This window comes from Petromyzon marinus, chromosome 60 (genome assembly GCF_048934315.1).
Source record: "Petromyzon marinus isolate PM22_M1 ecotype Great Lakes invasive population chromosome 60, UKy_Petmar_22M1.pri1.0, whole genome shotgun sequence".
NCBI classification, from domain to species: domain Eukaryota; kingdom Metazoa; phylum Chordata; class Hyperoartia; order Petromyzontiformes; family Petromyzontidae; genus Petromyzon; species Petromyzon marinus.
The window spans coordinates 8210628-8282716 of record NC_133726.1 but is presented as its reverse complement, the minus strand read 5'-3'; the positions used below and the strand labels follow the sequence as shown (position 1 = coordinate 8282716).

Genomic DNA, 72089 nt, shown 5'->3' with positions numbered 1-72089 from the left:
TTCTTGGTGACTATGGTCCCAGCTGCCTTGAGATCATTGACAAGATCCTCCCGTGTAGTTCTGGGCTGATTCCTCACCGTTCTCAAGATCATTGCAACTCCACGAGGTGAGATCTTGCATGGAGACCCAGGTCGAGGGAGATTGACAGTTCTTTTGTGTTTCTTCCATTTGCGAATTATTGCACCAACTGTTGTCACCTTCTCACCAAGCTGCTTGGCAATGGTCTTGTAGCCCATTCCAGCTTTATGTAGGTCTACAATCTTGTCCCTGACATCCTTGGAGAGCTCTTTGGTCTTGGCCATGGTGGAGAGTTTGGAATCTGATTTATTGATTGCTTCTTTGGACAGGTGTCTTTTATACAGGTAACAAGCTGAGATTAGGACCACTCCGTTTAAGAGTGTGCTCCTAATCTCAGCTCGTTACCTGTATAAAAGACACCTGGGAGCTAGAAATCTTTCTGATTGAGAGAGGGTCAAGTACTTATTTCCCTCATTAAAATGCAAATCAATTTATAACATTTTTGACATGCGTTTTTCTGGATTTTTTTGTTGTTTTTCTGTCTCTCACTGTACAAATAAACCTACCATTAAAATTATAGACTGATCATTTCTTTGTCAGTGGGCAAACGTACAAAATCAGCAGGGAATCAAAATACTTTTTTCCCTCACTGTATGTGTGTTTTCAATGTTAATTTCTTCTTTGTAGATGAGGACATTGTTTTGAGTAGTATGGGATATACAACTTGGCTGACCCTGAACATATTTGGATATCCTCTATTTCCTGCCACAACACACTTTCCTGATTCGTTGCTGTAAGCAGGCGATAAACTATAAGTGTCTGTCCAACGCTCACAGAGCTGACAACTCCTGCTGTAGTCTACAAGGCTGGTGTCCTAAACTAATAACCGATTCTGTTCTCACAGTAAATCTTCGCAAAGTTGTTTTGGGGCTTTTGTTACCTGCAGCGGTTTGTATTTATTGTATTTACAGGCTTCTGATCGCTGTAGAGTTAGAGAGAGTTGCGTCGTTTCCCTGCTTATCCATGGGGCTCTTCAAATTGCTGCTGTTTCTGAGCATTTCCACGGCACTTTTATGTGAGTTCCTTTTTTTATAAAAGTTTACTAAACTTAAATAATCGATACAATGTGCAAGTACATCATTTGCATATTTGTACATTTAGTTTTATCCGGTTACACAGTAACGTGCACATGCATGTTACACTTCTTTTGCACAGTTCGTACGCAACCGTGATAATCAGGTGTGGGGGAAGGACAATAAATTTGAATAAAGTTCAATTTGTTCAACCCCTAAGGATAATCAGATATGAAACAACAATTAAGTCTGACAGTTCAACCACCGAGTTGGGATCGCCAACAGAATCATGCTGTGCTTTGCTTGTGAGATTTGAATCCAGGTGATGCTGATGCCGTGTGCTTCCAGGTGCCGGTGTTGTGAGGACAGCAGTGTGCTTCTCAGCAGAGGATTGCAGTGGGATTCCACCAAAAAAATGGTCCGAGGAGCTGCCACACTCATGCCTTGAAATCAAAGAGAAGACAAAAACAGAGAGAGGTGAGGCTAGATGCTTCACACAACGCTGTCTTCTGCTTCAATTGAGATCTACTCCCTAGCAAAGCTGACACACCGATATCGGGGATCCGACTCCGACATTTTAGCCCAGGGCTCGGCAACCTGGAGACTCTTTGGCTGCCCCCACCCCCACGTGACTCTTTGGCTTCCTCCCCCCACGTGACTCTTTGGGTCCCCCCCTCGTGACTCTTTGGCTTCCTCCCCCTCCTCGTGACTCGTTGGCTCCCCCCTCGTGACTCTTTGCCCCCCCCTCGTGAATCTTTGCCCCCCCCCTCGTGACTCTTTCGCTCCCCCCCTCGTGACTCTTTGCCCCCCCCCCGTGACTCTTTGGCTCCCCCCCTCGTGACTCTTTGCCCCCCCCCGTGACTCTTTGGCTCCTCCCCTCGTGACTCTTTGCCCCCCCCCTCGTGACTCTTTAGCTTCTCCCCCCCTCGTGACTCTTTGCCCCCCCCCTGTGACTCTTTGCCCCCCCCCCTCGTGACTCTTTAGCTTCTCCCCCCCTCGTGACTCTTTGCCCCCCCCGTGACTCTTTGGCTCCCCCCTCGTGACTCTTTGGCTTCTCCCCCCCCCTCGTGACTCTTTCGCTTCCTCCCTTGAGGCTCTTTGGCTTGCGGCTCTTTGGCTGCCCGCATCTTGCCGAGGATCGCTCATCTGAACAAAATAGTCCCCTGGTTCAGTTTGCAATTGCGAGTTTGCGTTTTAAGTCAATGTTTTTAAATATTTAATGGAAGCTGGTTAGTAAGTACGGGTCGAGGGCTGCTTGTATAGCTCAGTGGGCCTTACCTGGTAAAATAAGCAAAATGTTTTAGTATTCATAGTTTATTTATATTAATCATTTGTCATTTGCAGTGGTTGTGTAAAAGTCGCTCTGCGTGTGATGCGGCTCTCGAACTATTCTGGTCAAAGTAAAAAAAACAAAATAATTGCTCCTCTTATACCTTGAACGGTTGCCGACTCCTGGTCAAGCCTCACCACCCACGCCCATTGTCCAACCACCAACTGGCACGTCCCCCCACTTCCTGCCGCTCGCCCCCTACCTCCTCAGCCCTCCCTTGGCTCCCCGACCCCTCATCTGGGAGGTTGGTGGATTGCAGGGCACGCTAGGGGATGTCGGTGGGGTCTGTTCATGGCTGTGGTACCACCCAAACATGCCCATGATCCATACCACGTGATGCACCCCCTTTCACTCAATAACAAAACACACGCAAGCCACGTGACCCAGCCATATCTCTGAGTACCTAATTGACAAATACCACCTCCAGTTGGCCCCTCTTTCAACCTTACAGCACTGCACACTGTACCAACATACATATTTAGCTACATAATTGGTTTGGGTATCACACGTGTTCTTTTAATGGAAAGATAGCACACGTAGAAACCCACGTTTGTTCCACATCCACACATAACCCATTTGTTGAATCTGTTCCCTTTGCTCACGAAAGATGGGCTATACTTGCTGCAGACGAAGAGCGGGCAGTCCTACCAGGCGTTCTGCGACATGAACACCAACGGAGGAGGCTGGACCCTGGTTGCCAGCATTCACGAGAACAACATCGCAGCCAAGTGTACCACGGGTGACCGCTGGACCAGTCAGCAGGGCAGCAATTCTGCAGTTCCATTCGTAGACGGGGATAAAAACTGGGCCAACCTCAACACATTTGGTGTGCCCGAGTCGGCGACTGATGACGACTACAAGGTTTGTCTTTAACAAAATGGCACTTCCACAATTTGGACCCGTACAAATGCAGTAGCTTCAGCATGCGGGCTACATGACCCAGCCAATGGAGCCTTGCCCACCGGAGGAGCTCAGATGGGGACTGGGTCCAGATATTTCAATGATTTGTGAGCTCCTCACATAATCCAGCCTGGTTAAACCCAGGATGGATCATAAGCAGGCCCAGTTTGAAATGTTTCTAACCAACACAGATGTTCCATTTGGGGGGTTCACATTTGACAAGCATTGAGAAGGGACGGCATGACTGGCCAAGAAGACCTGAAACTGTGTGTTGAGCGATAAACTAGGTAGCTTCCATAAAGCGTTATGCAACCCCACCTTGCCCCATCATCTTATGAGTTGAAGGGGTTTCCCTCCCCTAAAACCTGACAGAAATGCTCATCAAACCTGTGAACGTATTCTTGGGAGTCGGAGGTCAGATCACCATTCCCTTAAGGATGGTGATAGGTGTGGCGTTGCAAGTTATTTTGTGGACGTCAAGATTTCAACCCAACCTCTTTTTTGAAGGAACCAGAGACAAATGCAGCTGCAGCTAGTCTATGTCGTGACTCAGTCGGAGACAGGGTTCTTAAGGCACCTCTTATTCTACACATTGGGGAACCACAAGTGCCCGGCGTGCTTACCCACTAGTCACACATCCGTCTCTTGATGGTGCTACCTAGCACCGTCAAGAGACGAATGTGTGCTTACACACATTTGGCAGGCTGTTTTGCTAGTGGCGTCTGAGGTGGTCGTGATGGCAGTGACGAAGGTGATGAACAGTGACATAGCGAGGGGATCCACTTCCAGCAACAGCCCCAAACTCCCGGGCCCCCTCTTATCCCCCTGGCGTGGCCTCGCTTCGCCCTTGCCACGCCCCCTTTTTCGAACAAACTACCAGGTTCTCGGGCTTCCAGATCGACCCCTTCCTGGGCATCCCCTTAGATCTCCCTCTGCTGACGTGTGTACCGCCCCCTGCTGCCAGTACCACTTCCCCATCAGCAGCCCGCATTATTACACCACATCACCCCCCCCCCCCCCCGTAAAAAAACCGCAGCCATCACAGCTGTACTCACAACCCGACCACAAGGGGAATCAAGGCAGAGACTCTCCGCAAACACAACAATGGCAGTGTATGGCAGAACATTCGCAATGAACGCGTCACAATTGAACCGCGGGGTAGGGATGAAAGCAAGAACCGCCCAATTAACGGACTGAAGTAGCTTTTGGCGCACGTTCTTGATGCCAGACCCGCCTGCTGAGCAGGATAAAGCGTGACAGGGGCCACGGAGGCGTCCCCCGAATGGCCTAAGGGGTGCAGCTCCACCCCGGGAATGGTGGCCGGCGATCTGGCTTGTGCACGTGTGCGAGGCTCCTCGGGCGTCAGATGTCGGGATCCTGTGGACAGCACAAAGCAATCTTTCAAATTCTCCTGTTTGATATGTAAACTCCTTTGTCAAGGCGCTTTACTTCTCCCACCTAGCTTAAAAGACGCTGCGAATCTTAGCAGCGTTCATTGAAGCGCTGTCGTCCCGACAGTTCTGTTCCTTCACCTGAAGAAGGCTACTTGTGTTGTGGCCGAAACGTCGTGAGAATTTTATTGTCTTATTTTGTTTTATTGTTTTAGTCTCATTCTACGTGACTTTACCGAAAGAACCAAGAAGGCAAATAAAATGTTCATTCGTAAATACTCATGTCCACTCCGTTAAGTGCTTCATTGCAGTTGTGCTGCGTGTGTGTTTCATTTATTCAGAATCCGGGATATTACGATCTGGAGGCAAATGATATAGCAGTGTGGCATGTTCCTAACGGGACTCCTCTACCTGCGTGGAAGGTGTCGTCGCTCTTCCGCTACCACACGGAGTCGAAGTTTCTGGGTGCCTTTGGAGGGAACCTTTACTCCTTTTTCAAGGTAAATTATTTTGCTTGACTTGTCATTGGGATCACGGGCAGCCCTAGACTAGCTACCAGCAAACGGCGCCCCTAGGGTGAACCATGCAATTGGGGCCCTCCACCACCAAACCCTGAGGGGAGATCCAGGCTGGGGTTTTTAGGTAAACTGGTTAACATTTTGCCCCGATTTTCCGTTTATTTTTCAAAGTGTATTTTTTTTAAACAGAGGCATAATTATTCAGTTTGTCCATCCATTCGTCGAGCCAATACATTCCCTCCGTTCGCCCACGGGAATTGAAATAATTACATCTTTGTTATTTTATTTGTATTTTTTCCCCTCGAATTTGGCGCCCCCATTTAACTTGGCGGTCACCTAGTTCGCATGTATGGACAGGCCGCCCATGGTTGTGCTCCGTGAAGTTGAAAGAGTGTTCGAAAAATTGTAGCGGGGATGGAATGTTAAAGGCATATGACTAAAAAAACCAACAAGGCATCCGATCTTGTCAGATATTGATTAGCACAGTTGGCTACGTACGGTGTGAAAGAAGTTCAACAAACATACACATTGCATGCTAATGAATCAACATGCGAATCAACAGTATTTGGCTACGATAAGCCACTTCGTTGAGCTATCATTTGTGGCCAGGTCGCTTCTGAAAAAGATCAGTATAGCTCAGTGGGCCTTACCTGGTAAAATAAAGCAGTTTAGTTTAATAATCAGGGTTGAGCTTGCATAGTGCTTGAATGGGTGATGAGAAATGCTTAATTTCATAGAAACATGTTCTGGAGCTTGGCCCCAGACAACTCTGGATGAAATTTATCCCCTGTAACCAGTATGAACAGGTTGTCTTAGCGCCTCAGGACTATACATTGGATAGCAAACGACAGTGGAGCAATCTGTTGTTACGTACTTCTACGCTTCCACGTGCATGCTCCCTGCCTCTTCCACCAATCTGCACAGTCCAAAGTGTTGATATATGGTCTACAAACTACCGCGACCCACAAGCTGTGGGGAGGTCTTAATTTACCTGTGATTTGACAAAAGTAATAAGCATCCACCTTATGTATGTTGAACTTATTTCGCACTGTACGTAGCCAAACGTGCTAATATCGAAGGTGACGGGGAAGGACAACTAAACACAAAAAGCAGTTCTACAGAAATTCATTGGGTGAACTTGGTAGTGACAGCACACATTAAACACACGATAAAACACTTAAACAAATTAATTGGTGCAGCGTTGTGTTATTGTTTTAAAGTAACTACTGTATTGCTTTTAAACTTTAATGGCATTCTCCTTTGTTTTGTCAGAATTTCTTCCCATTAACCTACAATTCCGGAAGCTGTCCCACCAATAACGGGCCTGCCTACCCCATTGTTTATGACTATGGAAGTGATGGAGTCATCAATTCTCTCATCTGCCCTAACTGTATAAGTAAGTACCGCTTGTCATACTGGTAGGAACCTCCTGGTTACACCAGCCCACAGGGGATTATTGTGTCCGTCCGTCCGTCGTGCATACAAAAATGGGAGGGGTGGGGCTGGGTGGAGAGGGGAGGGTGGGGAGGGGCTGGGTGGGGAGGGTGGGGGATGGTGGGGCTGAGTCGGAGGGGTGGGGCTGGGTGGAGAGGGGCTGATCACCCCGTGGTGCCCTTATAAAACTCAACGTTTAACCTACTCACGCCGGCTTGTGCCCGCCCTCACAGTCGGGCATATTTGCGGAATACACCACGTGGTGCCGCCGTTGACCCTGGCCATTGACCGAGCAACCCAACGTTCCTACCAGCTCCCTCTGGAGGAATGTGTTTGGTATTTTATCTGCTACGAGGAGGGATTTACACGATCATCGTCCACTGACACTCCTCTTGTCTGGCAGCCACGCCCCCACATGGTGTTGGCCCGCCCACTATTTGGTTGCGCCAAACCTTTTTGCAACTAAATGCCGACAAGAGCGAAGTCGTATTCATCGGCTCCCCTCTGCATCTTTCTAAAGTTGGTTCGCCTCGTTTGTTGATTGATGGTCACGATGGCAGTCCCTCACGGGAGGTCAGCAACCTTGGTGTTCAGTTTGACCAGTCGTTATCCCTTGAGGCACATATATCTAAAAGCTGGTTAAAATGTCCTTTTTATACCTAAGAAATAGTCAGAATGCATCAATCCTGTCACCTGCCAACTTGGAGAGACTGGTCCATGCTTCTGTGTCATCCCGACTAGACTACTGCAACGCCTTACTGGTTGGGATACAGAGCAGAGTACTGGGCAGACTGCAGCTTGTTCAGAATGCGGCTTCTAGAGTGCTTACACGTACACCATTCCATGAGCACATTACAGCAGTCCTCTTATCCCTTCCTTGACTACCAGTCAAATTCCGAGTAGATTTTAAGATACTGATATTAACTTATACGTCTTTAAAAGTGCTCACCCCGCATTACTTGCAGGAACTAATACATTCATATATCCCATCAAGGTCCTTGAGATCTTCTGATCTCCAACTGCTCAGCACTCCCAGGTCTAGGTTGCGCTCTTTGAGCGATGTGTGATTTTGTTAGCGTGACACCCAAGCTATGGAACGGCTTGCCACTTGAAATCAGGAAATCAGAGTCAGTAGATATATTTAAGCCTACTTTGAAACCCCATCTCTTTAAAGTGGCCTTCCCCCTTTAGTTTGGTCGGTTGCCCTGGTTCTGCTTTTGTTTCCTGCTTATCATGCATTGCACATGGGGATCCTAGGATGGAATGCGCATTGTACATTTTTATTATTATTACTTGGGTGTCCCCACCAGTGACGATTATGTGAACCGGTCCTGGGCCTCCCCTGGGTCGACTCAGGCTCAAATGAGTACCTGGTGCGGTGTGTAAACATCGCCACTGGGGAAACAAAGGCGGCCGGGCGTGGTGTAGGCCATCCACCCCCTCGTGTGCCGTGTCTGGCCTTCATAGGTGCTCACCAACAGCACTTGCCCCAACAGTGTGCTAAGGCTACGCGGGTGATCTTTGTCTTTGTGAGTATTTAAAAAAGTGGTCATGGCTGATGGAGGTCATGCCAGATGACCAATTTTTTTTTGTTAATCACAGTAGACTTTATAATATTTCAGCAAATAGTTTGACATTAACTTCGTTGAGACGTATGTTTCCACAGGTGGAACAGCTCCAGGGTTTGTACAGCTGAGAGTGTTCAACAACGAGAAAGCCCCATTTGCCATCTGCTCAGGGATTAAGATCGTGAGCAACTGCAATCCTGAGACCGTAAGTAGCGTTCTGCAGTGCCATACATCTACCACGGAGCTATACTGGGCAGCATAGGGCAGTGCAGTGCAATACAGCATCCCCCCGCGAGGGCTACATTCTAGAGATGCTTGTGAATAGGAGATTTCGCGGATAATGATAGAAGCCTTCGCGGATAATGATAGAGGCCTCTTTTAAATGAATACATGAATAAGCTTTCTATCGCATTTTTTTTTATCGCATAACTGTCTCGCATCACATTCTCTCATCGCTATATCTCATCTTTTTAATTTTTTCTCGATTATTGGCACGGCTGGCATTGTACGGTGCTGAAAGACAAGAACATTGTAAAAATGTGACTTGATAAATACAAAACACTAGCATGAAGCACACGAAGCATCCATGCCTAGACCTTTGAAAAATACTCATATTCGATATAATTACCATCGTAAAAAAAATATCCATTGAAACGAAAGCTCATTGAAGATCATTCAGTCTTTTAAGATAATTAACATATTACAAGGAAATGGGAAAGTTTGATGAAGCGGCACTCGATTTCCAAGCTCACTACCTCATTTTAAACACGTCGGTGGCTTTTGCGACCAATATTACCCATAATAGTTGTTTTGGGTTAGTTCACATACGTATAAATGTGTCGTTAAATCCGTCACCACCCGAAACAGCTAATTAGTGAGGTTTTGTCACGTAAATTCCTGCCTCGTGTGTTGGCCACGAAAACCTACGTCTCAAAATATGTGTGTGTGTGTGTGCAGTTCTGTATAGGCGGCGCGGGCTACGTGCCTGAGGGAAACCCGAGACAGTGCGGTGACTTTGGTGCCTTCGACTGGAACGGCTATGGGACAGGTGTGGAATGGAGCGCATCAAAGAAGCTGCTGGAATCCGCCGTCCTCATATACTACCGTTAATCCGCCACCTGGAAAGCTCTCCGTGAACACCTAAAGTGAAGAAAACATTTTAAACGAACAAAAATTGAAAAAAGGGGATTGGGCTAGGCCTCAGAGGTGGGGATAGCAAGAGGGTCAGGTATAGGATTAGGCCATGGGTAGAGGCAGGGAACCTACGGTCAGTGGGAGAAATGCGGCTCACAACTTCATTCCAAATGACATTCAAGGCAGATCACTTTCAAACAAAATGTGACCATTAGACATGAAGAAAATATTTTTTAACCGAAAATGCTACCTTTCCTATATTTAGAGCACTGAGTTATGTCTGTCGATGCAAGTGCTTAATTATAGTCGGTGGACACGTGCATTATTATTTGTATTCATTATTGGATTATGCTAAAGTGAGTGTTTATGTGGCCTTCCACATATTGGTAATCCAGTTATGGCCAGGATTAGTAGATTGTGCTTTCTATCTTCTAACAATTTGTACCTACCCAACCCAAGACCCCACACTCCTCACTGCCTCGTCTGGCCTTGTTACTTTTCGTTCACTTTTCACTTTTGGTGTTTTACAGAATTGTCTTCAGTTCACAAGTTAAACTGACCTGGCACTATTTTAAGAACACTACTTTCAGGAGCTGCAGATCTGCCACGCAAATAAAAACTAATTCCCAATTTGGCCCAGAAAAGGGGGGGGGGATCAGACAATGGTGAAGCCATGAGATGGAGAACGTGCTACCACTGGCCCAGCGGTAACACGTTCGCCATCTTATGCAGATGTCTACGGTTCGAACGCAAGGGCCACCCCTGATTAATATTGAGGGTGAGAAAATAAGAATCATCATATCCACCATCTGCTTCGCAGTGGACGATACAAATCCCCTTACATAATCATCATCGTTCACAAGACTTGGTCATTGGGTGCCAGTGTCAAGATCCACATTGTTTAATTAAGAAATCAATCTGCAACTTACTCCATTGGGATTAAACGTAAGCAATCGGTCCCAAACTGGCAGCCTAATGCCCGTTTGCAGGCCAGGTACCGGGTCACCTTGTGCCAACAGGGCCAGCTGCTACTGGGGCTGCCCTGTCGAATGTGTTGAGATGAGATGTGACGTGATGTGACGTGATGTGACGCTATGAATACAAATCTATCCCACAGTTACCGCATATTCAGATGTTGTACCCTATATTTCACATGTTGCACTCAAGAGCTGAGATCCTTTCATATTCCTACAATACCCTAATATCTACAATAACCATAATACAGGTATTTTTGGGGTTCGATCACGTAAATATAAATGTGTTGTCAAACCCACCACTACCCGACACAGCCAATTAGTAAGGTTTGTCACGTAAGCAGAACGTGACAATTCGTTATTAAAACAACACACAGGTGTGTTGGAGAGCAAATTCACAACACTTACAGTCTGAGTTTGACGTTTCGCCAGTAACTACAACCGGCGTCAGGGCACAGCCAGATACATCCTCCCGTTTCGAGGGATAGATGTGATGACGTCACGTGTGAGTCCTTCTTGTGCTGCTAAGCGGGAGGGGGGGATTAATGAGTGCATATAAATTACAATGGGTATCCATTACCGGTTGGGTTGTTTATGTTGTAGCCAACGTGCATCATGCACGCGCATCATGCGAGTCCATTGTTCTTTTACCGCCTGTCGTTTGTGTGCACTAAAATATCAGTACCTGTTCATGTCTGCTCACAGGTTATCCCCATTGACCTGTAGAGGCATGCATTTAAACAATGTATTATTTGACGATTCGCTTGAAAGCAGCACCTAGTCTGTAGCTATGCGAACGGTAAAATTATTTTTTTTATATCTCTCAATTTCGATAGATTCTCTAATTAGTCCTGGCTACATCTTATTTGGTTCTTTCGGTAAAGTCATGTAGAATGAGAATAAAATAATAAAATAACACAATAAAATTCTCACGACGTTTCGGCCACAACACAAGCGGCCGTCTTCTGTGGCCGAAACGTCGTGAGAATTTTATTGTGTTATTTTATTATTTTATTCTCATTCTACGTGACTTTACCGAAAGAACCAAAGAAGATGAATCCTTGCAGTCACGAAAGCTTCAAATCGAAATGTAGTCTTGGCTAATAGCAACTAGTTTTATATTTATGTGATCTAACCGAAAAAAATCTGCATTATGGATGATATTGGTCGAGAAAGCCCGTGCTAAAAACTACAACAACATTTTACCTCACATTAGTCCAACTGATATTCGTTCCATTATACATGCTGCACTATTTCTTCAATTAATTTGCCATGTCTAAATATTTGAATGCCTCAATAGTATGCCCCGCACAGCATTGGTCAACTTATTCCTGGCCTTAGCCCAGTATCTGTGAATCCCTTAAGGTCACTGCTCTTCACGAATTTTCAGGAGCGGGGGGGGGGGGTATCACTTTCGCTGATAAGACATCGTCAGTGTAAGGGTGCTGCCACACATTTGAAACCATTGGGGGGGGGGGGGGGGGTTGACAGCAGCACGATCATGATGATGGGGAGGGGGGGGTTCACATTCTTGTACTGTGGTGGGGGCCGCACGTCAGGGGCCGCACTAAAGGCCACCAGGGGCCACCGGTTGGCCCCGCGTAGGCCTTGCAATGAAGAGCCACTTGCCGAAAGAGAGAGGCAGCAGACGTCCTCCTGTGGTTAGATTGAGGAGGTGCTACTCTGCCTCAAAAAAGTCGAACTAATCCTCTCCAGGTAAATAGGCCTGACAAGCCTTGGAAAATGACCTCGTGGTTAGTTAGCCAATCGAAATCCGGCACCGTTTCTGTAAACAGCCACGTGCTTCCTCACTTCAAAGGGCATCGAAAATCCATGTTTCTTTTTGCTTTGAAGACAGACAAAACTTGATGAAAAAATGTAGTTCAAGGGTAGAGAAATTATCATGTCAATAAGCGAGCTGTGTGGAAATGTGAAACCTTATCTTTTTTTAATGAATGTTCACCCTTTGCCTAATGCAAGTCAACAATCTACCCAGGAGTATAACTGTGGACATTCAACGTTGGGCCAACATCAACCGTCGTTGGACCCCAACGTTGAATGTCTGAATCTCTCAATTCGAGGGATATATAAAAAACGCGCTTTTATTTGTTCCAGACGATATTAATAGGCGGCTTCATAAGCGAACAACGAATTAACCATGCTCCATTTTTAGGTGATTCATCTCTTTATGATTGCGTGGAGTTTGTGGCTTTAGCTATTTGCTGATAATTTCTACTCTCATACAAAATACAACCCGTACTAATAAACACATGCCAATTACTGTACGTGTACTGACATTTATTGCCATCGAAACGACATTTTCAACACTTTCTAATCTCCGGTTGAAAGCATTAATTGCTCTATAGAGAGCTCCCTCTGGTGGAGGCCCGTCCGCTCAGCAGTGGCATGAGAAAGAAATGGCAGTGCTGCGCCTTTATCTAATAACCGTGTAAATAACCCAACCCAATAACAGATGCCCATTGTAAGGTATATGAACACATTAACCCCCCCCATGCCTCTGGTCCTCGCACCTGATTGGCTCACAGGTGACGACATCACATTTTACCGCTCTACTGAAGACCAAAACAGGAGGAGTATTTATCTGCGACTCTGTGGCCATCACCTGATGATGCTGGTTGTTGTTGTTGTAATTACCGGCGAGACGTCACGGTACTCGATATGTAAATGTTGTGGTGGGTTTACTCTCCCAACACACAACCGGTGACTGGCCTCCATACAGCCCAATGTGGAGTGTATAGTAGTGGAGTGTATAGTAGTGTAGTATAGTCTTTGGTTATTTCGGTAAAGTCACGTAGGTATAAAATAAAATAAAAAATAAATTAAATCACGACGTTTCGGAAGCAACACAAGTGTCCGTCATCAGATGGGAAAGCCACAGCAAGAAACAAATTGCTGTAATGGGCAAAAGAGCTGCTTGTGACAAGAGATTATATAAGGTAAGAGGGGCGGAGGAGAAAGGGAGGAGAGATGGAGAGGCTGGGGGGGAGTGGCGATCTGCCGACTGAGCAATTGATGCTGCTAGAGCGACAGAATGCCGGAGCTGGGCAATGAGCGGACCTGGGGGGTAGAAGGCTGAAGAAAATGGAGATGTGGATATGAAAATAAAATATAACGCCATTAAGATTTAACCTGGTTAATAACATCCTTCCAATGATTACTCAATTTGAATCCATCTTCTTGGTTGAAAGACGTTTAACATACATGACACTATACACTACAATATACACTACACTACATAGTACACTATAGACTACAATACACACCACACTACTATACACTACACTATAATTACAAAATATACTATACTACAATACACTACTATACACTACACCACGATACTAAATTGAAAACTAATTTCTTTAGAACTGCTCTTTGTGTTTACCTTCTTGTCTTTCCCCTGCACCTCTGATTAGAGCGGTTGGCTACGTACAGTGCGAAAGAAGTTCAACATACATAATTATTTGTAGTGTGCTGTGCGTTATAAGCAATATAGATTATAAGGTTGTGATGATTGGAGCAGCGAAGAGCAAAAACAATAAACTAAACATCTGAATACAATGACAAAGTTACGGCAAATTGATATCGCGATAACTGTCACGTAACATTTGTTCTTGTATTGTATGATAAAAAAAGATATCATGGCACACACTAGTGATGGCACTTGGGCTTGATTGACATCGTCACCATGTAAGGGCGCCCCTAGGGAAATGAAACCGTATCAAGTGAGTGAGGCATTGCGGTCGGATCCACTTGGTCTTTTGAAACCTCGCAAAAGCCAGGAGGCATATCATGAGTGAAGTTTCAAGTTTTATTTCTTAGGTATAGCCCTGTGAGCCATGCGGCTCTTGAGTCGGGTGCAACCGCAACAAACAAAATATGAACAAGAAACATCTTAAAGCGACGACGCGCAACAGAAACATCCTGGATAAACCAGCAAATCTTCCAGAAAAAAAACACCGTATTACAACGCTGTGTGCAAAAATCCCAGTGTGATGAAAGACAAACAATAACAACCATTAGACAATTTAGATTCAAGTTATCAGGCCAACTCCGCACTTCCGCAAGAAACATGGCCTAACCATATCTTTTAGAAATCACCAAAATAAAGCTATAAAATACAATGTAACAACAGTAATCACAGGAACTTTGATTCAAATTTAACAATAAACGATATACATAACAGCCATATCTGTCAGCATGACACTCCCCGTGTATGATGTGTGAGTGAGTCAATGGTAGTAAGTGTATGATGTGTGAGTCAGCGTATGATAAGTGAGTCAGTGTATGATGTGTGAGTCAGTGGTAGTGTGAGTGAGTGTATAATGTGTGAGTGAGTCAGCGTATTATGAGTGAGTTTATGATGAGTGAATCATTGTAGGATAAGTGAATGGGTCAGTGGTTGTGTGAGTGTATGATGTGTGAGTGAGTCAGTGTAAGATGAGTGAGTCAGTGTATGATGTGTGAGTGAGTCAGTGTAAGATGAGTGAGTGTATCACGGCATCCTCCATGCCATCACGGCCTCCTCCCCACCATCGCGGCCTCCTCCCTGCCATCGCGGCTTCTTCCACGCCATCGCGGCCTCCTCCATGCCATTGTGGCCTCCTCCCCGCCATCACGACCTCCTCCCTGCCATCACGACCTCCTCTCCGCCATCACGGCCTCCTCCCCGCCATCACGGCTTCCTCCACGCCATCGCGGCCTCCTCCACGCCATCGCGGCCTCTTCCATGCCATCGCGGCCTCCTCCATGCCATTGTGGCCTCCTCCCCGCCATCACGACCTCCTCTCCGCCATCACGGCCTCCTCCCCGCCATCACGGCTTCCTCCACGCCATCGCGGCCTCCTCCCCGCCATCACGACCTCCTCCCTGCCATCGTGGCCTCCTCCACGCCATCGTGGCCTCCTCCCCGCTATCGTGAGGGGAGATGGAGGAGAGCGGTCGTGGTGGGTTTTTTTTTTGGGGGGGGGGGGGTGGGGGTGGTCTATCACACGGCTCCTGCACTCAGCACCACACCGTCGTCCTTCTCTCAGTGATTTTATGATATTTCACCACTCGGGTCAAAATTCCATTCAATAATTGATTACTTTTTGTTTCGTTTGCATTTCTTCTTTGTTCAACCTTGTTTGTACTTTTGTAATGACAGGAGAGTCAACCTAGGGTGTGAATGGACTAGTGGCCAAGGGAAGTAATGACAGGGGAGTCAGCCTGCAGAGCGAATGGACTAGGACTAGTGGCCACGAGAGGTAATGACAGGGGAGTCAGCCTGCAGTACGATTGGACTGTTGGCTATGGGAATGATCGAGAATAGGAGCGTGGCTAGGGGATGGAAGAGGACAGTGGAGTCTGCTGGTAAAGCGAGCGGTCTAAAAGCAGCGAGAAGGTGCGGGAAAGGGTGTGCCTGGATTAGGTGATGACCCGCTCTTGGCTCCCCATGTTGAGGAAAAACTCCCGGTTGAAGTCGGGGTGAGCCAAGATCGGTGCTTTAGTCATTGAGCTTTTGAACCCATCTGGAGGCAGACCGGCATTCTGGTGTTCGTTGAAAACTCAGGTTTTTTTTAAGCGAGTAAGGGCCAGTGGACAAAGGGGGGGCGACCTTACTAAACTTTTCCTACAAAAGCGTCCATAGTAGGTGGCCAGTCCCAGGAAGGAAATGTACTTCTCCAGCGTTTCCGAGTTGGCTGCCATATGTTTGGGATGCCCGGCTCACTTATTTTGTGCTCCACATACTGCCACCTCCCATTGCGGGAGGTGGCGCTTTTGGGGTATTAACAGCAGGTTGGTCGGGCGTTGCTGCTAAAGCACCATCCATAGGTGCTCCAGGTTCAATGTCGTCCAGATGTACGTGGCACCATTCCCACTGCAGTCCACATATGACGAGCTCCATGCGAGACGCTGGAACGTGGCCCGGAGGCATTGCTCAGCACAAGAAGGCATTACGTGGAATTCAAAGAGGCCTCACGGAGTGCCTAAAGCAGTCTTTGGCCCAGTCCTCCTCAGCCATCTACACTAGCCATGAGCGCGAGGCTAGGGTAAAGTGTGAAGAAGGACTTCGACCCCATCACCAGGCTGTTTAAAAGCATCTTGGTCGATGTGTGGGATGGGAAAACTATCGATGACGGTTACGCTGCTCAGCTTTCAGTAGTCCACACAGAATTCTGTGGAGGTGCCTTTTTTGACACACTTTTATTTAACTTGCCGTGTTGTCCGTTTATATTCTTTGGAATTGTTGAGGCTTAATATCTTCAGATCTATGAAGCCTAATGAGCTGCAATTTTCAACACTCCCCTTGCATGACAATTCACGGTTTCATAAAAAAAAGTTCCAGCTCCCCGGCCATCGTTGTCCAATATGTATGTTTAACTGAAATGTAATATCCTTTGGGTCTTTTGGTAAAGTCATGTAGATAGGTTCAAAGAAAATAACAAAAAAATCACAAAAAAATACGTTTCGATCACAACACAATGTTGTATATATAGGTGTTATGAAAATTGGTGAAAATAATATCAATAATATCAATTTTGGAAAAGGCTCATATACAACAACAAGCATTCGTCATCAGGAATTAAAACGAGGCGGAAAGCTGCGAAGGCAGACTGTTTTAAAGGTTTAAAATTGGTGTAGCCCAAGGGTCATAAACGAAGTGGGCGAATCTAGTGATATTAAAGTGAGAAATTAGCATGTTAATGTAAGATCAGAGGGCGATGTCCACCATGAGGGTGCGGAGGTGGCTATGTTAATATGAGAGATTAGCATGTTAATGGGAGATCGCAGAGCAGCAGCTTCAAGCTCAGATGGCGAGGTGGCTGTGTTAGTGTGATAAATTTAACCTGTTAATGTAAAATCAGAGAGCCGAACATCACAGCCATTTATGACTTAAACTGGTTGATAACGTCCTTCCAATGATTACTCAGTTTATACTCATCTTCTCGATTGAAGTTGTGTCTGTATATGTGGATGGCTTCATGAACTAATCTTTGTTGATAGCCAGTGGGTTTGCAAAGTACCTTTGTCGTAGATAAATCTATTTCGTGTGAGGCCACTGCATTAAAACAATGATCAACAACGGCCGAGGTAATGCTCCTACCGCGTTTCAGATCTGCCTTGTGTTCACGAACACGGTCCGAGACATGTCGCTTAGTTTACCCAATGTAACTGCTGCCGCAGACACAGCTTATTTTGTAGACGCCGAGGTATTGCGTGTCAGGGATCACATCCTTCACAGATGGGATCCGATCACGAATTGTATGTACTCTGTTAAATCGCACCTGGATGTTGTGTTTGCTTATGATTTTTTAGATATTTTTGGTGACGTCTGCTATGTATGGCCAGGTGATGGCTTTGATTGGGTCCTCAGATGGTTCTTTCCCATCAGTTGGGGTGATAGCTCTACGGATTATGTAGTCTGAATATCCATTCATCTTGAGGGCTTGGTGTACGTGTTCCAATTCACTGGCAAGGTGATGATGGTCGGAAATACATCAAGCTCTATGGTGTAGAGTTTTGATGAGGGAATTCTTCTGGGCAGTATGGTGGTGGGAGTCAGGTTTTATGGGTGGCTTTCCTGTGGACAGTGTCCCCTTGAGCCATCTGGTCTCCTTTCGATTAAAACATCAAATAATGGTAGCTTGCCATCCTTTTCCACCTCCATTGTGAATTTGATGGCTGGGTGTATGGAATTTATGTGGTTGAGAAATTGGTTCAGAGCTGGTCGGCCATGTGGCCAGATGACGAACGTGTCATTTACGTATCTCTTCCACAAGGACGGACGTAGAGAGGATGCCTTGATAGCATCTGTCTCAAAATCTCCCATTAAAACATTGGCTACAACTGGAGATAAGGGAGACTCCATTGGGGTACCTTCAACATGTTTGTAGAAAGTTCGATTCCAGGTGAAGTAAGTATTGGTGAGGCAGCGTCTCACCAGGGCGGGTACATCAGCATTCAGACCTTGTTGGACCAAAACTTTAATGATTGCATGCCTACGAAGGGTAGGGTACTTCAATAGGGATTACCGTTGGTAGGGCTATTTTAATAAGCTCATTAGACAGGACGGACAAGTTCAACGGGCCCGCAAAATGCACATGTATAATGTACGTTGCCTCAGTAATGCCCCCCCCCCCCAATGTCCAAGAGCGTAGAAACGTGGTCAACACATCTACGCCTCTACATAAGGAACGAAAGAGTAAGACTTCTCCACAAATCTGGCTGTCGCGAAACGTCGTACTCAAGATTGAAAATGTTGTGGCTTGGCTCTCCAACACACGCGTGTGCTGTACTAGTGGCAAATTGGCACGTTCTGTTTACGTGACAACCCTTACTAGTTGGCTTTGTCGGGTGGTGGTGGGTTTTACGACACATTTATATATTTACGCGATCTAACCCAACAAACCTCTATGATGGATATTGGTCGCGAGAGCCTCCTACTATGTGTTAAACTGGTTGTGATTGGTTGTCAAGATGTGGTTATCCACCTCAGTTGGTTCATGTCCTTGTGCAGAGTGTGTCAATAGTGCATCACGAATTTAAGGCCTCGTTAATACATTCCAAATCTTGTGAAGATTTATTGTATTCTGGATCGAGTTCTTGTCCTCCTTTCTGTCGCCGTTAAAGCACGTTCAAACAAAAATCCGCATTTGTCTCCAAAAAAAATATTAAGGGAATTGCATGGGAGAGAAATTTAATCTGAACTCACTCTTCCACATTAAAATAAAAACGAGCAACCCTAACAGTGACGGGAAGGGCATCACTGCACCGAGGCCGGCAATCAGTTTAATTCCCCTTCACAGCTAACATGTGCCACGAGTGTAATATGAACCAGTTGTAGGGAATGGGAACAACGTTTAGTGCGGGGTAGGAGGTGTGATCCCCCATCATGCACAAACTCCACCACACGCAACTTATAGGTTTTATATTCTCTATGACAGATCGTTTCATGTGCGGTATTACCAGTTTACTTAGTTCGATCGGTGAACCCGAGCCCACACCAAGACTCTGATCACATTTCCAAACATGCACAGGCATGCTCCAACTCCCTCTCTCACAGAACATAACACACAATCGCATTAACTCTATGGCGCGGGGGGGAGGGGAATCTCGTCAACACCAGTCGTGGCTCCTCACTAATACAGTGCTGCTGTATTTGAGTCTAATATCTAAGAGAATAAACAACACGAGTGGAATTGGAGGTAACCAATGCAAAGTTCGCACGGGGCGCCATCCCCCCCCGACGGCCAACCCTGGTGAACTTCCTTCTCTGTGATATTGTATTGAGCCCTCACGACTTTGCGTAAACATCACCGCTGGTGCTCGCTGGGGATGTCTACTTAAAATGTACAATTTATACCATCATGGCGAAGATTTTTGTGTTACCGATTTTAAGTGAATTTTTAAACAACCTGAACATTTTAAATTGCGACATTCGTTCATATGTTTAATGGTTCAAGCAAAAAAATGTTTCTTTAATTATATTCTTTTTGGGGCTTCTAAGCTTCAAGTTTCGTTTTTAATTCATTGCACTGTAAAATATTACTGCAATAATGCGTGCACAATGTTATCCAAACTTTCATGTTTGACACAAACAGTGCAATACATTTTACCTATTAACACGTTTTTATTTCAGATATCTTACTTTACAGCCGGATGTCGTTCGAGCCGAGTGAGGTGGTAACGTATTGGGTTAGAATTTCCACTCGCATTCAGACCTGTAACTTTACACTGTTGCACTACAGTTTAAGGTTACAATAGGTGGTTTTCCTGAGTAGGTAGTCTTCGATGTATCTGAGTTAATCTCGCCATCTTCCGCACCCCGCGTCTTCATCCTCATTTGCCTTCTCTCGATTTCCACTCCACAGTTCATTTTGTTTATCTCACTGTCGTCAATTCTCCCAACGTATTCCACTTGTTTTTTTTAGGGTTAGAAGAAATGTAATGAACTATAAATATATATGTAACTAATCGTTAAATAATTATATATCATTACATGGAAAAGTTTATAATCCTGAGAAACGCTGTACTTAAAACATTAGCATTCAAAAAGTCAATGATCATTGTAAAGTCTAATTATACTCTTTGGTTCTTTCGGTAAAATCACGTAGGTATAAATAAAATAACAACGCAAGCAATCTTCATCAGGTGGAACAACCACAGTATTTTCTTGTTATTTTATTTCTACCTACGTAATTTTACCGAAATAACCAAAGAGTATGGATTCCTGCAGTCACGAAAGCTTCAGATCAAATCTTACTATGTTTCAAAACACGTTGAAATATTGCTTTCTTTCCTGCCACAAAGAAGTTTCCTAGCTTATAAGAATAGGTTTTACCCTTTCTGGAAATAAAACAGGTGTTAAAATGTAAAAAAACATCAAACAGAAACCTTTGCAAGGAATCAAGTCTGCATTAACCACACGTGGTGAACATGCAAACAAAAACATGCTCTGGTCATGTATGCATTGTCTTTGAAACTAATTGGTCCACACCAGAGACAGCCTCTTTATGGCCTCGTCTCAAACAGTGTTAGACCAGAGAACGCCAAAAAGGCGAACAGCACACAGACAATGCACTATCAGGGCATTCATATCTCGGGGTGAGCAGCTACATCACGCGACCGATCTTGCCAGTATCAAAATAAAAAGTTATACATGTCGTCTGTTGTGTTTCGGTCTTTATACATTAATTAAATGTGTTTTTCAGAAAAATGGAAGGAACCAGAAAGATCGGAGAGTAAGATCTAACACAGAATGGTTTGATGACGAGAGATTGGTGCCAGAAAGATGTGTACTACTTGGCATAAGACAAAGGAAAGTGGAAACAAATGACAAAATGTGCAGTGGACACCTTTCTGCCCATGGATCATGATGATGATCGCAACAAACCAGGACAAGTAAAATTTCCCAAACTAGTCAGAACAATGTCCTTATCTACAGATAATGAGGAAATGAAAATTAAAAAGTCAGCTGGCTTCATACCCATTATGCAAATTCACCACTCACAATAGCTGTGTACCTTGTTCCCCCCACCCCAGCTACTGGGGAAATATGACTCTGAGCTCTCCCAGATTACCGAGCTCCTCACTTGATCATGGAGAGCGAGCCCGGCAACCCTGCAGATAAATCTAATTTTGGCTCCTTGTACCCATGACCTCATGCTTCGGTTATTACCCAAAGCTCATGACCATAATGAGGGTAGGAACGTAGATACTGCTTCACTACCATGGAATGTATATATATATTCTTGGTTCTTTCGGTAAAGTCACGTTGAAGGGAAACAATAAAATAATAAAATAGATATAAAACAATAAATGGAATGGTACAGCACCCACAAAACCGAGGATTCTGCACCGATCCGCCGCCCTCTCCCGCTCCCACTTTAAGTACCCCGAGGTACTTCAACTTCTTCACTAAGCTCAGCTATTCTCCTTCACTGTCCACCAGCTGGCGCTATTACACTACACATTTATAAGGGGCTTTTGTTTGGACCGTTATTTGTCTGGAACCTTCACCCAGACCTGTTCCTTAAAAGAGACCCTACCAGGGGTACAAGACTCCAGGCAGACATAGCCGAGGGTTATTGGAATACGCAAACCCCACCACCACCACAATAAGGTTATGGTCCTTCGGGGGGTTCGCAAGTTATGTTGGGGGTGGGGGGGGAGGGAAATACACAGTCTGCATTAGCTATTATGAATTGTGGATTTGCATAATATCGATGCCAGATTTGTGTGTTTTTATATTCATTTAGTTATTCTTTGTGGATGAGGACATTGTTAAGAGTAGTTTGGGATATTTAACTTCCCTATCCCTGAACATATTTCCACATCTCCTATTTCCCGTTACACAATACACTTTCCTGATTCGTTGCTATATGTAGGTTATCGACTGTATTAATCTCTGCCAAACGCTCACAGAACTGACAACTCCTGCTGTAGTCTGGAAGGCTGGTGTCTTAAACTAATCACCAAATCTGTTCTCACTCCAGTGCTCACACACAGCAACTATTTGCAAGTTGTGTTAGGAGATTTGTTCCGAACAGCGGTTTGCATTCACGGGCTCCTCTTGTCGCTGTAGAGTTATAAAGAGTTGCGGGGTTTCGCTGCTTAACTGTGGGACTGTTACAATTGTCTCCGTTTCTGAGCATTTGTGCGAGGTCCTAAGTTAACCACATTTATATTCCTATAGCTAGGCGGGGAGGGGCACGCAATTGTGAATAGTGATTTGCATGATATAAATGCCAGCTTTGTGTTTTTTGTTCATTTATTCATTCTTTGTAGATGAGGACATTCCTTTGTATAGTAGGGGGAATTTAACTTTGCTGTCCCTGAACATATTTGCATAACCCATATTTCCTGCCACAATACACTTTCCTGATTGGTTGCTGTAAGCAGCAATTAAACTATAAGTGTCTGCCCAACGCTCACAGAGCTGACAACACCTGCTGCAGTCTGCAAGGCTGGTGTCTTAAACGAATAACCGATTCTGTTCTCACTCTAGTGCTCACAGTAAATCTTCGCAAAGTTGAATTGGGGGTTTTGTTACCTGCAGCGGTTTGTATTTATTGTATTTGCAGGCTTCTGATCGCTGTAGAGTTATCGAGAGTTGCGTGGTTTCTCTGCTTATCCATGGGGCTGTTCACATTTTCGCCATTTCTGAGCATTTCTGCGGCACTTTTGTGTGAGTTATTTTTCTTAAAGTTGACAAAATTTATATCATCGATACAGTGAGCAAGTATATATTTTGCATATTTGTATATTTAGTTTGACCATCTTATGCAGTAACATGCATATGTATCTTGAACTTCTTTCGCACCATACATAGGCAACCGTGCTAATGAGAGGTGTGGGGGAAGGACAACAAAGTTGAATGAAGTTCAATGTGTTCAACCGTTAAGAATAATAAGATATAAACAGTAATCGTTATATGCGGTGACGGTGTGCCACCAATGAAATGTGATAGGTCTACCACCGACTTGGAATCACCAACAGAATCATGCTGTGCTTTGTTTGTGGGGTTTTAATCTGGGTGATGCTGATGCCGTGTGCTTCCAGGTGCCGGTGTTGTGAGGACAGCAGTGTGCTTCTCAGCAGAGGATTGCAGTGGGATTCCACCAAAAAAATGGTCCGAGGAGCTGCCACACTCATGCCTTGAAATCAAAGAGAAGACAAAAACAGAGAGAGGTGAGGCTAGATGCTTCACACAACCCTGTCTTCTGCTTCAATTGAGATCTACCCCCTAACTAAGCTGACACACCGATATCGGGGATCCGACTGCGACATTTTAGCCCAGGGCTCGGCAACCTGGAGACTCTTTGGCTGCCCCCATCTCCCCGCATCTCGCTTCTCTGAACAAAATAGTCCCGTGGTTCAGTTTGCAATTGCGAGTTTGCATGTTAAGTCAATGTTTTTTTTACTTCATGGAAGCTGGTGAGCAAGTTGGGCATTCGTAAGTCGAGGACTGCTTGTATAGCTCAGTGAAGCTTACCTGGTAAAAACATTTTTTTCGTATTCATAGCTAATTTATAGTTATAATTTGTCATTTGCTGTATACCTGCTGTGGTTGTGTACAAGTCGCTCTGCGTGCGATGCGGCTCTCCAACTGTTTTTGTCAAAGACAAAAACGATAATTGCTCCTCTTATACCTTGAACTAGGTTGTTGGGGGGCGCCTATGGCGGCGAGCCCGAACAACCACAGCGTGCGGCGGCCCTCAACAGACGGGTCAAGTAAATCCTTACGATCCACTAGGCACAGTGTGCGCTGGGCCTTCATCCAGCAGTGCATTTAAGCACCTAAACAATTCCAGTAATAATGTAATGGACAGAGCACGGCTCTGCCTCAGGGCAGCATCGGGGGGCGTACATGTTTGGGAAGGGCTCACCTCTGCTTGGCTGGTTGCTCGCGGTCACGTGAGGCACTTAAACCAATCCGTGCCGCATTAATCACAGGCACAGAATGAAATAAATAATGATAGATCTGGGCTATTATATATTAGGATGGTTGCCGACTCCTGGTCAAGCCACACCATCCACGCCCATTGTCCAACCACCAACTGGCACGTCCCCCCACTTCCTGCTGCTTACCCCCTAGCTCCTCAGCCCTCCCTTGGCTCCTCGATCCCTCATTTGGGATGTTGGCAGGCTCTGTTCATGGCTGAGATGCCACAAAACCATGCCCTCGATTTCTACCACGTGATGTACCCCCTTTCACCAAGTGACCCAGCCACCAATTCTGAGCAACTAATTGGCCCATGCCACCTGCAGTTGGCCCCCCTCTCAACCTCATAGCACTGCACACTGTACCAAATACATATTTACCTACATAATTGGTTTGATAATTGGTTTGGGCATCACAAGTGCTCTGTTAATGGAAAGACAGGACACTGAGAACCCCATATTTGGTCCACATCCACACATAACCCATGACTGCTTGTGTTGCGGTCGAAACGTTGTGAGAATTTTATTGTTTTATATGTTTATTATTTTATTGTTTCCCTTCTTCGTAACTTTACCGAAAGAAACAAGAATATAACCCATTTGTTGAATCTGTTCCCTTTGCTCACGAAAGATGGGCTATACTTGCTGCAGACGAAGAGCGGGCAGTCCTACCAGGCGTTCTGCGACATGAACACCAACGGAGGAGGCTGGACCCTGGTCGCCAGCATCCACGAGAACAACATCATGGCCAAGTGTACCACGGGAGACCGCTGGACCAGTCAGCAGGGCAGCAATTCTGCAGTTCCATTCGTAGACGGGGATAAAAACTGGGCCAACCTCAACACATTTGGTGTGCCCGAGTCGGCGACTGATGACGACTACAAGGTTTGTCTGCAATGCAATTGCACCTCCACCACTTGGACCCACACACTAGAGCAGGGGTTATAAAATTTCCCCAACTCACAGCCTACCTGATGCAGCCAGATCGTTTTATGTGACCCATACCTAGTGGAATAGTGCGTGAAAAAAACTGATTTCTAAGTCAGAGCAGGCACAATTACAAATTTGTACCAAGAAACAACAACAACGGTGTGCATCAGAGGTGCCTACCTTTGTGTTGAGGTGCAAATGAGGGCTTTTGCCAGAGGTTTATTAAGGGATTCTGATACACTCCCCAGAAGTAGGGGTCCTACACTGGGTTCTTCACATGAACCCTCACTCGTCTGTTCTTCGCTCGGCTAGCTCAAGGGCTCTCGCCCTCGAGTCGGACCGGGGGATCAGCCAACACCGACCGACCGGGAAGAGCAGCCACTTCTATCGCTACCGCCGGTTTCTCTCCAGACACCTTGAGCCCTACCCCTGGTTGTCTCTTCCACCGTTCGCTAACCTGGGCTCCCACAGTGACCCCCGCTTTCGCCCAGCACGCTTAACGTTACTTCCCATGACGTCATCGCCCCGTAAGGCACGCATGACGTAACGTCCCCATTCTACTCTACATTTGTATGGGTGTTAAGAGTGATAGTATTACAGTGCAGCTCGCACAGAGACACAGAGACAACACAGACATTAATACGCACAGACATGGAGACAGCTACTGAGACACACAGACACGAAGACACAAAAACACAAACACTTACAGACACACACAGACACGAATACATGCACAAAAAGACCCCCATCCAGCCTTAACATACTTTTGGGGAAACATGTTAGTGAGGACCTATGAATACCGGCACGGCACACGAGGGGGTTGGGTGACGAGCACCACTCCCGGCCGCATTTGTGTCCCAAGTGGCTATGTTCACACACTGCACCAGGTACTCACACACAGACACGGAGACACAGACACGTGCATATAAATACAGAGACTTTCACGCAGACACAAATACACTCAAGTGGTGGGGCAAATTCTTGTCTGCGATTTTGGCAACGCCATTTGATTTTCTAGATTTCTATAAGATAGGCATAAGAGATTGTGAATTCTCTAATCTACAATGCATTCTCACCCACTCATCGGGGGCCCAGAATGAGTTATTGGCTCTGTGCGTCGCAAACTTGGTCTCTTAAATGGCCAACGTCGAAGGCACCGTTGTCAGGGCTGCCATGCTGGCAGACGCCACACGCAATGCTCCTTCCCCCCACCTGGGTACCGTCATGGCAAACTACACATAGTAACCCCCTGACCCTACCTCTCTCACTCCCGCCCCCGTTCCCATTCTTATCTTCACTCACTCCCATCCATCGTGTCATCCCTTGTATTTCTCTGCCTCCCATCGCCATCAATCCACTCCATACAATATCAATTTTTTCCCATACCCCCCCCCACCCACCAACCTCTTCTCTCCCCCTCCCTGCTCCCCTCTCCCCCGCCTCCCCGCCCCCCTCCCCCACTTCACACGTGGTCTCTAGAATTCACGCTCTGTTTGTAATAAAACTGCTGCCACTCTGGATGCCTTCTCCACACACCTTGACGCCCTGATTTCACTAAAACTTGAATTGCTTCTATCAACACTGCAACCCTTGCTGCTCTCTCCTCTTCATGCAATTTATTTATTCACTCTCCCCGGACTGCTGGGAAGAAAGGTGGTGGTGTTGTCTCTTCTCATCTCCTCTATCTGGTCTCATTCCCCACCTCTCTTTCATTTGCTCTTTCGAGTTGCAACCCTCTTCTTTTTCCTGTCCTCATTCCATCTCATTCCTTAAAATGTATTGCCCACCAGGTCCCCCTGCATCCTTCTTTGACCATATCGACTGCCTTTTTGCCTCTATTTCCCCTCTTCCCCCACCCCCTCATTCTCCCAGATAACTTCAACCGCCACCTCAATTTGCCCTAAATCTCCACAGTTTTCCTCCCTCTAAGAGGCTCCTTTAATCTATGCCTTCTTCCACCCCCCCACCCCATCCATATGTAGTGACGCAGTTCGGAGACAGTAGTTATTGGAGGCACCTTCTTTATTCCACCCACAACGGGGACAACACACAGCCTACGTGGGTGTACACTATATATCACACAGAACCGTCTATCATCGGATGCACTCTCTAGCTAGAACAGTTGGTAGGCTGTCTAGCTAGCAGTGCCCATCGATGGTGAAGACGGTGGCAACGACGGTGGTGAGGGAATCCGCTTCCAGCAACAGCCCCGAGCTCTCGCTGAGGGCCCCCTCTTTTATCCTCCCGGAGTGGGTTTGCTCCGCCCTGGCAACGCCCCCCATCTGGAACCTACTGGCAGGTTCCAAGGGCTTCCAGATGGACCCCTCCATGAACTCTGCCCTAGTAGTCTTCCCCCCGTGCATACTGTCGTCTGTTAACATATGTACTGTCGTACACTGTAGTCAGCACTATTACTCTACACTATTACTCTACACTATTACTCTGCATTATTACTCTGCACTATTACTCTACACTATTACTCTGCATTATTACTCTGCACTATTACTCTGCACTATTACTCTGCACTATTACTCTACACTATTACTCTGCACTATTACTCTACACTATTACTCTACACTATTACTCTGCACTATTACTCTACACTATTACTCTGCACTGTTACTCTGCACTATTACTCTGCACTATTACTCTGCACTATTACTCTACACTATTACTCTGCACTATTACTCTACACTATTACTCTGCACTATTACTCTGCACTGTTACTCTGCACTATTACTCTACACTATTACTCTACACTATTACTCTACACTATTACTCTACACTATTACTCTACACTATTACTCTACACTATTACTCTACACTATTACTCTACACTATTACTCTACACTATTACTCTACACTATTACTCTACACTATTACTCTACACTATTACTCTACACTGTTACTCTGCACTATTACTCTGCACTATTACTCTGCACTATTACTCTGCACTATTACTCTGCACTATTACTCTACACTATTACTCTACACTATTACTCTACACTATTACTCTACACTATTACTCTGCACTATTACTCTACACTATTACTCTACACTATTACTCTACACTATTACTCTGCACTATTACTCTACACTATTACTCTACACTATTACTCTACACTATTACTCTACACTATTACTCTACACTATTACTCTACACTATTACTCTACACTATTACTCTACACTATTACTCTGCACTGTTACTCTGCACTATTACTCTACACTATTACTCTACACTATTACTCTACACTATTACTCTACACTATTACTCTACACTATTACTCTACACTATTACTCTGCACTATTACTCTACACTATTACTCTACACTATTACTCTGCACTGTTACTCTGCACTATTACTCTACACTATTACTCTACACTATTACTCTACACTATTACTCTGCACTATTACTCTACACTATTACTCTACACTATTACTCTGCACATATTTCTGACAAGACTTTGGAGTCATTCTATTGCACTGCTTCCATCATCACCACTGATCTCTGCTCTCCTAATCACTGTCTCTTCACTTTGACCATCATGTTACCCTCCGACCTATCCCTTCTCCCCCATCTCCGAAGAAGAAGACCTCCGATTAGCTCAGTTAGCTATGTACGGTGAGAAAGAAATTCAACATACATATAGAGTATCTTCTTATATATAAAATTCTCCATGCATGTGCGCTTGCGAGGGATTTGGCTCTCGAACGGTCGGGTTTATGTAGAAAAAAAATTGCCAGCCGGCACGCCCTAAGCCCTGCGCGGGGAATGGGCTATTCCTTTTTCACGTCCATCCCCTTTAAATGAGTTCAATTGGCGATTTAGTGGGATTAAGCATTATTTATTTAGTTATTGTGCGACATCGACCGTTCCAAGTCACGCCAATTGCGTGGGGGGGGGGGGACCAAGTGATGCGCGTTCCGTCGACCTCACGGGGGACATTTTCTTTAATGCGTTTAACATGCAATCAATATACACATAACGCTGCGGCTATTTCTTCACAGTGTGATGTCCTCTTTGCCCCCCCCCCCCCAACACGATGCGTGCAGTTAGTGCTATAAAGTCCGTAGATATTAATATTATTTCAGCGCTTAGATAGCATTATTGTAGCATTATTGTTTACTATTATTAAACTAATACGTTGCCAGATATTACAATGATGTTTGTGTGCACAAAACGAAATTTTCATTATTAGCTTGATAAATATTCCCTTTTTTAGCTGTGCTTTTATCACGCTGCGACGGTGTATTGCCAGTCTGCCATGTGCTCTGCTGCCTGCTGATTCATTAACGTCAGTGCACTGCCACTATTATCTACACTACTAATTTTCCTTTTGACCATTATGAGTGTATGCCAGTCTATAATCTGTTGCCTGCTTCTTTACTTCACTTACTCCTTTTATGTCGACTGTATTCTACTTTTTCAGCTGCTGCCCGTATTGCCAGCTTTTTATGTCGACTGTAGCAATGCTTATGTCATTGAGTCGGCATACTGGCAGTCTATAATCTAGACTGTAGCCTCCTTCTCAACTTTCCTGTGCATACTGCTGCTCTTTAATTTACACTTATTTCTGGTTATTTCTTCATTGCATTTCTATTTCGATTTAAAGCTTTCGTGACTGCAAGGATTCATCTTCTTTGGTTCTTTCGGTAAAGTCACGTAGAATGAGAATAAAATAATAAATTGATAAAATAAAATAACACAATAATATTCTCACGACGTTTCGGCCACAACACAAGCGGCCGTCATCAGGTGAAGGGACGAGACTGTCTGGAGGACAGCGCTGGAGTGAAAAAGCCACGCTCAGATCGCGACCTTTAAGCTGTGTGAGAAGAAACAAAGAAATTGGTTTTCTGTCAAGGCGCTTTGTTTCTTCTCACACAGCTTAAAGGTCGCGATCTGAGCGTGGCTTTTTCACTCCAGCGCTGTCCTCCAGACAGTCTCGTCCCTTCACCTGATGAAGGCCGCTTGTGTTGTGGCCGAAACGTCGTGAGAATATTATTGTGTTATTTTATTTTATCAATTTATTATTTTATTCTCATTCTACTTGACTTTACCGAAAGAACCAAAGAACATGTTATGTATGCCGATGCTCTGGTGATTGCTGCTCACTCAGCGGAGGAGTTGGAGATGCTGCTGCTGATCCTGGAGCTTGCCACTGAGAGGTGGGGCCTTACCATCAGCCCCACCAAAACAAAGCACCTGCCTGGGTATTTTGTACCATCGGACACTCCACCCACACAACTCCCAATCGGGGATGGGGCCGTTGTGGAGAGATTGCAGAGATTCCCATACCTGGGCAGTGTGCTTATGACTGGCTCCAGTTTAACAGCAGAGGTCTCACTCCGAATCAGTCGAGCGCCAATATATTTTCATCGGCTGCGTTACGTTGTGTGGAAGCTACCTGGTCTGTCGCTTCGCACGAAGCTTCAGGTCTTCTCGGCCACAGTCATTCCCTCCCTTCTCTATGCTTGCGAAACGTGCACCCCACAAATGGAACATCTTCATCGGTTAGAAACATTTAAGCTGGCCTGCTAAAGATCCATCCTGGGTTTCATCATATGTGTGTGTGTGCGTGTAAGTCATTGTGTTTCTATGTGTGTGGGTCGATGTCTGTGTGTAAGTCTATGTGTGTGTCTGCCTTTTTCGCCCGGGCAACGCCGGGTACTCACCCTAGTGTGTATATATATAGTTCGCAAATGTCAAACATGTCCTGCTCTGGATCTCCCAAACCCAAATGATACTTAGGAGAAAAACATACGAACAATTATGGAAAGAGTCTGCCAATATAGATAGGAAACAAGTATAATTGTTTTTATGTTATTCCATGTGAAGGAACTGAAAGAAGCAAAACATATTTTGATTTAAAGCTTTCGTGACTGCAGTAATTCATATTCTTAGTTCTTTCGGTAAAGTCACGTTGAAGGGAAACAATAAAATAATAAAATATATATAAAACAATAAAAATTCTCACGACGTTTCGACGTTTCGACCATAACACAAACGGTCGTTTGTGTTATGGTCGAAACGTTTCGACCATAACACAAACGGTCGTTTGTGTTATGGTCGAAACGTCGTGAGAATTTTTATTGTTTTATATATATTTTATTATTTTATTGTTTCCCTTCAACGTGACTTTGCCGAAAGAACTAAGAATATGAAGCAAAACATGTTAATGAGTCAATTATCGTGTCTGCCCCCTCGTTGCACTCAGTTAAGTGGCTCATCATAGCTGTACGCCTGTGTGTTTAATTTATTCAGAACCCGGGATATTACGATCTGGAGGCAAATGACATAGCAGTGTGGCATGTTCCTAACGGGACTCCTCTGCCTGCGTGGAAGACATCATCGCTCTTCCGCTACCACACGGAGTCGAAGTTTCTGGGTGCCTTTGGAGGAAACTTTTACTCCTTTTTCAAGGTAGAGTCCTTTGTCTGACTTGTGATTCATGAGATTGATAACTTGATATCAAAATTGTACTGGGGTGTTATATGCCTTTTGGCCAAACCACCTTGAAGGCACCAAACTTTTCAGATCTCAGAAGCTAATCAGGATAGATCTTGCATAGTGATTTAATAATTGACCAGCAAGGTTTAATTTAATGGATATATTTCTGGAGCTCAGCCCCAGATAACTCTGGTGGAAATTAATGCCCATTGACCAGGAGGTACAGGTTGTTATCGCGCCGTCAGGCCTTTACAGTGGATAGCAATGGACAGTGGAGCGATATATGTCCCTATGTATGTCTATGCCTCCACACGTATGCTCCCTACCTCCACCAATCTGCACTTGTCCAATGTGCTGATGTATGGCCAAGTACCCCGATGACCCACAAAGGTGTAGGTAGACCTTAATCTAGCAGTGATTTGACGAAAAGGAAAACGCATACATGATATGGGTGATCTTAATGGGAGCGTACACATGAATAAACACATTTTAAGTGGCGTAACATTGTTCTGTTGTTTTCAGGTAAATATTGATTGATGGTTCTCCTTTTGTTTGCAGAATTTCTTCCCGTTAACGTACAATTCCGGAAGCTGTCCCACCAATAACGGGCCTGCCTACCCCATTGTTTATGACCTTGGAAGTGACACAGTCATCAATTCTTTAATCTGTCCTAACTGTGTGGGTAAGTATTGCTTATACTACGTACTTTATCTGCGATGTGGTATGATCAACAGATTGTCAGAGTTAAACAGAACATGCAAATTCGTTACTAGTACAGCACACCGGTGTGTTGGAGAATAAATCCACAACATTTACAATTCGAGTACGATGTTTTTCCAGTAATTACAACTATCATCATCAGGCGACAGCCAGATTCGTGGAGAAATCCTCCGGTTTGGTTCTTACATAAGAGGGGTCGATGTGATGTCGTCAGTTGTAAGCCAATCAGGTGCAAAGGGCAGAGGGGTGCGCAGGAGGGTGGTTAATGAATGCATATAAATTACAATGGATATCCAGTAGCGGTCGGGTTATTCATATGGTAATCAACACACATTATACATGCACATTATGCATGTACATTTTGCCGTTTCTTTGTGTACACGGAAATTGCAGTACTTGTCTGCTCACAGATAATCACACTTGACTTATGGTAGCCTGTATAGGCATGCAGTTAAACAGTGTATTACTTGATAATTCGCCTCTAAGCAGCACTACCCATGTAGCTATCCTCTCATTTATGGATAGAGAGAGCATTATGGATAATTATGAATCATGTCGCGAAAGCCTACGTGTTAGGCAAGCTACATGTGGGTTAAAAGGGGTGGAGGCATTCATCTTCCCGTCAACCCATACGAGTTTACCCGGTATTCTTGGACAGGGAATTGAGTTCTTCGGCCCATATGGCGTACAGCCGTTTCAATACGGGCACATTTTTTTCGTCTATTTGTTTGTGTTTCTCCCTTGTGATGGTACTTTGTAAGATGAACGTTAAGATTTATAAGGGCACGGGGTGACCAATAAGGTCTGAATTGGTCTGTAATGAGGTATGGCACTGATAAGGGGTTGTCAGGTTTGATTTTGGGTCAAAACGAGGGTGGCTGTTCGCGTTTTTTTATTATTATTAAAGAGTTTAATTGTAAACTAAAAATATCCTGAGTGTAATCATATTTGACTACACTAGTTAGGTGCCGAATTAGGAAATAGGCTGTAGTTTCCAATAAAATTAAAAATAAAGGTTATTTTACGGCACCCGCAATTCCTAATGTGACGGACAAAGCGAGGGCACTTTGTTGGTGAAGTTCCCCGTGAATCGCAACTTCGCAACTGACCTCTCTGATCGCTGTGATTCCCCGATCTACCTGTTGCTCAATTTGATCCCATCCCACCCCACCCCTTGTGGACGATTGTAGGATGACCTTTTCTGCATTGAGGGCCCTTCGTTGTTGGCCTCTTCAACAAGTCTCTTGAGACGGGCACGGTGCCCAACATTTATCTTTACGATGGTTGCAGTCACCCCACTCTTGAACAAAGCGAGGTTTAAAAAATAAATCACTATCCTAAAGCTGTGTAAAAGTGAGCGGCGCTGACAATAATGTCGTACCCAGCTCACCGTGTGACCCATTTGAGCCTTCCAGAAATGCCAGTTGCTTCAATGTTAATGACAACTGAAGTTGATCGTTATAAATTTATTCAATAAATGAGACAATTTTCCACAGGTGGAACAGCAACAGGGTTTGTGCAATTCAGAGTGTTTAACAACGAGAGAGCCCCATTTGCCATCTGCTCGGGGTTGAAGGTCGTCTCCAACTGTAACACTGAACATGTGAGTACTTCAATACTTGCTATCGAGCACGCTGCTACACTGATGGCAGCACAGACCAGTGCATTCAAAATACAGTATACACTATATCATGGAACCTTTTTGCCGGCATCAAAGTATGAAAAATAAGAATAGGTTTTACCGTTTCTGGCAAATAAAGCACGCGTTTAGATGTTAAAACAGCAAAAAGAAACACTTCGGCCCCCTTGGTATAAAGTTTCTCGCCTCCACCATTCATGCCTCACTCCAGTGCACCTCATTCTGGCCATCTGGAAATCATCGGCAATCATCCCACTTCCAAAACCCGGCAAAGACCTAAATCAAGCAACGTCCTACAGCCCGATTTCTCTACTTTGCCCATCAATCAAGATTTTAGAGGCCATCATCCTTCCAATCATCACCACCAACTTACCTCCATCATCTCACTAATATGGCTTTCGCCCTGCACACTCAACAACAACAGCTCTTCTCAACCCAACCACCCAAATTGCAAACGGTTTAAATGAGAAAAAGCCCCCATCCCAAACTATCGTCGCTTCCCTTGACCTTACAAAGGCTTTTGACACCGTTAACCACCTCATGCTCATCAACATCATCAGGGTTCTATGCTACCATCAGGCTTGGTTTGCTGGCTTACAAATTACCTAAGGGGCTGCCAATCACACACTCTCTTTCGTGATATTCAATCCTCCTCACGAAACATTAATGCAGGAGTACCACAAGGTTCCATAATATACCCAATGCCTACCTCCACGATCTACCAACTCCTCCAAAAGGAGTACAAGTAGTCGGCTATGCCGACGACATCACAGTTTACATTTCTAATAAAAATATACCCAACATGGAAACCTCCATCAACTCCTATCTAAAACGGCTCAGCACCTTCCAAGCCAATAGATCGCTTCAACTCTCAACATCCAAATCAAGTCTCCCTTTTCACACCTGATCCTCATCAAGCCAACTTACATCCCAACGTCATAATAAACAACCAACGTCTCCCACTAGCAAAAACCCCAAAAATTATAGGTGTAACTTTTGACACCATGTTAAGTTTCGCTCAACACGGCAGAAACGTCCATGCAAAAGTTAACAAATGAAATAACATCTTACGAGCTTTAACGGGTACATCTTGGGGTCAACAAAAGGAGACTTACTCCTAATCTACAAAGCCATTGGACGTCCCATCATCAATTATGCCAGTCCCATTTGGTGCCCAAACCTCTCCTCTACAGGTTACCTAAAGCTCCAAACCGCCCAAAACCCCAGGCACTTCGCCTAGCCACAGGATGCCACCTCATGGCGCCCATTGACCATCTCCACCAAGAAACCAAAGTTCTTCCGATTCAAGAACACTGCAAGCTTCTCACCGATCAATATCTGGCTTCATGCCACTCGACAACGCATTCTTGCACAAAGCTACTTAAAGCCCCTGCATCTGCTAGGAGAATGAAATCCACCTTGCTTTCTTTAAGCTCTGCCAACGTGCAATCTTCTTTAAACGCTCGTCCACCAAATAGCACAACCAAAACAATTTTGAACCACTTGCACACCACTGCCACCATGCACAGCCTTAATGCCTACAAGCCCAATGTCCCTGGCCCGGGCAACTCGCACAAAACTGGCTCAACTCTCGATTTAAAGCTTTCGTGACTGCAATGATTCATCTTCTTTGGTTCTTTCGGTAAAGTCACGTAGAATGAGAATAAAATATTAAATTGATAAAATAAAATAACACAATAATATTCTCACGACGTTTCGGCCACAACACAAGCGGCCTTCATCAGGTGAAGGGAGCGAGACTGTCTGGTAGGACAGCGCTGGAGTGAGAGAGCCACGTTCAGATCACGGCTTTTTAAGCTGTGTGAGAGGAACAAAGAGCCTTGACGAAGGAATTAGCATAAAATTTAGCATTGAAATGGCTGAATGATTAGCTTGTGACTGGTCACAGAAATAGCTATGTTAAAAGTTAAAGCATACACATCCGCAGAGGCACCCATTGTTAAAAGGAATTAGCATAGAATTTAGCATTGAAATAGCTAAATTAAGGCATACACATCCGCAGAGGCACCCCTTGATAATGGGATTAGCATAGAATTTAGCATTGAAATGGCTGAGTGATTCGCTTGTAACTGCTACAGAAATAGTTACGTTGAAGTCAGAGCATACACATTCACCGAGGCACTTAGTACAAATCAAACAGGAGAATTTAGCATTGAAATAACTAGGCGAATTTAGCATTGAAATAACTGGGTGATTTGCTAGTGACTGGTCACAGAAATGACTACACATCTGAGCTATTCACAGTACTATATAGTGAACCAATAAAAACTAAAATATAAATTACCTTCATGTTATCAATAAACTCTATATTCTCCAATCAGCTAAGCTACCAACCATAAGTCGTTATATATCACAATGCTATATGGCGAAAAAATGGGTGGATTCTTACCCTCAAATTTCCGTACCACGGATAGCTACGGGCCCCGTTCAGACGGACGAGTTCGTCCATGGTCGGAACAGAGGAGGGGGAGAGAGACAGCTGCGAAGCCCTAGTATACTCTATGTTGTAAACCATACCATTAACCGTGGTGTGAGAGGTATTAAGAGGCAATGCTGGCGAAAGAGCTGCGGTCTGAAGGTCATCGTAAAATTACAATTAATTAAGAACAGAAATGATTTAACACATCTTTCCAGTGGTTACTAAGCCTGAATCCATCTTCTCGGTTGAAATTGTCTCTGTGCTTGTATATGTGAATGGCCTCATGAACGAATCTCTCATGGTAGCCAGTTGGTTTGCAAAGAACCTCCGTCTTGGAGAAGTCAATGTCATGTGAGCCCACTGAATTGTAACAGTGATCTGCCACGGCAGAGGAGTTCGTCTTACCGTGTTTCAAGTCTGCTTTATGTTCGCGGATGCGGTCCGAGATATGTCTTTTGGTTTCTCCAATGTAGCTACTACCACAGAGGCACTTTAGTTTGTAAACGCCCGGGTACTGTATGTCTGGAAGAGCATCTTTTACAGATGGAACTAAATCACGGATTTTGTGTACTGTGTTGAATCGGACCTGGATCTTGTGTTTATTCAGGATTTTGGAGATCTTTTTAGTGACCCCTGCAATGTAGGGTAAGGTGATGGTTTTGAGTGACTCCACAAGAGGATCCTTCTTCATGACTGGAGTGATGGCTTTGCGGATTGTGTAGTCGGAGTAGCCATTAGCCCTGAGAGCCTGGTGTACGTGCTTGAGTTCACTGGTAATGTGTTCCTGGTCGGAAATGCATTGGGCTCTATGGTATAGAGTCTTGATGAGGCAGTTCTTCTGGGATGGATGGTGGTGGGAATCCGGTTTCAAGTAAGCATCTGTATGGGTAGCTTTCCTGTAGACAGAGTGGCTCATTGAACCATCATGTCTCCTTTTAATTAAGACATCCAGAAAGGGTAGTTTGCCATCTTTTTCGACCTCCATGGTAAATCTGATGGCTGGGTGTATGGAATTGATGTGGTCGCGGAATTGGTCTAGAGCAGGCTGGCCATGTGGCCAGATGACAAAGGTGTCATCAACGTACCTCTTCCATAAGGTCGGGCGTAGAGTGGCAGTCTGGATGGCGTCAGTTTCAAATTTTTCCATGAATACGTTGGCTACAACCGGAGATAGGGGGGAGCCCATTGGGGTGCCCTCAGTTTGTTTGTAGAAAGTTCCATTCCAGGTGAAGTATGTGTTGGTTAAGCAATGTCTCACCAGGGGGGGTACATCAGTATGCAGTCCTTGATGAACCAGGTCTTCAATGATAGCGATGGTGTCAGGTACCGGGACTTTGGTGAACAAGGACACCACATCAAAACTGACAAGCAGGACTGCATACTGATGTACCCCCCCTGGTGAGACATTGCTTAACCAACACATACTTCACCTGGAATGGAACTTTCTACAAACAAACTGAGGGCACCCCAATGGGCTCCCCCCTATCTCCGGTTGTAGCCAACGTATTCATGGAAAAATTTGAAACTGATGCCATCCAGACTGCCACTCTACGCCCGACCTTATGGAAGAGGTACGTTGATGACACCTTTGTCATCTGGCCACATGGCCAGCCTGCTCTAGACCAATTCCGCGACCACATCAATTCCATACACCCAGCCATCAGATTTACCATGGAGGTCGAAAAAGATGGCAAACTACCCTTTCTGGATGTCTTAATTAAAAGGAGACATGATGGTTCAATGAGCCACTCTGTCTACAGGAAAGCTACCCATACAGATGCTTACTTGAAACCGGATTCCCACCACCATCCATCCCAGAAGAACTGCCTCATCAAGACTCTATACCATAGAGCCCAATGCATTTCCGACCAGGAACACATTACCAGTGAACTCAAGCACGTACACCAGGCTCTCAGGGCTAATGGCTACTCCGACTACACAATCCGCAAAGCCATCACTCCAGTCATGAAGAAGGATCCTCTTGTGGAGCCACTCAAAACCATCACCTTACCCTACATTGCAGGGGTCACTAAAAAGATCTCCAAAATCCTGAATAAACACAAGATCCAGGTCCGATTCAACACAGTACACAAAATCCGTGATTTAGTTCCATCTGTAAAAGATGCTCTTCCAGACATACAGTACCCGGGCGTTTACAAACTAAAGTGCCTCTGTGGTAGTAGCTACATTGGAGAAACCAAAAGACATATCTCGGACCGCATCCGCGAACATAAAGCAGACTTGAAACATGGTAAGACGAACTCCTCTGCCGTGGCAGATCACTGTTACAATTCAGTGGGCTCACATGACATTGACTTCTCCAAGACGGAGGTTCTTTGCAAACCAACTGGCTACCATGAGAGATTCGTTCATGAGGCCATTCACATATACAAGCACAGAGACAATTTCAACCGAGAAGATGGATTCAGGCTTAGTAACCACTGGAAAGATGTGTTAAATCATTTCTGTTCTTAATTAATTGTAATTTTACGATGACCTTCAGACCGCAGCTCTTTCGCCAGCATTGCCTCTTAATACCTCTCACACCACGGTTAATGGTATGGTTTACAACATGGAGTATACTAGGGCTTCGCAGCTGTCTCTCTCCCCCTCCTCTGTTCCGACCATGGACGAACTCGTCCGTCTGAACGGGGCCCGTAGCTATCCGTGGTACGGAAATTTGAGGGTAAGAATCCACCCATTTTTTCGCCATATAGCATTGTGATATATAACGACTTATGGTTGGTAGCTTAGCTGATTGGAGAATATAGAGTTTATTGATAACATGAAGGTAATTTATATTTTAGTTTTTATTGGTTCACTATATAGTACTGTGAATAGCTCAGATGTGTAGTCATTTCTGTGACCAGTCACTAGCAAATCACCCAGTTATTTCAATGCTAAATTCGCCTAGTTATTTCAATGCTAAATTCTCCTGTTTGATTTGTACTAAGTGCCTCGGTGAATGTGTATGCTCTGACTTCAACGTAACTATTTCTGTAGCAGTTACAAGCGAATCACTCAGCCATTTCAATGCTAAATTCTATGCTAATCCCATTATCAAGGGGTGCCTCTGCGGATGTGTATGCCTTAATTTAGCTATTTCAATGCTAAATTCTATGCTAATTCCTTTTAACAATGGGTGCCTCTGCGGATGTGTATGCTTTAACTTTTAACATAGCTATTTCTGTGACCAGTCACAAGCTAATCATTCAGCCATTTCAATGCTAAATTTTATGCTAATTCCTTCGTCAAGGCTCTTTGTTCCTCTCACACAGCTTAAAAAGCCGTGATCTGAACGTGGCTCTCTCACTCCAGCGCTGTCCTACCAGACAGTCTCGCTCCCTTCACCTGATGAAGGCCGCTTGTGTTGTGGCCGAAACGTTGTGAGAATATTATTGTGTTATTTTATTTTATCAATTTAATATTTTATTCTCATTCTACGTGACTTTACCGAAAGAACCAAAGAAGATGGCTCAACTCTGTTCAGGTTACTACTCCATGCTAGCCAATTACCAAAATCGAATCGACCCAAACGCCCCAAACTGCTGCCCTTTGTGCCAAGCAACGCCAGAAGACGTCTCCAATTTTCTCAGTTGCCCAAAACGCGGACCAAAAATTCAATCGATTAATCTCTGGTTAAACCCTTCCAAAGTGGCCACACAACAAAAGTGCGAGGAAAACAACAGACACTGGTATTATGGGCTAATTGACCGAGATAGACGACTGATAATATTTACCACCTGTGCTCCCCACCGATGCTTTGCTCGTTTTTCTTTCGCATCACGCTTTCATTGTTGTTGGAGAGCGACTTGTTTCCAACTGTCTAGTAGCGTCCCTCATGGGCCTCCTCCACACACAGGGGCCGGTCTTGATTCCGCCGGTACCAGTCATCGGCAAGTCCAGTCAGCTCCACATCCTGAACCACATCAGCCTTTCTCCTCTCTAGCCCATGTGATGCCCGAGCACATGCCCACTCAAGTAAATGGCAATATGTGTGTGTGCAGTTCTGTGTAGGCGGTGGCGGCTACGTGCCTGAGGCATCCCCAAATCAGTGCGGTGACTTTAGTGCGCTCAACTGGAGCGGCTACGGAACAGGTGTGGAATGGAGCGCAACAAAGAAGCTGCTGGAATCCGCCATCCTCATCTACTACCGTTAAGCTGCCACCTGAAAAGCGCCCCGTCAGCAACTAAAGTGAATTTATTAAAACATTTTTACAGACATAAGGTTAGTCCTAGGGTAGGAGCAGGGGACCTTCCTGACTGGCGGGCCGAATGCTGCTTACGACTCAATTTCATACGGCCCACAATCGGAAGACCCAAACAATATGTATCCATTACTGACAGCATCTTTGCTGCACTAATCGGCGCATTCGAATGAAATATTTTCTTTTTACAGATATGTTTCGTATATTTAGAGTGCTCAGTTACTTCCCTCAATGTAAGGGCCTCATTTTGCTCTATCGACACGCACATTCATTTTTCAGTCATTATTGGATAATGCTTAGGTTTGTGTTAATGTTTGGTCTGCCAGAGATGATTTAAAGTCCTATTCGATCATCCATAAAAAACGTATTCCCCATCCCTTATACTCCGGATTGGTCATCCAGTTATGGTCAGGATGAGTAGATTGTCCTCTCTTCTAACAATTTGTATCCACCCCAACCCAGACCCATAGTCATTATTGCCGAGTCTGGCATTTTCAATTGTTGTTCACTTTTCACTTTGTGTTTTAAAGAATTACCAAATAATAAATGGCCGAGGCAATTTATTATTTTATTTCTGGGACACTATTTTTTTCCAGGGGTGCAATTCACTCCGCGACTGGGGTACCAATCAATCCGAAATCAATGCTTCTCCGCAATGTCGAAACGCTAAACATCAGCATAAAAAATCCGTTATCGAAATTTTTTACTTTGAATAGTGCATCGTGTCAGCTCGTCGAGATGAGTCGATTGCCGCATCGCCGACCATCAACAGGCTAAAAGTGATTGCTTCACGGAAATTATGCGAGAGCCGGGGTGCTATGGTACCCCGGGGTACCGCCATAAGGTTCATTTTAAGAACAATACTTTCAGCGGCTTCAGATTAGATTTGATAAACCATTTCAGGTCTTAATTGATTGTTCACGCTTACAGTGGCTTTCAGACAGCATACATTATAAAACATTTCGTCTCCCCCCTCCTCTTTTCAGAATATAGATGGACTAGTCCTAAATAAACTGCCAAATTGTTGCGCATGGTGCTAACGTTTTTTAAATAAATAAATAAAGGCGCCGTTTAAAAATACATTTATGCAAACCAACACACCTGAAGACGACCGTTTGAGTTATGGTCGAAACGTCGTGAGAATTTTTTTATTGTTTTATATATATTTTATTATTTTGTTGTTTCCCTTCAACGTGACTTTACCGAAAAAACTAAGAATATGAATTACTGCAGTCACGAAAGCTTTAAATCAAAAGTTCAACATACATAATTATTCGTAGTGTGCTGTGCGTTATAAGCAATATAGATTATAAGGTTGTAATGATTGGAGCAGCGAAGAGCAAAAACAATAAACTAAACATCTGAATACAATGACAAAATGACTGCAAATTGATATCGCGATAACTGTCACGTAACATTTGTTCTCGTATTGTTTGATAAAAAAATGATATCATGGCACACACTAGTGATGGCACTTGGGCTTGATTGACATCGTCACCATGTAAGGGCGCCCCTAGGGAAATGAAACCGTATCAAGTGAGTGAGGCGTTGCGGTCGGATCCACTTGGTCTTTTGAAACCTCGCAAAAGCCAGGTGGCATATCATGAGTCAAGTTTCAAGTTTCATTCATTAGGTATAGCCCTGTGAGCCATGCGGCTCTTGAGTCGGGTGCAACCGCAACAAACAAAATATGAAAAGAGAACATCTTAAAGCGACGACGCACAACATAGACATCCTGGATAAACCAGCAAATCTTCCAGAAAAAAAACACCGTATTTCAAAACTGTGTGCAAAAATCCCAGTGTGATGCAAGTCAAACAATAACAACCATAAGTCAAAATTTAGATTCAAGTTATCAGGCCAACTTCGCACTTCCGCAAGAAACATGGCTTAACCATATGTTTTAGAAATCACCAAAATAAAGCTATAAAATACAATGTAACAACAGTAATCATAGGAACTTTGATTCAAATTTAACAATAACCGATATACATAACATGTACGAACAAACTTGCAGGCATATCTGTCAGCATGACACTCCCCGTGTATGATGTGTGAGTGAGTCAATGGTAGTGAGTGTATGATGTGTGAGTCAACGTATGATAAGTGAGTCAGTGTATGATGTGTGAGTCAGTGGTAGTGTGAGTGAGTGTATAATGTGTGAGTGAGTCAGCGTATTATGAGTGAGTCAGTGTATGATGTGTGAGTGAGTCAGTGTAAGATGAGTGAGTGTATCACGGCATCCTCCACGCTATCGTGGCCTCCTTCCTGCCATCGCGGCCTCCTTCCCGCCATCGTGGCCTCCTCCACGCCATCGCAGCCTCCTCCCTGCCATCGTGGCCTCCTCCCCGCCATCGTGGCCTCCTCCACGCCATCGTGGCCTCCTCCCTGCCATCGTGGCCTCCTCCACGCCATCGTGGCCTCCTTCCCGCCATTGTGTCCTCCTCCACGCCATCGCGGCCTCCTCCCTGCCATCGTGGCCTCCTCCCCGCCATCGTGGCCTCCTCCACGCCATCGTGGCCTCTTCCACGCCATCGTGGCCTCCTCCCCGCCATCGTGGCCTCCTTCCCGCCATTGTGGCCTCCTCCACGCCATCGCGGCATCCTCCACGCTATCGCGGCCTCCTCCACGCCATCACGGCCTCCTCCACGCCATCGCGGCCTCCTCCACGCCATCACGGCCTCCTCCACGCCATCGCGGCCTCCTCCCCACCATCGTGAGGGGAGATGGAGGAGAGGGGTCGTGGTGGGTAATTTTTTTTTTTTGGGGGGGGGGGTCTATCACACGGCTCCTGCACTCAACACCTCGCCATCGTCCTTCTCTCAGCGATTTTATGAATTTTCATGACTCGGGGTCAAAATTCGATTCAATAATTGATTACTTTTTGTTTCGTTTGCATTTCTTCTTTGTTCAACCTTGTTTGTACTTTTGTAATGACAGGAGAGTCAACCTACGGTGTGAATGGACTAGTGGCCAAGGGAGGTAATGACAGGGGAGTCAGCCTGCAGAGCGAATAGACTAGTGGCCACGAGAGGTAATGACAGGGGAGTCAGCCTGCAGTACGATTGGACTGTTGGCTACGGGAATGATCGAGAATAGGAGCGTGGCTAGGGGATGGAAGAGGACAGTGGAGTCTGCTGGTAGAGCGAGCGGTCTAATAGCAGCGAGAAGGTGCGGGAAAGGGGGCGTGGCCTTGGACCGTATAAAAGGGAGATGTGTCGGAGACTCGGAGCTGTTGCAGTGGGGGTCTCTGACTGTCCGAGTTTGAGCAACGGGCTCCTTACTAAAGAAAATCTTCCCAGGACAAATGCGTTGAAGTCGTCTCCACACTGTTTGTCAAATTAGCCACAGTGGCGAGATGTTTACTACCTCGCCTGGTTTACAGGATGGCGTAAGTTCGGTCCCGACCCTGATGCCTACTGTATATTTGGAGCTTGCATGTTCTCCCCATGGTGGTGTGGCTTTTTCGCCAGGTGCTCTGGGTTTTCCCACTACATTTAGAAACATTTGGTTGTTATAAATTTTCCACACGATAAGCCATTTCTATGAGCTATCATTTGTGGGCAGGTCGCTTCTGAAAAAAATCTGTATAATCTCAGTGGGGCCTTACCTGGGAAAGTAATTTTTTTAATGTTTTGTTTAAATATCACGTGCGTACAATTTGCACGAATCACAAGTGATTGACATTCAAAGTCACAACATGGATGTGTGCGTTGTGAGCGCAAGGCTCACCCTTAATTAGTGAACACTATGCATCGTTGGTGTCAATTCGTATCATGGTGCTGGTGCACGGGTGGGATGGAAGTGGAGCCCTCAGGCGTCGCCTCAGAGCTATGCAGGCCTCGGCGTTTTCAGTAGCCGAAATTTGCGGACTGGGAAATCGCACGGACACACCAACTCACACACACTCAGCCATGAAGTTGGTGTCAATAAATAGATATACATGTTTCTGTTATTGTGCGGTATTATTTTCAACTTTAGGCTATTTAATTTCTTCATGATAATCAATTTTTACATTAAATATCACAGTTTTGCGTGCCCGGCTGTCTTGCTGCGAGTGCCTTCTGTGGACTTGTAGTCCGTTTAAACAATAAAGCCAACTCGTCTTCCGAGTATTTACCCAGGCCTCAATGTGTCTCCATACCTTTTATGGATAATTTTCGAACAAGTACCGCTCTTTGTGCAGAGCATTCCATCGTGATTTTACAATAAAAGTAAACTCAAGAAAATCTCAAAACCTCAAAAAGCCATTGTGCATTAAAAACAGATAAAAAATTAAGCATTCCCAAGAAAAATATGTTATCAAACTTGATTTCAATAATGTTATTGTGCCAGCACCTATTAAGGCCGACATGGCACGAGATAGACACACCCAAACAAACGAAAATGCACTCGCACAAAAACACAGGCACAGAATTCCTACGCAAAATTACACAATTGAACAATTACATACACGCACTCACGCGAATAAATGCAAACGCAAATCACGGATGACTTAAAAAAAAACATAAATAGCTAGAACGTACAGAATACCTCAACCACAGCCAGGGTGTTGCTCGGGAACTTGATGCAACAACGGGAGCCACGTTACATTAGGGTCTTATTTCTGGCAGCTGATTGGCTGGTGGTAGCGGGAGTGATGCTGTAACTCCTAGCAACCACTGACATGCATCCATCCTTGTGAAGTGGTTCGGACATGTGCGGTGCCAGGTATACAAGAGGAAGAAAATGCACATCGAACCAGGGTTATCACGTTTTCATACAGGGGGACCCATAGGGGAAGGTTGGGTCCGTCACCTCGCCACTATGGAGGCAACGATTGTGTGTAGCATGGGGGGGGGGGATATAATGCAACAAAACCGAAAAATAAAAGCCATGCCTCCTTTATTAAATGCGTAGTCACCTCGCGCCATGTAAACTCCAGCGTGCATGTCTTCCCACTCCTGGTTTAGTCCAAGCCCACTCCCCAGCTATGCAATGCCTCTCCCGGGGCTCGTTGAAGCAGAATAAGAGCCACAGCACTTGACGATCAGTTTCATATGTGACGTGTCCTACCATCGATGTACGACCGCATCTGTCGGCAGCCAAACCCGATGGTGACCAACTCTCATCGGGTCATGGAGTAGTTCAGCGTTGCCCCCTTGAGGTGTGCCTGGCTTAGGTGATGACCCGCTCTTGGCTCTCTGTGTCGAGGGAGAACTCCCGGTTGAAGTCCGGGTGGGCCAAGATCGGTGCTTTAGTCATTCAGCTTTTGAACCCCTCTGGAGGCAGACCGGCATTCTGGTGTTCGTTGAAAACTCAGGTTTTTTTAGGCGAGTAAGGGTCAGTGGCCATAGGGGGGGGCGACCTCTCTAAACTTTTCCTACAAAAGCGTCCGTAGTAGGTGGCCAGGCCCAGGAAGGAAATGTACTTTAAATTGAGCAACAATTGTAAAGATGACATCAACCAAGTCAAACTTTAGCTGCCTTATAATTGCACAGCCATTTCCATTTCTTCCAGTGGGTTGTACTCGCTTGCTTTCAGCGTGCCATCGCTCCCCCTGAACCCCCTGCAGTATAACAAAAGGCGCCTTAACTTAGCCCCTCCCCCTCCCCACCCACGTCCCTTCCTGGCTCCTCCCCCCCCTTAACTTAGCCCTCTCCCCCACCCACGTCCCTTCCTGGCTCCTCCCCCCCCCCCCCCCCCTTAACGTGTATATAATCTCGGGTGTCTCAGAGCTCTTCACTTGATACAGTTATTTTGCTGTGACTGTTCCACCTGAAGACAGAAGCTTGTGTTGCCTCCGAAACGTCGTGATTTAATTTAGTTGTTTTTATTTAGTTTATTTTACCTACGTGACTTTACCGAAAAAACCAAAGAGTATGAATCCTTGCAGTCACGAAAGTTTCAAATCTAGAATTCTTATCACATTTCCAAACATGCACAGGCATGCTCCAATTCCCTCTCTCACAGAACATAACACGAGTGGAATTGGAGGTAACCAATGCAAAGTTCGCACGGGGCGCCATTCCCCCCGAAGGCCAACCCTGGTGAACTTACTTCTCTGTGATATTGTATTGAGCCCTCACGACTTGGCGTAAACATCATCGCTGGTGCTCGCTGGGGATGTCTACTTAAAATGTACAATACCGTAATGGCGAAGATTTTTTAAAATCTATTTTAAGTGGGTTTTTAAACAACCTGAACATACTCTTTGGTTCTTTCGGTTTAGTCACGTAGGTATAAAATAAAATAAATCACGACGTTTTGGGCACAACACAAGTGTCCGTCATTAGGTGGGAAAGCATGGTCTGCTGCTGAGACAGACTGTTTTAAAAGGTTTGAAATGGGAGTAGCCCAAGGGTCATAAAGAAATGGGCGGGGATAGTGATGTTAATGTGAGAAATTAACATGTAACTGCTTTGAGTCGTTACATTGGGGAAACGAAACGACATGTCTCATATTAACATAGCCACTTTCGTTTCCCCAATGTAACTACTAAAGAAAGCAGTGACATTGGGGAAACAACACGACATGTCTCGGACCGTGTTCGTGAACACAAGGCAGATTTGAAACACGGTAGGACCAATACCTCTGCCGTCGCCGATTATTGATTTAATGCTCTGGGCTCACACGAAATTTATTTTTTCAAGACGGAGGTACTCTGCAAACCTACTGGCTACCTTCAGAGATTTGTTCATGAAGCCATCCAGATATATAAACACAGACACAACTTCAACCAAGAGGATGGGTACAAACTGAGTAATCATTGGAAGGACGTTATTAACCAGGTACAGTCTTAACTGACTATATATTATTGCTAATGTTGCTAGCTGGCATCTTAACTGGCATCTAAGCTAGCAACATTAGCAAATATGACCGTTTTGAATTATCTAAATTAAAAAAGAGGGATGACATTGTCATCCTCTCAGCCAGCAAGGGCAATGCCACTGTCATCATGGATAAAATAGAATATAACAACAAAATTCCAGAACTACTCAACGATGGCAGCTATACCCCACCAACAGGCTCATCATAAAAACCAACAAAATAATTTCTGATTCAACCGCATTAATTGATCAAACCAAACAGCTCTCGTTTAAACCTTATACAGCCAGGCCACCAAGATTATATGGTTTACCAAAGATGCATAAAGAGGATACACCCCTTCGTCCCATCGTCTCTACTATCAACTCCCCAACCTACAAACTGGCTCGTTTATTGTCTGAAATCCTGCAGCCTTTCACTGGAAAAACCACCTCTGCGTTACTATACTCTACTCACCTGGTATCGAAAATCAAGGGTATTTCCCTGTCCCCAGACGACCTGCTTGACAGTTTTGATGTGGTTTCCTTATTCACCAAAGTGCATGTACCTGACACCATGGGGGTACCCCCCATGGTGAGACACTGCTTAACCAATACATACTTCACCTGGAATTGAACTTTCTACAAACAAACTGAGGGCACCCCAATGGGCTCCCCCCTATCTCCGGTTGCAGCCAACGTTTTCATGGAGAAATTTGAGACTGACGCCATCCAGACTGCCACTCTACTCCCGACCTTATGGAAGAGGTACGTGGATGACACTTTTGTCATTTGGCCACATGGCCAGCCTGCTTTAGATCAATTCCTCGACCAATTTAATTCCATACACCCAGCCATCAGATTTACCATGGAAGTCGAAAAAGATGGAGAGCTACCCATACGGATGCTTACCTAAAATCGGATTCCCACGACCATCCATCCCAGAAGAATTCCCTCATCAAGACTCTACACGATAGAACCCAATGCATCTCCAACCAGGAACACATTGCCAGTGAACTCAAGCACGTACACCAAGCTCTCAAGGCTAATGGTTACTCCGACTACACAATCCACAAAGCCATCACTCCAACCATGAAGAAGGATCCTCTTGAGGAGCCATTCAAAACTATCACCTTACCCTACATTGCAGGGGTCACAAAAAATCTCCAAAATCCTGAATAAACACAAGATCATTCAACACAGTACATAAAATCCGTGATCTGTCCCGTCTTAAAAGATGTGATTCCAGACATACAGTACCCTGACGTCTACAAACTAAGTTGCCTCTGTGGTAGCAGTTACATTGGAGAAACCAAACGACAAGTCTCGGACAGCATCCGTGAACACAAAGCAGACGGGAAACACGGTAGGACCAACACCTCAGCCGTGGCAGACCATTATTAAAATTCAGTGGGCTCACATCACGTTGACTTCTCCAAGACGGAGGTTCTCTGCAAGCCATCCGGCTACCATGAGAGATTCGTTCATGAGGCCATCCACATATACAAACACAGAGACAATTTCAACCGAGAAGATGGATTCTGCCTCAGCAATCATCGGAAGAACGTGATAAACTAATTCGGGTCTTGATTGATTGTGTTCCCTTTTACGGTGACTTTCAGACCGCATTCCATTCACTGGCATTGACTATATAGCTTTTGTATTCTCTTTGCTCCGCTGCAAGTTTCCTGCTACCACTCTCCCATTGACATTTATTTGCTTCCTCTTAGTACCATTCACGCGACGGTTAATGGTATGGTGTATAGTAGATCGTATAACAAATAGTATAATAGTGTAATGTTTAATATGATGTTTAAGGTAATTTATAGTATCGTAATTGTATAGTGAATATACAGCAGTATGGTATACAGAAGGGTTTGTAGAATAATAGTGTAATATTACAATATTTAGTCCAAGGGAAATGGTAGTGTATTGTAACGCAGTGTATAATTCAATGTTTGAGTTTGTCTATGGCAGTGTATAGTACGATCTATAGTCGTGTGATGTATAAAAAAGTTTAGTTGGAGGCATATCAATATAATGCATAATGTTAGAGCTTATATTGGTGATATTGATTATATTGATGTATACTCTTTGCTTCTTTCGGTAAAGTCACGTAGGCAAAAATAAAAAATAAAGTTAATCAAATCACGACGTTTTGGAGGCAACACAAGCTTCCATCATCAGGTGTAACTAGCACAGAAAAATTACAGTAATGGATCATTGCAGTCACGAAACCTTCAAATCTATATTGATGTAGTTTATATTTTAGTTTTTTTTTCGGTTTACTATATACGAAGGCTTTCGCGACCAATATTATTCATAATAAAGGTTTTTGGGTTAGATCGCATTATCAGATTGTTAAAATAATTAAAATTCCATATATCTCAGGAGTAACTGACAAATTAGCCCGTTTAAGGTAGATGACCGTTTGAGTTATGGTCGAAACGTCGTGAGAATGTTTTTATTGTTTTATATATATTTTATTATTTTGTTGTTTCTCTTCAACGTGACTTTACCGAAAAAACTAAGAATATAAATTAGCCCGTGTTTTGCAACAGCAAAACATTACAGTAAGATTTGGTACAGTACACAAAATTAAAAAACTAGTATCTTGCACTAAAGACGAATTACCTAAATTATCAACAGAAGGTGTATTTCGGATTAATTGTTTATGTGGCAGATGCTATATTGGACAGACGGGACGTAACATCAGCATAAGACTAAAAGAACACCAAAGAAATATTAAATTATCTCAAACACAACTGTCGGCAGTGGCAGAACATGCTTGTCAACAAGGACACTCAATTGATTTTGATAACGTTGAAGTGTTGTGTAAAACTAATTATTACTGGCAAAGACTAATTAGAGAATCCATGAAAACTGAGAGAAATAAAAATAACTTTAATCGCTCTGATAGCTATAGGCTTAGTGCGGCTTGGAAGCGTATTATTAAATAATACATATTACAATTCCTTATATGGGAAACACATACTAATTAACGGATTACTAACGTAGCATATATTCACAATAACACACATAACAACTCATTACTAATCATAATCATTGACTGATTACCAATCAATTATATAATTACTGCACCAGAATGAGTTAAATGATGACATCACCCTGCTGCTCTATTTAAGACCGGGAGCAGGTGAGGGCTTTACCATTCTGGCGAATTACCCGATGATGCTGGATGTAATTACCAGCGAAACGTCGTATTCAAACTGTAAATGTTGTGGATTCACTCTTCAACACACCGGTGGGCTAAAGTAGTGAACCATTTGTCTTTTGTCAACGTTACACTTTTTTTGCTGATTGGCCGTGTCGGGTGGTGGAGGGTTACGACACATTTATAAATAACGCGATCTAACCCAAAAACCTTTATTATGGGCTTACTATATGGTAGTCATTATATAGTGTAGTGTATACCCACTTAATTAATGTTAATAGCTCAACTTATTGGAGAGTGTACTGAGTACATTGATTATATTGATGTAGTTTATATTTACTTTTTTTACATCGGTTTATTGTATGGTAGTAGGGTATTTGCAGTTCTTTAGAAACTCATTTTTTGTTTTCCACATAATGCACTAGCTTGATACGCGGTGGGTTGGCTGTTGCAGTTCTTTATTATTAAAATTTCCCTTCCTTTACTGCTGCTAATCCTACATACAAAATATGACTTTGAGACCCCGCCTACACATTCCACAAGGAGTGACTAACCCCATATCTGCATTTATCATCAACATGCTAAGTTCCTCTGTTGATATGTAAACTCCTTTGTCAAGGCGTTCTCCTCCTCCCACCCAGCTTAAAATACGCTGCCAAGCTTAGCGGTGTTCATTAGGACGCTGTCTGTCCGACAGCTGTGTTCTTCACCTGAGGACGGCTGCTTGCGTTGTGGCCGAAAAGTCGTGAGAATTTTATTACGTTTCATTTTTATTATTTCCCTTCTACGTGACTTTACCTAAAGAACCAAGAATATGAATCCCTGCAGTCACGAAAGCTTCAAATCGAAATCTTAACTGACTGTGATGTTTCCATCCTACCTGCCTATGTTAGCTCTTATTTCCGACTCTCGGTGTGTGTGTCTTTCTCTCTCTCTATGCCTCTCTCTTAGATCTCTCATGCTCACATGTCCTTTGCATTGCACTCTAATGCCTTTGGATTGCACTCATATTCACATGCCCTTTGGATTGCACCCTTTGGGTTGCACTCATGCCTTTGAATTGCACCACTTTTCGATTTTGCATTAACATCCTAATCTCTCACATTAACATAGCCACTTCCATGCCTTCATGGAGGAGGCCACTCTCCTATCTTACAGTTACATGCTACTTTATCACATTCACATCACTAGCCCCGCCCATTTCTTTATGACCCTTGGGCTACTCCCATTTCAAACCTTTTAAAAACAGTCTGTCTCAGCAGCAGACCGTTCTTTTTCACCTGATGATGGACGCTTGTGTTGCGCCCAAAACGTCGTGATTTTTTTTATTTTATACCTACATGACTTTACCGAAATAACCAAAGAGTATGGATTCCTGCAGTCACGAAAGCTTCAAATCAAGATTGAACCTGAACATGTTAAATAAATTCCAATTCGTTTCTATTTTTAATGATTAACGCAAAAACGTGTTTTTTGGGATTTCTAAGCATGAAGTTGCGTTTTTAACTCATCGCACTGTAAATATTACTGCAATAATGCGTGCACAATTTTACCATTGGAACAACGTTCATGTTAGGCACAAACAGTGGAATAGACTTACCATTTTAACAGGGTTTTATTTCAGTTCTACTTTACAGGCGGGCGTCGTTTGTGCCGAGTGAGGCGGTAACATATTGGGTTAAAATTTCCACTTGTATTCAAAAGCTGTAACTTTCCACTGTTGGACAAAAACAAGACGATTGTCTCCCGTTTCCTTCCTTCCCGAGTAGGTGGTCTCTGATTTATCTGATTTGTCTCGCCATTTTCCTCACCCCGTGTCTTCATCATCATGTGCCTTCCCTCGATCCCCACTCAACAGTTCATTTTGTTCCTCTCACTGTCGTCAATTCTCCCAACGTATATTCCACTTGTGTTTTGTTTGGGGGTTCGACGAAATTTAATTGATTATAAAAATGTATGTAATCAACCGTTAAATAATGGTAAAGCTGTACTTAAAACATAAGCATTCTAAGAGTCAATGATCATTGTAAAGTGGATTTGCATAATATAGATGTCAGCTTTGTGTGTTTTTATGTTAATTTATTATTTGTAGATGAGGACATTGTTATGAGTAGCACGGGATATTCAACTTGGCTGACCCTGAAAATATTTCCATATCCCCTATTTCCTGCCACAATACACTTCCCTGATTGGTTGCTGTAAGCAGGCATTAAACTATAAGTGTCTGTCCAACGCTCACAGAGCTGACCACTCCTGCTGTAGTCTGCAAGGCTGGTGTCTTAAACTAATAACCGATTCTGTTCTCACTCTAGTGCTCACAGTAAATCTTCACAAGTTGCGTTAGGGCTTTTGTTACCTGCAGCGGTTTGTTTTTATTGTATTTACAGGCTTCTGATCGTTGTAGAGTTAGAGAGAGTTGCGTGGTATCGCTGCTTATCCATGGGGCTCTTCAAATTGCCGCTGTTTCTGAGCATTTCCACGACACTTTTATGTGAGTTCCTTTTTATAAAAGTTTACTAATTTATATAATCGATACAATTTGCAAGTACGTAATTTGACTCCCTTGAGACTCTTTTTACCCGGTTACACAGTAACATGCACATGAATGTTAAAATTATTTTGAAACGTGCGTATGCAACCGTGCGAATCAGAGGTGTGGGGAAAGGACAACAAAGTTGAATGAAGTTCAATTTGTTCAACCCCTAAAATAATCAGATATGAAACAACAATGAAGTCTGAGAGTTAAACCACCGAGTTGGGATCGCCAAAAGAATCATGCTGCGCTTTGCTTGTGGGGTTTTAATCTGGGTGATGCTAATGCCTTGTGCTTACAGGTGCCGTTGTTGTGAGGACAGCAGTGTGCTTCTCAGCAGAGGATTGCAGTGGGATTCCACCAAAAAAATGGTCCGAGGAGCCGCCACACTCATGCCTTGAAATCAAACAGAAGACAAAAACAGAGAGAGGTGAGGCTAGATGCTTCACACAACGCTGTCTTCTAATTTAAATGAGATCTACCCCTAATTCAGCTGACACCGATATCGGGGATCCGACTCTGACATTTTAGCCCAGGGGTCGGCAACCTGCGACTCTTTGGCTGCCCCCTTGAGGCTCTTTGGCTGCACCCCTTGCGACTCTTTGGCTTCCCCTTGAGGCTCTTTGGCTGCCCCCTTGCGACTCTTTGGCTGCCCCCTTTGCGACTCTTTGGCTGCCCCCTTGCGACTCTTTGGCTGCCCCCTTGAGGCTCTTTAGCTGCCCCCTTGAGACTCTTTGGCTTCCACCCTTTGCGACTCTTTGGCTGCCCCCTTGAGACTCTTTGGCTGCCCCCTTGCGACTCTTTGGCTTCCCCCCTGGTGACTCTTTGGCTGCCCCTCTTGCGACACTTTGGCTGCCCCCCTTGAGACTCTTTAGCTACCCCCTTGCGACTCTTTGGCTGCCCCCCTTGCGACTCTTTGGCTGCCCCCTTGCGACTCTTTGGCTGCCCGCATCTTGCCGAGGCTTCTCTGAACAAAATAGTGCCGTGGCTTAGTTTGCAATTGCGAGTTTGCGTTTTAAGTCAATGTTTTTAAATATTTAATGGAAACTGGTTAGTAAGTATGGGTATTCATAAGTCGGGAATTCGTAATTGGAGGACTCCTTGTATAGCTCAGTAGGCCTCTCCTGGTAAAATACAAAAAGTTTTAGTTCTAAAAGTTTATTCATAGTAATAATTTGTCATTTGCACGTCCTCCCACTTCCTGCCGCTCGTCCCCTACTTCCTCAGCCCTCCCTTGGATCCCCGATCCCTCATCTGGGATGTTGGTGGATGGCAGGGCACGCTAGGGGATGTCGGTGGGGTCTGTTCATAGCTGTGGTACCACCAAACCATGCCCATGATTCCTACCACGTGATGCACCCCCTTTAACCCAGTAACAAAACACATGCATGCCACGTGACCCAGCCACCATCTCCGAGTAACTAATTGACCCATGCCACTGCAGTTGCCCCCTCTTTCAACCTCACAGCACTGCACACTGTACCAAAATATATATTTACCTACATAATTGGTTTGGGTATCACACGTGTTCTTTCAATGGAAAGATAGCACACTGAGAAACCCACGTTTGGTCTACATCCACACAACTCATTTGTTGAATCTGTTCCCTTTGCTCACGAAAGATGGGCTATACTCGCTGCAAACGAAGAGCGGGCAGTCCTACCAGGCGTTCTGCGATATGAACACCAACGGAGGAGGCTGGACCCTGGTCGCCAGCGTCCACGAGAACAACATCGCGGCCAAGTGTACCACGGGAGACCGCTGGACCAGTCAGCAGGGCAGCAATTCTGCAGTTCCATTCATAGACGGGGATAAAAACTGGGCCAACCTCAACACATTTGGTGTGCCCGAGTCGGCGACTGATGACGACTACAAGGTTTGTCGTTTACTCAAATGGCACTTCGACCATTTGGATTCGTACAAATGCAGCGGCATGAGCATGCGGGCTACTTGACACAGCCAACGCATCCTTGCCCACCGGAGAAGCTCAGATAGGGACTGTGTCCAGATCTTTCAAGGATTTGTTAGCTACTCACACAATCCAGCCTGGTTAAACCCAGGATGGATCATTTGCAGGCCAGTTTTAAATGTTTCTAACCAGCATAGATGTTAGATTAGGGGGGGTTCATGTTTCGCAAGCATAGAGAAGGGAGGGCATGACCGGTCAAGAACTGAAATTTTGTGTTGAGTGACAAACTAGGTAGCTTCCATGAAACGTTATGCAACCAATGTAAATATAATGCCGCCTAACTAATTTTGACCAAGACCTTGCTGCCAGGCAGGTGGCTTTGTTTTTGTGGGGCTGATAATAAGGCCCCATCGCTTAGTTCAGCAGGAGGGATTGTTTTCAAATCCTTCTCAGAGTGGGCAGAATTTAGTAAATCATCTGCATATGTAACACAGTTGACCAATAGGGAGCCATCCCTTGACTCCACCTCCCATGTTATCTATCCCAGATGGAAACTCAAGTTGTACATCCATCGAAAGTTTATTGAGCTACGTGGTCAAAAGATGTTAAATCGTGTAGGGGCTAAAGAGTATCCCTGTCCCACGCCAAAGTGAAACAGAAATTGGCTCCAACTCATTGTCACACAGCTTTACCAGGGGCCTGCTCACCATCATAAAGGTCCGTGATGATTGTGAGCAGAGGGTCTTGGACTCAGAAAGCATGAAGAGCCCGGCCTATTGATGGTGCCATAGGTCTTGACTAGGTCAATAAAACAGATATGTAGGTCGTGTTGAAATTCCATACACCTCTGCTGTAGCAAACGGACGGAGAAAATGGTGTCTGTGCACGACTGCTCCTATCGAGAAGCCTCTCCTCAGCATGTCTGGCAAGGCGGTGTTTGACAATACTTGCCAGGATCTTTTCCGGCACACCGAGGAGGAAGATGCCCTGGTAGTTGCAATCAGTGTGGTCCCCCTTTTAAAAATGAGCACCACCATGGAATCCTTACAATCCTGCGAAACCTGTCATGTGGACCAGATGGTTGTAATGATGTAACATAGGGTATGTCTGCACACAATCACCGTCCTCCCTCAGCAGTTCGCTTGAGAAGCAATCTCTACCTGGTGCTTTACCTGGTCTCAAGCTCCAGATCATCCTTTGCACTTCCTTAATAGATGGCACGACACCCAACGACTCATGGGGAGCAGCTACTTCCTCCAATAGTTGAGGCACTGTGGCCCTAGCAGTGTCAACCCCACCTTGTCCCATGATGTTATTTGAGTTGAAGGGGTTTCCCTCCAAGACCTGACAGAAATGCTCAAACCTGCAAACCCGTTCTTGGGGGTTAGAGGTCGGATCAGTGTTCTTTCCCTTAAGGATGGTAATAGATGTGGTGCTGCAATTACTTTGTAGAAGCGAAACTTTGAACCCAACAACTTTTAGGAAGGAACCAGAGACAAATGTAGAAGCAGGTAGCTTATACGTACATAAAATTTGTGTCCATCCATCACGCTGTGGATCTCCCAAATGATATGTAGGAGGAAATCATACAAAAGATAAAACAATTGCTTTGAAGGTCTGCCAACATAGACACATATATATATGATATTGCTTGATTATTTTAAGTGAAGGTGCTGAAACAGGCGAAGAAAATGTTCATTCGTAAATACGCATGTCCGCTTTGTTAAGTTGTTTATTGTAGTTGTGCTGTGTGTGTGTTTTATTTATTCAGAACCCGGGATATTACGATCTGGAGGCAAATGACATAGCAGTGTGGCATGTTCCTAACGGGACTCCTTTACCTGCGTGGAAGACATCATCGCTCTTTCGCTACCACACGGAGTCGAAGTTTCTGGCTGCCTTTGGAGGAAGCTTTTATTCCTTTTTCAAGGTAGAGTCCTTTGTCTGACTTGTGACTGATGAGGTTGATAACCTTATATCAAAATTGTACTGGGGTGTTATATGCCTTTTGGCCAAACCACCTTGAAGGCCCTAAACTTTTCAGATCTCAGAAGCTAATCAGGATAGATCTTGCATAGTGATTTAATAATTGACCTGCAAGGTTTAATTTAATGGATATATTTCTGGAGCTCAGCCCCAGATAACTCTGGTGGAAATTAATGCCCATTGACCAGGAGGTACAGGTTGTTATCGCGCCGTCAGGCCTTTACAGTGGATAGCAATGGACAGTGGAGCGATATATGTCCCTATGTATGTCTATGCCTCCACATGTATGCTCCCTACCTCCACCAATCTGCACTTGTCCAATGTGCTGATGTATGGCCACGTACCCCGATGACCCACAAAGGTGTTGGTAGACCTTAATCTAGCAATGATTTGACGAAAAGGAAAACGCATACATGATATGGGTGATCTTAATGGGAGCGTACACATGAATAAACACATTTTAAGTGGCGTAACATTGTTCTGTTGTTTTCAGGTAAATATTGATTGATGGTTCTCCTTTTGTTTGCAGAATTTCTTCCCATTAACGTACAATTCCGGAAGCTGTCCCACCAATAACGGGCCTGCCTACCCCATTGTTTATGACTATGGAAGTGACGCAGTCGTCAATTCTCTCAGCTGCCCTAACTGTTTGAGTAAGTATTGCTTATACTGGTACTTTATCTGCAATGCGGTATGATTAACAGATTTTGACTTAAAACTTTCGTGTCTGCAGGAATTCATATTCTTTGGTTCTTTCGGTAAAGTCACATAGATTGAAAAATAATAATAAAAAAGAAACTGATAAAAATAAATAATAAATTTGAAATAAAAATAATAAGAACAACTAATGTAGACTGTAGCCTGGTTCTTAACGTCGGTGAGTGCACTGGCAGTCTATAATGTAGACTGTAGCCTGGTTATTAACCAGAGTGAGCGTACTGGCAGTCTTTAATGTAGACTTATTGTTGGTTCTTTCAGTAATAAAAATAAAATAAAAAATTAAAACAAAAACCAAGACGTTTCGATCGCAACACAAGCGGTTGTCATCAGGAAAAGGGGGGTTAGCCTCTAAAGGCAAACTGTTTATAAAGGCTGAGAGATGGGCGTAGCCCAAGTGTGTCAGCAGCATGGGTGGGGCAGCTAATGTTAATGTTGGAGAAAACAACGATACCGGCAGTGGGTCTACACCAATCAAAGGGCCGCAAGGCAATCATTGCACCTCGCTCCACACACCCACCCTGCTGACGGCGGAGGTTGACAAGAAAACAAAAAATCAAGTCATGACCCAAAGTGGTTGATGACATATTTCCAATTATTTTTGGGTTTATAAAAATCCTCTCGGTTGAAATTGTGTCTGTATATATGGATGGTTTCATAAACGTTTGCAAAGTACTATTGTCTTAGAAAAATAAATTTCGTGTGAGCCAGCCGTATTAAAATAATGATCAGCCACGGCAGAAGAATTGGTCCTACCGTCTTTCAAATCTTCATTATGCTCACGAACACGGTCCGAGATATATCGCTTAGTCTCCCCAATGTAAAGGCTGCCGCAAATACAGCTTAGTTTGTAGACTCGGGGATATTGCATGCCAGGAATCATGTCCTTCCCAGATGGGATCAGATCACGAATTCTATGTACTGTGTTAAATCGGACCTGGATCTTGTGTTTATTCATGATTTGGGAAATATTTTGGTTACCCCTGCTATGTATGGCCAGGTGATGGTTTTGATTGGATCGTCAGATGGCTCCTTCATAACGGTTGGGGTGATGGCTTTGCAGATTGTGTAGTCAGGATATCCATTCGCCTTGAGAGCTTGGTGTACGTGTTTGAGTTCACTGGATAGGTGTTCATGGTCGGAGATACATTGAGCTCTATGGTGTAGCGTTTTGATGAGGGAATTATTCTGGGATGGATGGCGGTGGGAAACAGGTTTTAGGTAGGCGTCAGTATGGGTTACTTTCCTGCAGACAGAATGGCTCATTGAGCCATCTGGTCTCTTTTTGATTAGGACATTCGATAAAGGTAGCATGCCATCCTTTTATACCTCCATGGTGAATTTGATGGTTGAGTGTATGGAATTGATGTGGTTGAGGAATTGGTTCAGAGCCGGTCGGCCATGTGGCCAGATGACAAACGTGTCATCCACGTACCTCTACCACAAGGACGGGCGTAGAGTGGATGTCTGGATGGCGTCCATCTCAAAATTTTCCATGAAAATATTGGCTACAACTGGAGATAAGGGAGAACCAATTGGGGTACCTTCAGTTTGTTTATAGAATTTTCTATTCCAGGTGAAGTATGCATTGGTGAGGCAGCATCTCACCAGCACCGGTACATCAGAATTCAATTTTTGTTGGACCAAATCTTCAATGATTGCAATAGTATCGGGCACAGGAACTTTGGTGAGCAAAGAAACTACATCGAAACTCACGAGCAAATCACCTGGGGACAGTGAGATGTCTTTAATTGATGATACTAGGTGAGCCGAGTTCAGTACCGAAGAGGTGGTTTTACCAGTGAATGGCTGCAAGGTCTTAGGCAGATATCGGACCAGTTTGTAGGTGGGTGAGCCAATGTTGGAGACGATGGGAAGAAGGGGTGTAGCTTCTTTATGATTTTTGGTAGGCCATATTATCTTATTCATATTCTTGGTTCTTTCAGTAAAGTCACGTAGAAGGTAAATAATAAAATAATAATTAAACATAATAAAATAAAATTATCACGACGTTTCGGCTACAACACAAGCAGCCGTCCTCAGGTGAAGAACAGAGCTGTCGGAAAAACAGCATCCTAATGAACACTGCTAAGCTTGGCAGCGTATTTTAAGCTGGATGAGAGGAGCAGAGCGCTTTGACAAAGGAGTTTACATATCAACAGAGGCATTTAGTATATTGACGCTAAAGAACTGCAACTACCTCTACTACCATACAATAAACCGATGTGAAAAAACTATATATAGACTATATCAATATAATCAATGTACTCAATATACTCTCCAATAAGCTGAGCTATTAAAATTAAGTAACTTGGTATACACTGACTATATATTAACTACCATACAGTGAACCGATAAAAAAACTAAAATAAACTACGTTAATATATTTTGATTTAAAGCTTTTGTGACTGCAGGGATTCATATTCTTGGATCTTTCGGTAAAGTCACGTAGGTATAAAATAAAATAAATCAAGATGTTTTGGGCGCAACACAAGCGTCTGTCATCAGGTGAGAAAGCATGTTCTGCTGCTGAGGCAGACTTTTAAAAGGTTTGAAATGGGTGTAGCCCAAGGGTTATAAAGTGGCCGGGGCTAGTGATGTGAATGTGAAAAATTAGCATGTAACTGTAAGAGCGGCCTTCTCGACGAGGGAGTGCAACCCAACGGGTGCAATCCAAAAGACATGTGAGCATGAGAGTGTGATCCAAAAGACATGTGAGCATGAGAGTGCAATCCAAAAGACATGTGAGCATGAGAGTGCAATCCAAAGGACATGTGAGCATGAGAGTGCAATCCAAAAGACATGTGAGCATGAGAGTGCAATCAAAAAGACATGTGAGCATGAGAGTGCAATCCAAAAGACATGTGAGCATGAGAGTGCAATCCAAAAGACATGTGAGCATGAGAGTTCAATCCAAAGGTGTGAGAGTGCAATGCATGAGAGATCTAAGAGAGAGGCATAGAGAGAGAGACACACACAGAGAGTCGGAAATAACAGCTGACATAGGCAGGTAGGATGGAAACATCACAGTTCGTTAAGATTTTACCTGGTTAATAGCGTCCTTCCAATGATTGCTCAGTTTGTACCCATCCTCTTGGTTGAATTTGTGTCTGTGTTTATATATCTGGATGGCTTCATGAACAAATCTCTGAAGGTAGCCGATAGGTTTGCAGAGTACCTCCGTCTTGGAAAAATACATTTTATGCGAGCCCACAGAGTTAAAACAATGATCAGCAATGGCAGAGGTATTGGTCCCACCGTGTTTCAGATCTGCCTTGTGTTCACGAACACGGTCCAAGGCATGTCGTTTCGTTTCCCCAATGTAACTGCTGCCACAACCACAATTCAGTTTGTAGACACCAGGAATCACATCATTTACAGATGGGATTAAATTTTGTGTACCGTTTTGAAACGATCTTGTGTTTGTTTAAGATTTTGGAAATCTTTTTGGTAACCCCCGGGACAGACGGGACGTGACATCAGCATAAGATTAAAAGAACACCAAAGAAATATTAAATTATCTCAACCACAACTGTCGGCAGTGGCAGAACATGCTTGTCAACAAGGACACTCAATTGATTTTAATAACGTTGAAGTGTTGTGTAAAACGAATTATTACTGGCAAAGACTAATTAGAGAATCCATTGAAATCGAGAGAAATAGAAATAACTTTAATCGCTCTGACAGCTACAGGCTTAGTGCGGCTTGGAAGCGTATTATTAAATAATGTTGTGAGCCCACATCGGGGAGCCCTTTGATGTGAGCTTTGAGAAGTGGGTGTTACCCGCAGCATTCTATCAAAAAGCTGCTTAGCCCAGCCCTCCCACCCACCCACACCCCCTTACTGACTCCTCCCCCTCCCTTAACCTGTATATAATCCAAGGTCGTCTCTGAACTGTGCTCCTAACACAGACATTCTGCGTTGACTTTTCCACCTGAAGACGGAAGCTTGTGTTGCCTCCAAAACGTCGTGATTTAATTATTTTCTTTTATTTTGTTTTATTTTATCTACGTGACTTTACCAAATAAAACCAAAGAGAATGCATATTACAATTCCTTATACGGGAAACATACGAATTAACGGATTACTAACGTAGCATATAATCACAATAACACACATTACAACTAATTACTAATCTACAACTCATTACTAATAATAACCATTGACTGATTTCCAATCGATTATATAATTGCAATATCCCCCCCCCCCTGCCTCAAATCACTGCACCTGAACGAGTTAAATGATGACGTCACCCTGCTGCTCTATTTAAGACCGTGAGCAAGTAAGAGCTTTACCATTCTGGCGAATTGCCCGATGATGCTGGATGTAATTACTAGTGAAACGTCGTACTACTAAAACTGTAAATGTTGTGGATTCACTCTTCAACGCACCGGTGAGCTAAAGTAGTGAACTATTTGTCTTTTGTCAACGTGACACTTTTTTGCTGATTGGCCATGTCGGGTAGTGAGGGTTACGACACATTTATAAATAACGCGATCTAACCCAAAACCTTTATTATGAACCCGTGCTATGTACGGTAAAGTGATGGTTTTGGTTGTATCCTCAGAAAGTTGTCTCTGCATGGCTGAGGAGACAGCTTTGCGGATTGTTGATAACGTAGGCAATTCATCTTGACTTAAAACTTTCGTAACTGCAGGAATTAATATTCTTGGGTCTTTCAGTAAAGTGACGTAGATAGGTTCAAAGAAAATAACAAAAACTACGACGTTTCGATCGCAACACAAACAATTGTCATCACGAGAAAAAAGTATTTTTTCTCCTGATAATTTTTTATATGAAAATTTTTTTTTGTCCTGATGACGATTCCTTGTGTTGCGATCGAAACGTCATAGTTTTTTTTGTTATTTTTGTTATTTTCTTTGAACATGTCTACGTGACTGTAACGAAAGACCCAAGAAATAGGCAATTCATCTCTAGTACAATATAATAGTTTTAGAATGTTGTGTACCATGCCAAATCTTACTCAGATTTTTAGTTTTTCCAAAACTCCAGCTAATTTGTCGGTTACTCCTGCAATATGGTAATTTAATTTTGATCGCTTTCAGCAGTATTGCTGTTCGATCTTGGTTTGGCATTCAATGCTCTGTTAATTTGAGCATAATTGTAGCCATTTAATTGTAGCGCTTCTTTAACATGATTAATCTCTCTTCTCAGACTTTCACCATCTGACTCTGTTTTGGCCCGATGTATGAGTGTCTTGATGAGAGAGGATTTATGTGCGGGTGATGATGGAAATCTAAATTCAGATGACTAATCTATTATATAGTTACAATACCGCCTCCTCCCCCTCTGATCTCTGCACCTCATGGGTTCAGTGATGACGTCGTCCTGCTGCACTATTTAAGACCGGAAGCAGGTGGATTGCTTCACTATTCAGGCAAATAGACCGATGATGCTGGATGTAACTATCAGCGAAACGTTGTTCTACTCAAATTGTAAATGTTGTGGATTTACCCTCCAACACACCGGTGGTCTGTAGTAGTAACTAAATGACGCGTTGTTTACGTGACAAACCTTACTGGCTGTGTCTGGTGGTGGAGGGTTACGACAAAGTTATACTTGATAATTGGTGTTTTGCACTTTCATCTGGCAACAAACCTGACACCTTTTTTACAAGGAGCCATGTTTACATTGACCACAATACCTGCGGTCGGAACGCAAACAAAAAACAACAGCTCTGATAATGTTTGCACTGTCCTTGAAATTGATTGGTCCACACCGAAGACAGCTTTCTTTAGAGCCTCGTCTCACATGGTGTTGGACCAGAAGACGCCAAAAGGCGCACAACTCAAAGACAATGCACCATCAGATTATGAGAGCTCGGGTTAAGCATTTACACCATTGGAAACCTCATTTGCCAGTGACAAAATATGATAATTGTTTTTTTACCATTTTATCTGGCAACAAAACTGACACCTTGTGAGACGAGGCTCTAAAGAAAGCTGTCTTGGGTGTGGACCAATCAATTTCAAGGACAGTGCATACATTATCAGAGTTGTTGTCTTTTGTTTGCGTTCCGACTGCAGGTATTATGGTCAATGTAAACATGGCTCCTTGTAAAAAAGGTGTTAGTTTTGTTGCCAGATAAAAGAGATAAAAACCTATAATCATATATTGTTACTGTCAAATGAGGTTTCCAATGGTTTCAAAGTTATACTTACGCGATCTAACCTAAACATCTTTTATGAATTCACTATCTGTTCCAAATATCTTGTACACAAGCTCCTAAACTGAACACCTTAATTAATTTATTTTTAGTAGTTTACAATTACGATAAAAAATAAAGGTATTTTATGCACCCGTGATTCCTAATGCGAGGGACAAAGCAAACCCCTATTCCCCCCCTCCTACCCACAAATATAGAAGTCAAACTCCGCCTATACCAACCAATTCTCAATCCATCTCATCTGCCCAACCTCCTGGATTGAGGGAACTTTGTTGGTGAAGTTCCCCGCGAATCGGAACTTTGCAACTGACCTCTCTGATCGCTGTGATTCCTCGATCTATGTTGCCCAATTTGACACCCCCCCCCCCCACCCCTTGTGGACGATTGTAGGATAACCTTTTCTGCATTGAGGGCCCTTCGTTGTTGGCCTCTTCAACAATTCTCTTGAGACTGGCACGGTGCCCAACACTTTTTTAACGATGGCTGCAGTCACCCCACTCTTGAAAAAAGCGAGGTTTTTTGTAACAATCATTATCCTAAAGCTGTGGAAAAGTGAGCGGTGCCGTGTGGACCATTTAAGCATTCCAGAAATGCAGAAGCTTCATTGTTAATGAGAAGTGAAGTTGACCGTTATAAATGCATGCAATAAATGAGACAAATTTCCACAGGCGGAACGACATCAGGGTTTGTGCAATTCAGAGTGTTTAACAACGAGAGAGCCCCATTTGCCATCTGCTCTGGGTTGAAGGTCGTCTCCAACTGTGACACTGAACATGTGAGTACTTCAAATACTTGCTGTCGAGCACGCTGCTACACTGATGGCAGCACAGACCAGTGCATACAAATACAGTATACACTATATCATGGAACCTTTTTGCTAGTAACAATGTATAAAAATAATAATTGCTTTAACCCTTTATGGCAAATAAAACACGTTTCAAGATTACTCATTGTTTTTTTCGGTAAAGTCACGTATGTAGAAATACAATAAAATTATATTAAAACAAAAAAAACAAAAAAAACAATCACGACGTTTCGATCACAACGCAAGCGATCTTCATCAGGTGTCAAGAACAAATCACGGAGGTAAATACAGCAAAAAGATGAGAGACTAGAATTCAGCAAACCTGAAAAAACATTTTGTGAAGCACATCCAGTCAGGCCAACAACACAGTTAGACACTTCCTGGCGGACCACGAATTTCAGAAGAGTGTTAAATTTCGTGTTCAACTGTTGTATTTACCTCCGTGATATGTTCTTGACACCTGATGAAGATCGCTTGCGTTGTGATCGAAACTTCGTGATTGTTTTTTGTTTTAATATAATTTTATTGTATTTCTACATACGTGACTTTACCGAAAAAAAACAATAAGTAATTTTATGCAGTCACGAAAGCTTTAATACTTTATTACGTTTCAAGATGTTGAAACAGCAAATATATACCTTTTGCAAGGAATCGAGTCTGCATGGGACGTGATGTGACGTCATCGTCGCGCTTGTGCCAGAATATAATGCACTTTTAAGCATTGAAGGTTTCCTGGCGAGGAGTCAGACACAGGTATTATGGGTAATTGACCGAGATAGACGGCTGATAATATTTACCACCTGTGCTCCCCACCGATGCTTTGCTCGTTTCTCTTTCGCATCACGCCTTCAAATCAAAATAACTTTAACCGTTTGGATAGCTACTGTCTTAGTGCTGCGTGGAAGCGAATCATCAAATAATAAATTATTTAAATGCATGCCTACGAAGGGCAACGTACTTCAATAGTGATTACCGTTGGTAGGGCTATTTTAATAAACACAATAGACAGGAAGGACAAGTTCAAAGGGCTCGCATAATGCACACGCATAATACTCTTTGGTTCTATTCGGTAAAGTCACGTAGGTAAAAAAAAAATTCACGACGTTTCGGCCACAACACAAGCGGCCTTCATCAGGTGAAGGGACCAGCCTGTCTCGAAGACTGCGCTGGAGTGAAACAGAGCCAAGCTCAGACTGCGACCTTTAAGCTGTGTGAGAGGGATTAAGGTGCCTCGACAAAGGAATTAGCATATAAAAAAATAGCATTTGATTGGCAGACTTAGCATGATGAAAGGTGTAGCTCGCGGCAGTGCACCTTTAAGCCGTGTGAGAGGGATTAAGGTGCCTTGACAAAGGAATTAGCGTAAAAATTAGCATTTGATTGGTGGACTTATCATGATGAAAGGTGTAGCACAGTGATCGGCACCGGCAGTGCACCAGCATGTGCTGCGAAAGTTTGGGGTACCACTACTTGAAAAAATATACTGTACCAATGAAAATGAGTTTGATGTTTAGTTCGATTTAGAACATCTTTCCAATGGTTGCTTAATTTGAAACCATCTTTTCGGTTTAAATTGTGTCTGTGTTTGTAGATCCGAATTGCCTCGTGAACAAATCTCTGATAAAAACCTGTGGGTTTGCAAAGAACCTTGGTATCGGAGAAAATTATATCGTGATCACCCACAGCGTTGTAACAGTGATCAGCCACGGCAGAAGAATTCGTTCTGCCAAATCTGATTTGTGCTCGCGAATTCGGTCAGAGACATGTCGCTTCGTTTCCCCGATATAGCAATCACCGCAGGTACAACTCAATTTGTAAACCCCGGGGTACTGTAAGTCAGGAATGACATCCTTCACGGATGGGATCAGATCACGAATTTTATGTACTGTATTGAACCGGACCTGGATCTTGTGTTTGTTTAGAATTTTGGAGATATTTTTCATAACGCCTGCTATATATGGTAGTGTGATGGTTTTGACCGGAGTATCAAGTGGTTGTTTCTGTATGGAGGGAGAAACAGCTTGGCGGATGGTACGGTCAGAGTATCCATTCCTTTTGAGGGCCAGGTGTACATGTTTTAATTCACTGGTCAGGTGGTGTTGGTCCGAAATGCAATGAGCCCTATGGTATAAAGTTTTGATGAGAGAATTCTGTTGGGCTGGGTGGTGGTGGGAATCAGGCTTCAAGTAGGAATCTGTGTGGGTGGGTTTCCTGTAGACAGAATGCCCCAATGAGCCTTCAGGTCTCCTCTCAAACAGAACATCAAAGAATGGTAGCTTGCCATTTTTCTCCACTTCCATGGTGAATTTGATGGCGGGATGTCTGGAATTGATGTGGTGTAGGAAAAGGTTCAGAGCTGGGAGGCCATGTGGCCAAATGACGAAAGTGTCATCCACATATCTCTTCCACATGGAAGGTCTGAGGATGGAAGTCTGGATGGTGTCCGATTCAAATTTCTCCATGAAAACATTGGCTATCACTGGTGACAAGGGGGGACCCATGGGAGTACCCTCATTTTGCTTGTAGAAGGAACCATTCCAAGTGAAGTAAGTGTTGGTGAGACAGTGCCTGACCAGCGTAGGTACCTCGGGGTTTAGTCCATGTTGTACCAAATCTTCAATTATATCAATGGTATCAGGTACCGGGACCTTGGTGAACAAGGAGACCACATCGAAGCTGACAAGGATATCGTCAGGGGACAGTACAACGTCTTTGACCATAGAAACCAATTGGGCTGAGTTAAGTACTGCTGAGGAGGTCTTGCCAGTGAAAGGTAGCAAGGTATCCGACAGAAAACGTGCTAGCTTATAGGTAGGGGAGTTGATCGTGGATACGATGGGTCGTAGTGGAGTGACTTCTTTATGAATCTTTGGAAGACCATAGAATCTAGGGGGTCTTGCAGCAGAAGGTTTTAGGGAGGGACGTTTAGTTGGTTCAATTAGGGAGGTCGAACTTGTGATGATCTTGTTGGTTTTCATAGTTAGGCTACTAGTAGAGTCATTTTTAATTTTTGAGTAACTACCATAATTGAGAAGGTCCTGAATTTTATTGTTGTATGAGTTTTTATCCATAATTATAGTGGCATTGCCCTTGTCGGCTGAGAGGATGACTATATCATGTCTCTCTTTTAATTTCGTGAGTTCAGAGCGTTCATCTTTGCTGATGTTGCTAACGGGTTTCTTAGCATTCTTAAGAATAGTAGCTATTTCAGCTCTCGCGACCTCTGCTTGGATGTGTCCTATATCTTTGAGGGCTACATCGACCTGAGAAATGATATCATCTATCGGTATATGTTTTGGGGTGACAGCGAAATTTAGTCCTTTAGCCAATACTGTTTTAAGATTGTCCGAAATCGGGGTGCTACTCTGATTGATAACAATTTTGTTAGCGTCTAGTTTTGTGATCTGTGGAACCGGGTTTTTCTTTGATAGGTGGTTGAATTTAGCAATTAGGTTAGCTTTGCATTTGATTGAAAGTGAATCGGCAGATGAAGCAGTCATGTTGTCTACGTGGTTCCAATCAGAAGGAGACATTTTTTGTGTTAACGTTAAATGAGCTTGTAGGAGAGCCCTGTCTAAAGTATCGAGTTCAAAACGGAGTAGTCTTATCCTCTCTGAGATTAAAGCGAGGCTGGCCTTAAACAGAATCTGTTTAGAGTTCGGTGAGGACACAGCAGCAGAAGTGAGTGTTAAGGCGATGGGCATTACCTTGTGGTCGCGGCATCTTTTGAGGAAGGTCAGCATCTCGATGAGCTGTGACTTCTTGTCCCGTTGTCTGTTAAAAGCTCTAACAGATAGGTGAAAACCCTCCCCGTAGAGGCTATCAATTCTAGATTTGAAGCCTTCGTGACTGTAAGGATCCATACTCGTTGGTTCTATTCGGTAAAGTCACGTAGGTAAAAAAAAAAAATCACGACGTTTCGGCCACAACACAAGCGGCCTTCATCAGGTGAAGGGACCAGCCTGTCTCGAAGACTGCGCTGGAGTGAAACAGAGCCAAGCTCAGACTGCGACCTTTAAGCTATGTGAGAGGGATTAAGGTGCCTCGACAAAGAGATTAGCATTTGATTGGCGGACTTAGCATGATGAAAGGTGTAGAACGCGGCAGTGCACCTTTAAGCTGTGTGAGAGGGATTAAGGTGCCTTGACAAAGGAATTAGCGTAAAAAATAGCATTTGATTGAGTTGTACCTGCGGTGATTGCTATTTTGGGGAGACGAAGCGACATGTCTTTGACCGAATTCGCGAGCACAAATCAGATTTGAAACACGGCAGAACGAATTCTTCTGCCGTGGCTGATCACTGTTACAACGCTGTGGGTGATCACGATATAATTTTCTCCGATACCAAGGTTCTTTGCAAACCCACAGGTTTTTTCAGAGATTTGTTCACGAGGCAATTCAGATCTACAAACACAGACACAATTTCAACCGAGAAGATGGTTTCAAATTAAGCAACCATTGGAAAGATGTTCTAAATCGAACTAAACATTAAACTAATTTTCATTGGTACAGTATATTTTTTCAAGTAGTGGTACCCCAAACTTTCGCAGCACAGGCTGGTGCACTGCCCGTGCCGATCACTGTGCTACACCTTTCATCATGATTAGTCCGCCAATCAAATGCTAATTTTTACGCTAATTCCTTTGTCAAGGCACCTTAATCCCTCTCACACAGCTTAAAGGTGCACTGCCGCGTGCTACACCTTTCATCATGCTAAGTTCGCCAATCAAATGCTAATCTCTTTGTCGAGGCACCTTAATCCCTCTCACACAGCTTAAAGGTCGCAGTCTGAGCTTGGCTCTGTTTCACTCCAGCGCAGTCTTCGAGACAGGCTGGTCCCTTCACCTGATGAAGGCCGCTTGTGTTGTGGCCGAAACGTCGTGATTTTTTGTTTTTTTTGTTTTTTTACCTACGTGACTTTACTGAATAGAACCAAAGCATATGGATCCTTGCAGTCACGAAAGCTTCAAATCTAGAACACATGCAAAATGTACGTTGCCTCAGTATACCCCCCTCCCCCCACACATTGTGCAAGAGCGCAACTGCGTGGTCACCACATCTACGCCTCTGTATAAGGAACGAAACAGGTGGACATCTCCACAAATCTGGCTGTCGCCTGATGAAGCTAGTTGAAATTACTGGCGAAACGTCGTACTCAATTTGTAAATGTTGTAGCTTGGCTCTCCAACACACCGGTGTGCTGTACGAGTAACGAATTGGCACGTTCTGTTTACGTGACGAATCTTACTAATCGGCTGTGTTGGGTGGTGGCGGGTCTTAACGACACATTTATATATATGCGATCTAACCCAAAAACCTCTATTTTGCTTTCATTGTTGTTGGAAAGCGACTTGTTTCCAACTGCCCAGTAGCGTCCCTCATGGGCCTCCTCCACACACAGGGGCCGGTCTTGATTCTGCCGGTACCAGTCATCGGCAAGTCCAGTCAGCTCCACATCCTGAACCACATCAGCCTTTCTCCTCTCTCGCTCATGTGATGCCCGAGCACATGCCCACTCAAGGAAATGCCAATATCTGTGTGTACAGTTCTGTGTAGGCGGAGGCGGTTACGTGCCTCAGGAATCCCCGAAGGAATGCGGTGACTTTGGTGCCTTCGACTGGAACGGCTATGGGACAGGTGTGGAATGGAGCGCATCAAAGAAGCTGCTGGAATCCGCCATCCTCATCTACTACCGTAAATCTGCCACCTGAAAAGCGCCCCGTGAGCAACTAAAGTGAATTTATTTACAAAAAATTGACAGACATAAGGTTAGTGCTAGGGTAGGAGCAGGGGACCTCACTGACTGGCGGGCCGAATGTTGCTTACGACTCAATTTCATACGGCCCACAGTCGGAAGACCCAAACAATATGTATCCATTACTGACAGCATCTTTGCTGCACTAATCGGCGCATGAGAATGAAATATTTTTTTTTTACAGATATGTTTCGTATATTTAGAGTGCCCAGTTACTTTCCTCAATGTAAGGGCCTCATTTTGCTCTATCGACACGCACATTAATTTTTCAGTCATTATTATAAAATGCTAAGGTTTATGTTAATGTGTGGTCTGCCAGAGATGATTTAAAGTCCTATTCGATCATCCATAAATAACGTATACCCCATCCCTTATACTCCGGATTGGTCATCCAGTTATGGTCAGGATGAGTAGATTGTCCTCTCTTCTAACAATTTGTATCCACCCCAACCCAGACCCATAGTCATTATTGCCGAGTCTGGCATTTTCACTTGTTGTTCACTTTTCACTTTGTGTTTTAAAGAATTACCAAATAATAATAAATAGCCGAGGCAATTGAATATTTTATTTCTGGGACACTATTTTTTTCCAGGGTGCACTTCACTCCGCGACTGGGGTACCAATCAATCCGAAATCAATGCTTCTCCGCAATGTCGAAACGCTAAACATCAGCATAAAAAATCCTTATCGAAATTTTTTACTTTGAATAGTGCATCGTGTCAGCTCGTCGAGATGAGTCGATTGCCGCATCGCCGACCATCAACATGCTAAAAGTGACTGCTTCACGGACATTATGCGAGAGCCGGGGTGCTATGGTACCCCGGGGTACCGCCATAAGGTTCATTTTAAGAACACTACTTTCAGCGGTTTCAGATCTCCCACAAAAATAAAAAACAAATCCCAAATTTGGCCCACAAAGGGGGCGAAGGGGGTCAGTGGTGTAGCCATCGATTCTGCAGGAAGTGCAACTGCACCAGGGCCCACACAGGAGAGGATCGCTCAGGCGGCAGGTCATGAAGAGGGGAGGAACTGGACAGGGTGCCCCATTTCATTACCTGGGCCCAGTGCCCAGGTAATGAAATGTTGCCCACACGATCCAGCTGTGATGACAAGGTTACGTCAATGCTCTCTCTCCCCTTGTCATTCGGGGGGGGGGGGGGGGGGTGATATGGCTTAGCGGTAGCACGCTCTCCACCTCATTCAGATGTCCACGGTTCGAATGCAGCGGCCACCCCTGATTAATACTGAGGGTGAGATAATTATAAGAATCATCATATGCGCCATCAGCTTTGGAGTGGACGTTACAGATCCCCTTACATCATCATTCACAAGACTAGGCCATTGGGTGCCAGTTTTAAGATCCACATTTTCTTATCATGAAACTAATCTGCAACTTACTCCATTGGGATTAAACGTAAGCAATCGGCCCCAAACTGGCAGACTAATGCCCGTTTGCAGGCCAGGTACCGGGTCAGCTTGTGCCAACAGGGCCAGCTGCTACTGGGGCTGCCCTGTCGAATGTGTTGAGATGAGATGTGACGTGAAAGGAGGGCGCTATTATA

At 44.2% G+C, this 72089-nt stretch overlaps 3 protein-coding genes across 3 annotated transcripts; all 3 read left to right on the top strand.

The window, feature by feature from the left end:
• Positions 1-830: 830 nt before the first annotated feature.
• On the top strand, positions 831-10491 carry LOC142905994 (intelectin-1-like). The gene is made up of 7 exons (XM_076053334.1): positions 831-1093; positions 1440-1568; positions 3029-3282; positions 5054-5212; positions 6503-6626; positions 8331-8437; positions 9190-10491. The coding sequence occupies exons 1-7, from the start codon at positions 1042-1044 to the stop codon at positions 9340-9342; spliced, it is 978 nt and encodes a 325-aa protein (XP_075909449.1). The 5' UTR covers positions 831-1041; the 3' UTR covers positions 9343-10491.
• Positions 10492-22805: 12314 nt separating this feature from the next.
• LOC116955554 (intelectin-1-like) lies at positions 22806-41238 on the top strand. Its single transcript, XM_032976696.2, has 7 exons — positions 22806-23028; positions 23403-23531; positions 24916-25169; positions 31482-31640; positions 32226-32349; positions 33884-33990; positions 40474-41238. The coding sequence occupies exons 1-7, from the start codon at positions 22977-22979 to the stop codon at positions 40624-40626; spliced, it is 978 nt and encodes a 325-aa protein (XP_032832587.1). The 5' UTR covers positions 22806-22976; the 3' UTR covers positions 40627-41238.
• Positions 41239-52825: 11587 nt separating this feature from the next.
• Positions 52826-71090, top strand: LOC142905993 (intelectin-1b-like). Its single transcript, XM_076053333.1, has 7 exons — positions 52826-53125; positions 53469-53597; positions 54790-55043; positions 56848-57006; positions 57592-57715; positions 64636-64742; positions 70319-71090. Exons 1-7 carry the CDS (start codon positions 53074-53076, stop codon positions 70481-70483), a joined length of 990 nt encoding a protein of 329 aa, XP_075909448.1. The 5' UTR covers positions 52826-53073; the 3' UTR covers positions 70484-71090.
• The last annotated feature ends 999 nt before the right edge of the window (positions 71091-72089 follow it).

What these genes read in the sequence shown, in the direction of transcription:
- LOC142905994 (XM_076053334.1), top strand. Translation starts at nt 1,042, where the DNA reads ATGGGGCTCTTCAAATTGCTGCTGTTTCTGAGCATTTCCACGGCACTT. An exon ending in CATCTGCCCTAACTGTATAA is followed by an intron (nt 6,627 to 8,330) that starts GTAAGTACCGCT and finishes ATGTTTCCACAG; the next exon opens with GTGGAACAGCTCCAGGGTTT. An exon ending in GCAACTGCAATCCTGAGACC is followed by an intron (nt 8,438 to 9,189) that starts GTAAGTAGCGTT and finishes GTGTGTGTGCAG; the next exon opens with TTCTGTATAGGCGGCGCGGG.
- LOC116955554 (XM_032976696.2), top strand. Translation starts at nt 22,977, where the DNA reads ATGGGGCTGTTCACATTTTCGCCATTTCTGAGCATTTCTGCGGCACTT. An exon ending in GAAGACAAAAACAGAGAGAG is followed by an intron (nt 23,532 to 24,915) that starts GTGAGGCTAGAT and finishes TGCTCACGAAAG; the next exon opens with ATGGGCTATACTTGCTGCAG. An exon ending in ACTTTTACTCCTTTTTCAAG is followed by an intron (nt 31,641 to 32,225) that starts GTAGAGTCCTTT and finishes TTTTGTTTGCAG; the next exon opens with AATTTCTTCCCGTTAACGTA.
- LOC142905993 (XM_076053333.1), top strand. Translation starts at nt 53,074, where the DNA reads ATGGGGCTCTTCAAATTGCCGCTGTTTCTGAGCATTTCCACGACACTT. An exon ending in GAAGACAAAAACAGAGAGAG is followed by an intron (nt 53,598 to 54,789) that starts GTGAGGCTAGAT and finishes TGCTCACGAAAG; the next exon opens with ATGGGCTATACTCGCTGCAA. An exon ending in GCTTTTATTCCTTTTTCAAG is followed by an intron (nt 57,007 to 57,591) that starts GTAGAGTCCTTT and finishes TTTTGTTTGCAG; the next exon opens with AATTTCTTCCCATTAACGTA.